The sequence below is a fragment of the Mus musculus genome, chromosome 3 (genome assembly GCF_000001635.26).
Source record: "Mus musculus strain C57BL/6J chromosome 3, GRCm38.p6 C57BL/6J".
NCBI classification, from domain to species: Eukaryota; Metazoa; Chordata; class Mammalia; order Rodentia; family Muridae; genus Mus; species Mus musculus.
The window spans coordinates 16,776,253-16,844,351 of NC_000069.6; the positions used below are offsets into that span (position 1 = coordinate 16,776,253).

The window sequence follows — 68,099 nt, forward strand, 5'->3', positions numbered from 1 at the left end:
GCTAAACGCATGAAACTCAAGAAGAACGAAGACCAAAGTGTGGACACTTTGCCCCTTCTTAGAATTGGGAACAAAACACCCATGGAAGGAGTTACAGAGACAAAGTTTGGAGCTGTGATGAAAGGATGGACCAACTAGAAATTGCCATATCCGGGGATCCATCCCAAAATCAACTTCCAAACTCTGACACCATTGCATACACTAGCAAGGTTTTGCTGAAAGGACCCAGATATAGCTGTCTCTTGTGAGACTATTCCAGGGCCTAGCAAACACAGAAGCGGATGCTCACAGTCAGCTATTGGATGGATCACAGGGCCCCCAATAGAGGAGCTAGAGAAAGTAACCAGGGAGCTAATGGGATCTGCAACCCTATAGGTGGAACAACAATATGAACTAACCAGTACCCCCTGGAGCTCGTGTCTCTAGATGCATATGTATCAGAAGATGGCCTAGTCAGCCATCAGTGTAAAGAGAGGCCCATTGGACAGGCAAACTTTATATGCCTCAGTACAGGGGAATGCCAGGGCCAAGAAGTGGTAGTGGGTGGGTCGGGGAGTGGGTGGGGGACCATGTGGGGGACTTTTGGGGTAGCATTGGAAATGTCAATGAAAGAAATACCTAATTAAAAAAAAAAAGAAAGAAAGTGGATAGCCTTGTCTAGCCCCTGATTTTAGTGGGATTACTTCCAGCTTCTCTCCATTTAGTTTGATGTTGGCTACTGGTTTGCTATATACTGCTTTTATTATGGTTAGGTGTGGGCCTTGGATTCCTGATCTTTCCAAGATTTTTATCATGAAGGGGTGTTGTATTTTGTCAAATGCTTTTTCTGCATCTAAGGAGATGATCATGTGGTTTTTGTTTTTTAGTTTGTTTATATACTGGGTTATGTTGATGGATTTCTGTATATTAAACCATCCTTGCATCCCTTGAGTGAAGCCTACTTGTTCATGATGAATGATTGTTTTGATGTGTTCTTGGATTCCGTTAGCAAGAATTTTGTTTAGTATTCTTGCTTTGATATTCATAAGGGAAATTGGTCTGAAGTTTTCTAACTTTGTTGGGTCTTAATGTGGTTTAGGTATCAGAGTAATTGTGGCTCCATATAATGAATTGGGTAGAGTACCTTCTGCTTCTATTTTGTGGAATAGTTTGAGAACTGGAATTAGGTCTTCTTTGATGGTCTGATAGAACGCTGCACTAAACCCATCTGGTCCTGGACTTTTTTTGGTTGGGAGACTATTAATGACTGCATCTACTTCTTTGGGAGATATAGGACTGTTCATATCATTAATCTGATCCTGATTTATCTTTGGTACCTGGTATCTGTCTTGAAATTTGTCCATTTCATCCAGGTTTTCCAGTTTTGTTGAGTATAACCTTTATTTCCTCAGGATATGCTGTTATGTCTCCTTTTAAATTTCCGATTTTGTTAATTAGGATGCCGCCCTGGGCCCTCTAGTGAGTATGGCTAAGGGTTTATATATCTTGTTGATTTTCTCAAAGAACCAACTCCTCGTTTGTTTGATTCTTTGAATCGTTCTTTTTGTTTCCACTTGGTTAATTTCGCCCCTGAGTTTGATTATTTCCTGCTGTCTACTCTTTGGTGAATTTGCTTTCTTTTGTTCTAGAGGTTCTAGGTGTGATGTCAGACTCTTAGTGTATGCTTTGTCTATTTTCTTTTTGGGGGCACTCAGGGCTATGAGTTTTCTTCTTAGGACTGCTTTCATTGTGTCCCATAATTTTGGGTATGTTGTGGCTACATTTTCATTAAACTCTAAACAGTCTTTAATTTCTTTCTTTATTTCTTCCTTGACCAAGGTATCATTGAGTAGAGTGTTGTTCAGTTTCCACATGAATGTTGGCTTTCTATTATTTATGCTGTTATTTAAGATCAGCCTTAGTCTGTGGTGATATGATAGGATACATGGGATAATTTCAATATTTATGTATCTGTTAGGGCCTATTTTGTGACTGATTATATTGTCAATTTTCTAAGAGGTACCATGAGGTGCTGAAAAGAAGGTATGCCCTTTTGTTTTAGGATAAAATGTTCGGTATATATCTGTTAAATCCATTTGTTTCAAAACTTCTTTTAGTTTCACTGTGTCTCTGTTAATTTCTGTTTTCAGGATCTGTCCATTGATGAAAGTGGGGTGTTGAAGTCTCCCACTATTATTGTGTGAGGTACATTGCATGCTTTGAGCTTTACTAAAGTTTCTTTAATGAATGTGGATGCCCTTGCATTTGGAGGATAGATATTCAAAATTGAGAGTTCATCTTGGAAGATTTAACCTTTGATGAGCATGAAGTGCCCCTCCTTGGTCTTTTTTGATAACTTTGGGTTGGAAGTCATTTTTATTCGATATTAGAATGTCTACTCCAGCTTGTTTCTTTAGACCTTTGCTTGGAAAATTGTTTTCCAGCCTTTCACTCTGAGGTAGTGTCTGTCTTTTTCCCTGAAATGGGTTTCCTGTAAGCAGCAAAATATTGGGTCCTGTTTGTGTAGCCAGTCTGTTAGTCTATGTCTTTTTATTGGGGAATTGAGTCCATTGATATTAAGAGATGTTAAGAAAAAGTAATTGTTGCTTCCTATTATTTTTGTTGTTAGAGTTGGGATTCTGTTCTTGTTGCTTGCTGTCTTCTCTTAGGTTTGTTGAAGGATTACTTTCTTGCTTTTTCTAGGGCATAGTTTCAGTCCTTTTATTAGTGTCTTTCCATTATTATCCTTTGAAGGGCTGGATTCGTGGAAAGATAATGTGTGAATTTGGTTTTGTCGTTGAATACTTTGTTTTCTCCATCTATGGTTATTGAGAGTTTTGCTGGGTATAGTACCCTGGGCTGACATTTGTGTTCTCTTAGTGTCTGTATAATATCTGTCCAGGATCTTCTGGCTTTCATAGTCTCTGTTGAGAAGTCTGGTGTAATTCTAATAGGCCGCCTTTATAAGTTACTTGAATTCCTGATCTTTCAAAGTCTTTTAACATGAAGGAACATTGAATTTGTCAAATGCTTTTTCAGCATCTAATGTAATAATCATGTGAATTTTTCTTTGAGTTCATTTATGTAGAGGATTACATTGATGGATTTCTGTATATTGAACCTTCCCTGCATCCTTGGGATGAAGCCTACTTGATCATGGTAAATGATTGCTTTGATGTGTTCTTGGATTAAGTTAGTAAGAATTTTATATAGTATTTTTACATAGATATTCATAAGGGAAGTTAGTCTGAAGTTCTTTTTCTTTGTTGGATCTTTGTGAGGTTTTGGTATCAGCATAACTGCCTTCTTAGAAAAAAATGGGTAGGGTTCCTTCTGTTTCTAGCTTGTGGAATAGTTTGAGGAGTATTGGTATTAGGATTTCTTTGAAAGTCTGATAGAATTTTGTAGTAAACTCATCTGATCCTGGGCTTTTTTGTTGGGAAACAATTAATGACTGCTTCTATTTCTTTAGGGATTATGAGTCTGCTTAGATGGTTTATCTGATCCTGATTTAACTTTGGTATCTGGTATCTGTTTAGAACAATTTCCCAGATTTTCTGTGTTGTATTGAGCATAGACTTTTGTGGTAGGATCTGATGATTTTTTTTTTAATTTCCTCAGTTTCTATTGTGATATCTCCCTTTTCTTTTCTGATTTTGTTAATTTAGATACTGTCTCTGTGCCCTCTGTTTAGTCTGGCTAAGGGTTTATCTATCTTTTGATTTTCTCAAAGAGCCAACTCCTGGTTTTGTTGATTATTTGTATAGCTCTTTTTGTTTCTACTTGGTTGAATTCAACCCTAAGTTTGACTATTTTCCACCATCTACTCCTCTTGGGTGTATTTGCTTCTTTTTCTTATGTAGCTTTCAGGTGTGCTGTTAATCTGCTAGTGTATGTGCTCTCTCCAGTTTCTTTTGGGAGGCACTCAGAGCTATGAGTTTTCCTTTTAGCACTGTTTTCTTTGTGTCCCATAAGTTTTGGTGTGATGTGTCTTCATTTTCATTAAAATTTAAAACTTCTATTATTTCTCTCTTCACATCTACCTTTACCAAGTTATTACTGAGTAGAGTGTTGTTCAGCTTCCATGTGTATGTGGGCTTCCTGTTGTTTTTGTTGTTATTGAAGAACAGATTTAGTCCATGGTGATCTGATAAGATGCATGGGCTTATGTCAATCTTCTTGTATCTGTTGAGGTCTGGTTTGTGACTGATTATATGGTCAATTTTGGAGACGGGAACATGAGGTCCTGAGAAGAAAGTATATTCTTTTCATTTAGGATGAAATGTTCTATAGATATCTGTTAAATTAATCTGGTCCATAGCTTCTGTTAGTTTCATTGTATTTTGGTTTAGGTTGTGTTTCCATGACCTTTCCATTGCTGAGAGTGGGGTGATGTAGTCCCCCACTATTATTGTTGAGGTGCAATGTGTGTTTTGAGCTTTGTAAATTTTCTTTTGTGAATGTGGGTGCCCATTGCATTTCAAGCACAGATGTTCTGAATTGAGAATTCTTCCTTATAGACATTTTCCTTTGATGAATATGTAATGTCCTCCTTATCCTTTTTTTTTTAATCACTTTTGGTTGAAATTAGATTTTATCAAATATTAGAATGACTACTCCAGCTTGTTTCTCGGCACTGTTTGCTTTGAATTTTTTTTCCAGACCTTTACTCTGAGCCAGTGTTTTTCTTTGACACAGAGTTTTGTTTTCTGTATGCAGCAAAATGCTGGGTCCTGTTTATGCATCCAGTCTGTTAGTCTGTCATTTTATTGAGGAATTAAGTCCATTGATATTAAGAGATATTAAGGAATAGTGATTGTTGCTTCCTGATATTTTTGATGTCATTTTTATGTCTGTGTGGCTCTCTTCTTTTGGGTTTGTTGAAAGATTGCTTTCTTGCCTTTTCCAGGGTGTTGCTTCTTTCCATGTGTTGGCATTTTACATTTATTATCCTTTGTAGGGCTGGATTTGTGCAAAGATATTGTGTAAATTTGGTTTTGTCATGGAATACCTTGGTGTCTCCATCTATGCTAGTTGAGAGTCTTGTTTAGATATAATAGTCAGGGCTAGCATTTGTGTTCTCTTAGGGTCTGTACGAGATCTGCCCAGGATCTTCCAGCTTTCATAGTCTCTGCTGAGAAGTCTGGTGTCTTTCTGTTTGGTCAGCTTTATACGTTACTTGACTTTTCCCCTTACTGCTTTTAATATTCTTTCTTTGTTTTGTGCATTTTCGTGTTTTTACTATTATGTGACAGGAGGAATTTCTTTTCTGGTCCAATCTATTTGGAGTTCTGTAGGCTTCTTGTATGTTTACATGCATCTCTTTCCTCAGGTTAGGGAAGTTTTCTTCTATATCTTTGTTGAAGATATTTACTGGCCATTTATGTTGGGATTCTTCATTCTCTTCTAAACCTATTATCCTTAGGTTTGGTCTTCTCATTGTGTCCTGCATTTTGCTACATCCACTCCAGTAGTGACACGTGTGACAGGACTAGAAACCTGGATGCAGTCCCAAGGCGAAAAGTTCACAGAGACTTAATCTCCTGGAACTGGGGCATCCCGTATAACAAATGCCTCAAACTTGTCCTTGCAAATTGATGTGTGCTTTCTTTCAGTATTGTTTTATTATATGTGCCTCCAAGCAATGACTTGCTTAATACCTAAGCAAAATTGAACTTTGCTTCCTGGCCTTCACCAATGCCCTAGGTAGTTCTTGAGCCAACCCTGGGCTTGGAATTCAGTAAGAATGTTGCCTATTCAATGCAACATTCAGAATTTCCTCTAGTATTTTAAGAGAGATAGTGAAAGAAATCGGGCATTACTATCTATTACACAGAGTTAGAAATCTCAGGGTAAGCTTAGCAAAGTAACTTTAGAATTCTTTTTTTTTTTTTTTGGCAGTTCTATTTTTAATTTTTTGAGGAACTTCCCTGCTGATTTCCATAGTGGCTACCTACAGTTCACAGATCCAACAGTATTGTATATTTGCAATATGACAAACCAAGCATATCAGTCACACATTACTGAAAAAGAACCTGGAAATCAAGAGTTAGGTGATTGATCTGAGCATCAGTGCTTGGCCAGAGTCAGTGGCTGCCAAGTTTATGGGTGGCTACACTAACCACTGGGTTGTATGCTCTGGCTGAAGACAATAAAGTCAACCATCATTCTAGAATTCTTATTATAGTTATGTATGACAGACTACATTACTTATTAGTAGAAAGTCCCCCACACTATCACTTAAAATAAAAGCCATTTACAATGGTTTAGGAAGTAGATCAGGCTATGGCTTTAGAGTATTGCATTATTCATGAGAAGTTTAGCTAGAGTGGAACTCCCTAATTAGAACCATGACTTGGGTGTGAAAGCCCTTGCCCAGGGAGTGTAAAGACCTCACATCTGGCTTCTAAGAATTCAGCTGACCTTAGATAGAGCTGACTTTGCCTCAGTTGTTTTATTGCCCAGTTCCTGGCAGTCTTTGTGATTGCATTCCTCTGTTTTGTGTAAGAGTCATGAAGCATCTGGCAACCTCATTGTACCTTGCCGATGTGTCACCTGACTTCCCTATTTTCTTCTGTATAAAAAGTTTGATGCTTGATTTGATATTGCATTCAGATTCAGCACACTCCCTCGTGTCCTGTCTGTCACCCCATTGTTGCCGACCCTTGCTCACCTGCAACCAGAAACCCATTCCCCACAGATAGGAGACCCAATAGAGGTTAGTCTGTGGTAGCATTTCCTAGATATTTTGGGTTAGGAGCTTTTTCATTTTACATTTTCTTTGATGGTTGTGTCAACCTTTTCTCTGCTATCTTTTGCACTTGAGATTCTTTCTTCTATCTCTTGTATTCTGTTGGTAATGCTTTCATCTATGACTCCTGATCTATTTTCTAGGTTTATTATCTCCAGGGTTGTCTCTCTTTGTGATTTCTCCTTTTGTTCTATTTCCATTTTTAGATCCTAGATGGTTTTATTCAATTCCTTTGCCTGTTTTGTTGTGTTTTCCTGCAATACTTTGTGGGATATTTGTGTTTCCTCTTTAAGTGCTTCTATGTGTTTACCTGTGTTCTTCTGAATGTCTTTAAGGGAGTTATTTATGTATTTCTTAAAGTCCTCTATCATCATCTTGAGATGTGATTTTAAATCAGTCTTGTTTTTCTGGTTTGTTGGGGTATCCAGGGCTTGCTGTGGTGGGAGTACTGGTATCTAGTGAGGCCAAGTAGCCTTGGTTTCTGTTGCTTATGTTGTTGCCCTTGCCTCTAGTCATCTGGTTATCTCTGGTGTTAGCTGGTCTTGCTGCCTCTGACTGTCGCTTGGCCCTCCTGCAAGCCTTTTTGTCAATACTCCTGGGAGACCAGTTCTCTTCAGGAGGAATTTGGGTATGGAGAGCTATGGCACGGGATCAGCTCTGTCATGCAGATAGAAACCAGAAGGATCCTGTCCCTAGCTGTTTCTTGGTTCCTGTGTACTGATGGCTCTAGGAGTGTCCCTCTTGGGCCAGGAATTTGGACAGAAGTGGTGGTCTTACCTGTGCTCACAGGTATGTTGGCACTCCTGGGAAACCACCTCTCCCCTGGTGGTATTTGAGTATATAGTGCTGTGGCACAGGATCAACTCTGGATGGTACGGCACAGGATCAGCTCCGGGCACAGAGAGAAACCAGGAGTCTCCTGTCCCAGGCTGCTCCTCAGTTCCTGTGTCCTGATGGTTCCATGCAGGTCCCTCTGTGCAGAAGTGGTGGTCTTACCTGTGCTCACAGGCTTGTCCACACTCCTGGGAGGCCAGCTTTCTCCAAGTGGTATTTGGGTATGTAGCTCTGTGGCACAAGATCAGCTCTGGTTGCTATGGCACAGGATCAACATTCAAGCATTCTTTAAAAAAAAAAAATCTATTACATATTTTCTTTATTTACATTTCAAATGTTATCCCCTTTCTTGGTTTCCACTCTGAAAACCTCCTATCCTATCCTCCCTCCTCCTGCTCAACAACCTACCTAGTCCTGATTCCCTGTCCTGGTATTCCCCTACTATGGGGCATTGAGCCTTCACAGGACCAAGACCTCTTCTTCCATTTATGTCCAACAAGGCTATTCTCTGATACATATGTGACTAGAGTCACGTTTACTCTTTGGATGGTGATTTAGTCCCTGGGAGCTCTGGGGGTTCTGGTTGGTTTATATTGTTGTTCCTCCTATGGGACTGCTAACCCCTGCATCTCCTTGGATCCTTTCTCTAACTCTTCTATTGTGGACCCTGTGCTCAGTCTAATGGTTGGCTCTGAACATCCACCTCTGTATTTGTCAAGCACTTGCAGTGCCTCTCAGAGGGCAGCTATAGCAGGCTCCTGTCAGCAAACACTTGTTGACATCCATAATAATATCTGTGTTTGGTAACTATATATGGGATGGATCCCCAGGTGGGGCAGTCTCTGGATGGCCTTTCCTTCAGTCTCTTCTCCACACATTGTCTCTGTATCTCATCCCATGGGTATTTTGTTAACCCTTCTAAGATGGACCAAAGTATCCACACTTTGATCTTTCTTCTTCTTCATCCTTCATCTTATCTGTGAATTCTATCTTGGATATTCAAAGATTTGGGGCTAATATCCACTTATTAGTGAGTACAGACCATATGTTTTCTTTTCTGGTTGTGTTATTTCATTTGGGATGATATTTTCTAGTTCTATCCATTTGTCTAAGTCATTGTCTTTAATAGCTGAGTAGTAATCCAATGTGTCAAGTATTCTTATGTAGTTAATGACATTAAACTTCAGAGGACACTGACTGTTTTCCTGATGGAAATCTTTATGGATACCAATGAGAAACATTATTTGGAAAGAAAACATGATTAATATGGTAGGTTAATTTTAGAACATGATATCAGGGGATTTAGCTCTACATTTTTTTTTTGATTCTGCATTCGCCCTTTTATACATAATAGATTAGTTTTATTTTGTTTCACTTTTCTAAATGTATTTATCTTAAAATATAGTGAAAAATAATAAGCATAAATATATCTGAAAGAAACAGTATGGCTTTCTTTTTCTTAGCTGTACAAGTATGTGGCAGCATGAAAAGTGACACTCACAAGTCCCCATTAGCTTGAAGGCTCTTTGTAAGAGGAGGCTTATTTCATAGAGAGATTTTAAAAATTGTTTTAAATAATGGCACATATATATTTGGTAATAACTTTTTATGTGTCTGCTTTATTAATTTGGGGAATAAGTGGATTTGGGGGGCATACTAATACTTCTGATATTGCCCTCAGAGTACATCTATTCTTCTTGTAATTTTTGTTTTTGAAGAAACTGTTAGACATTTGCTGAGGGTGATTGCCATTGAAAGACATCTGAATCTGCTTAAAGACCTCATCTCCAGTACTCTGGGAATAATTTGTAGATGTGGCAGCAGAGAGACTCAGCAAACACTTCCTTTTAGAGCACTTCACCCTTTAAACACACTAGTTTTAAAACAGTAATCATTAAATGCTGACAATTAAAATTCATATGATAATTCACAGTTTAGACATATAGAGCTCCAGGTTCACTCCCTCTTTCCTAACTCTACCCAACCATACCAATTATGGGTAAAACTAAACCATATTCTGATTGCCTGCTTGGACATACTTTTTTTTTTTTTTTTTTTTTTTTTGCATTGGAGAGCCATAGCTGAAACTACGCTTGCATATTTTCTATGTTGCTTTATTTGCTACAGAAGACTACAGCAGCAGCACATTACTGAATCCCCTTGAAATAGCAGCTTCAATGCCTGTGTTACTCTCATATAATATTTAGGGATATTTTCCGAGCAGGAGATACCATGAATCCCTTGAATATTTGCATTTTCTGAAGGATCTGCATAAAGTATCTAGATTATTTTTCTTATTATTTATATTTAAGCAACCTCAAATGCTGAACGCATCTTCTTTATATAAACCTTTCTGCTTCCTGTGTCTTCCTTATAGGCAGTCACTCTCATGGTCACTCACATTTTCAAGTTAGCCATTCTGTGAAGTGGAAACATAGTTCTTTGGAAGCTTAAGTTATGTCAAATGGTGTTTTGCTGGGGCACACAAGTAAAAGGATTTCTTACTAAAGTAAACATGTGAAAGACTGTTTTCCTGAAGCAGACACAGATCAGAGGATGTTTGGCTATAGGAAACAAGTGAAAGGACACTTGAAGGAGTATAAGTATGAACTCACAGACAAAGGGAGACAAGCACTGAGAAGTGGTTGGTTTGCTCTGCCTCATTATTCTTCACTAATGGCATGCATGTGCATGTATTAGTTCACCTTACAAAACATTATTGAGCTCAATTTGTGGCAATACTGCCATTGAGAGAAACTCACCCAAGAACTGCTCTTGAGGTTCCTGTAGCAGCTGCTACCAAGGTCTTGCCTTAGGCTGGTGGGTGAGCCTGGTGGTTTCTTCAAGATTGAACTACAGCTGCCTGGTGTCTGCCTGCTTAGAGGACTGGCCTGTAATTGCTAAATCATATTTGGTCTTTGCTACAGAACTAAACTACTGCCAAAGAAGATCAAGCTCTCCTCCAAAGAACTATTGCTGAACAGGTCCACTTCCCCCATATTCTAATAACTTTCTTTTCCACTACTTCTACTGGGTGGTGGGCTAGAGGAGAAGGTGAACTCTTATTTAAAGTAGGTTGCAAAAATTGTATGCCTACAGTGCTGTCTTTGTTTTAATTATTTTATTAATGTGTGTATGTATGTGTGTGTGTATGTGTGTGTGTGTGTAAAATATATGTGTGCCCACATGCCATGATACCTATGAGGAGCTTAAATTGTTAATAATTCTGATGTTTTAACCTCTTGAATGATGAGATTACAAGTGTGTACCTCCAATCTCAATCTCTAAAAGTTCTTTAGGATTAATAGATTACGTATGTGCAATACATTGTTTTCTGCTTTGTGTTCAGTTACTGCTTTCCACAATGGTCTTCATTTGCTGGGAAGGGAATTGAGGATGGGTGGTAGCTACACATACCCGTGGATTTAAGAATAAGATTTGGAATTTAGTATTGCATTATGCTGGTCTAGCAAAGTGATAGCAGTAGATACTTTTCTAAGGTCACTAACCTCACTAACCTCAGGAACCAGGCTAGCTTTTCCATACCAGATATGATTTTTTTCCTAATTAGTATGTCCTAGGTCCAATTAGACATCTGTTGTTTCCACCTATATGTAAGTTTCACTTCTTGCACCTTTATGCATATCTTGCCATACTGATAATTGTCCTGGCTCATAGGTGCTCTAGCTGGGTAGGATTGAGTTGCCTCAACCCTTGGAAGCTTTCATAGTATTTCTGGAACCATAAAATGTAGATCACAGAAAAGAGGCATTCAGGTCAGATGCAGCTCAATTTATGTAGGTACTTGTACTCTAAATATGCGGTCTTTAGTGACAGGGTCCTGTTCATAATTCCTGAGATGCAACCAAGGGTTATATCAATAATTGGTATTGTTTTGAAACTAACTAATTAATATTTGTCCTCTATTTTATCTAAACTTGAACTTATAAATATATAATTTTTAAAATGAGACATGAATCACAAGGACCGATAAGCACAGTATAATATATATATATATATATAATATATATACATATTTACAAATCTAGACTTATATCTACATGTGCTTTTCTGTATTCATAACTATGTATGCATAATAACTTCACACTTCACACAACACAGCTCTTCATTTTAGTATATGATTCTTTTAAAGACCTTATATTTTTTATAAGTGTGGCAATTATATAAATATTTAGTTAATATGATAGAACTCATGGTTGTAGGAATATAAAAAAGTCTAGTTCAATTGATCTGTATCCTATGTGTTTTAAAAAGGCTATTGGAAATTAATGTCTTCTGGAGGAAACAGTATCATTTTCTTTAGTTACCACTAAAGTGTAGAGCCACTGAAAAGTAGTCCACTATCTGATAAGTAATATCCTACTCATACTCATGCAAAGAGCATTGATTAAACTCATATACACAGAAGACATAGAGTTTGGAGCAATAGTTATTGATACTGGGGAAAGAGAAGGAAGGGTTGCAGATGTAAAAATGGCTAAAGTTCACTATATATGGATGGAGATGTGAAAAATATTAAAAATGGAGAAAAATACAATGGGGAGATATCATCATAACATTTTGGGCTAATACATGTATATAATTATTATCAATCATTAAGCTTTTCTTTATATGACATTGGCATGAGTGTAACATCTTATAAATTTAAAGAATTTTATTCTCATATTCTTATAAAACTTTAACTTTCCATATTTATAAAAACTAGGTGTTTCTAACTATTGTCCAGGAAGATGATGTTTCCTCTAAAAATATTGTTGTTTGTTAGCTTATAACATTAATTTTAAAATATAAGTAGAATAAATAAGCTTAAGAACAAATGGAAATATATGTCTAGGTAATAAAGATGTTTGCACAATGAATAGTTTTTTTATTGTATTTGCAAATGTGTATTGAGCTTATTAGTCCAAACAAAACAATATTGTTTCATTGAAAATACTGTGTAGAATAGTTTGAATTTCTGATATAAATCATGACTTGAAATGATGAAATGAAACATACATTAGCAGCAGTAGTTTGATATTATGCCACATAGTTACTTTAATATTCACTTTTTCTTTTTTTTAATTTTCATTACATATTTTCTTTATTTACATTTCAAATGTTATCCTCTTTCTTAGTTTCCCCTCTGAAAATCCCCTATCCTGTCCTCCCTCCCCCTGCTCCTCAGCCCACCCAATCCCATTCCCAGTTCTGTTATTCCCCTGAATTTACCACTTGATAGGTTGCTCCAGGTTTACTGTAAAAAATTATGAGTCAAATGGATATGGTACAAATGGAAGAAAACAAAGTTGATATCCTCCCCAAACACTTAAACTAGTTTCTAAATTAGACTCTAAATTGTACCTCTAAAATAAGCCTTCATAGTGTAAATTCTGTAGGGCAACTTCATGTATAAAAACACAATGCAGAGGGAGCCAAAACCATCCAGTGGAAGAAAGACAGCATTTTCAACAAATGGTGCTGGCACAACTGGTTTTTATCATGTAGAATAATGAGAATCGATCCATTCCTATCTCCTTGTACTAAGGTCAAATCTAAGTGGATCAAGGAACTTCACATAAAACCAGAGACACTGAAACTTATAGAGGAGAAAGTGGGGAAAAGCCTTGAAGATATGGGCACAGGGGAAAAATTCCTGAATAGAACAGCAATGGCTTGTGCTGTAAGATCGAGGATTGACAAATGGGACCTCATGAAACTGCAAAGCTTCTGCAAGGCAAAAGACACCGTCAATAAGACAAAAAGACCACCAAAAGATTGGGAAAGGATCTTTACCTATCCTAAATCAGATAGGGGACTAATATCCAATATATATAAAGAACTAAAGAAGGTGGACTCCAGAAAATCAAATAACCCCATTAAAAAATGGGGCTCAGAACTGAACAAAGAATTCTCACCTGAGGAATTCCAAATGGCAGAGAAGCACCTGAAAAAAAAAATGTTCAACATCCTTAATCATCAGGGAAATGCAAATCAAAACAACCCTGAGATTCCACCTCACACCAGTCAGAATGGCTAAGATCAAAAATTCAGGTGACAGCAGATGCTGGCGAGGATGTGGAGAAAGAGGAACACTCCTCCTTTATTGGTGGGATTGCAAGCTTGTACAACCACTCTGGAAATCAGTCTGGCGGTTCCTTAGAAAATTGGACATAGTACTACCGGAGGATCCAGCAATACCTCTCCTGGGCATATATCCAGAAGATGTCCCAACCGGTAAGAAGGACACATGCTCCACTATGTTCATAGCAGCCTTATTTATAATAGCCAGAAGCTGGAAAGAACCCAGATGCCCCTCAACAGAGGAATGGATACAGAAAATGTGGAACATTTACACAATGGAGTACTACTCAGCTATTAAAAAGAATGAATTTATGAAATTCCTAGCCAAATGGATGGACCTGGAGGGCATCATTCTCAGTGAGGTAACACATTCACAAAGGAACTCACACAATATGTACTCACTGATAAGTGGATATTAGCCCAAAACTCAGGATACCCAAGATATAAGATACAATTTGCTAAACACATGAAACTCAAGAAGAATGAAGACTGAAGTGTGGACACCATGTCCCTCCTTAGAATTGGGAACAAAACACCCATGGAAGGAGTTACAGAGACAAAGTTTGGAGCTGTGACGAAAGGATGGACCATCTTGTGACTGCCATATCCAGGGATCCACCCCATAATCAGCTTCCAAACGCTGACACCATTGCATACACTAGCAAGAATTTGCTGAAAGGACCCAGATATAGCTGTCTCTTGTGAGACTATGCTGGTGCCTAGCAAACACAGAAGTGGATTCTCACAGTCACCTAGTGGATGGATCACAGGGCTCCCAATGGAGGAGCTAGAGAAAGTACCCAAGGAGCTAAAGGGAACTTCAATCCTATAGGTGGAACAACATTATGAACTAACCAGTACCCTGGAGCTCTTGACTCTAGCTGCATATGTATCAAAAGATGGCCTAGTCGGCCAGCACTGGAAAGAGATGCCCATTGGATACGCAAACTTTATATGCCCCAGTACAGGGGAACCAAAACCCAGCCAGGGCCAAAAAAAAAAAAAAAAAAAAAAAAAAAAAAAAAAAAAAAAGGGAATAGGTGGGTAGGGAAGTGGGGGGAGGGTATGGGGGACTTTGGGAATAGTATTGGAAATGTAATTGAGGAAAATATGTAATTAAAAAAAAGTTTAACTTAAAAAAAAAAACAGCACAATGCAGGACTTATTCTTTTCCAACCACCATTGATATCAGGTAAATAAAATACTTTTAAAATAGTATTAAAAATACTTTTAGCATGAGACATCCCCTGACAGTTCCCCAAAACAGACACTAATAAGAGAGAGACAGACAGACAGACAGACAGACAGACAGACAGACAGAAACAGAGAGAGAGAGAGAAACGCAGAGGCAGAGGCAGAGGCAGAGGCAGAGGCAGAGGCAGAGACCAACAGAGGCAGAGACCAACAGAGGCAGAGAGAGACACAGAAAGACAGAGAGACAGAGTTAGGTGGATTTATTGGCCAACATAAGAAGTCGATACAGTGTCAGAGTGGTGGAGACTGAGTGAAAATAATTCCAGAGCTCACTGATTCTTTGTGTTGGCCTACTCTATTTTTCTGACAATCATCTGGATTTCATGTGTGGTGTATATAGATTCAGGCTGTTTTCATGTGATAGGGATGCTATGTTGGAGAATCTGTGGTCACAGTTTTCCAAACCTCAACCTCAGGAAAGTGTTTCTGGATAAATGAAGCTGTGTCCAGGTACAGAGGGCAGTCGACTAGAATGTGGATGAATGACAGTCATCTCCCCAGTATAAATAAACAAGATGAGGTTTTCAAGGGGAAATGGAATGTGGGATAGAAAAGTAACAAATATCTGCTTTCATGGGAATTATATTTTGGAGATCTTCAACAGTTTGTTTCCTTGTGTGGACTGTTGAGCATTTCAGAAATTGGTGCTGGAATTGGTACCTGTACCTGATAACTTTTACTTCCCATCCCAGTTTACTTATTAACAGTGACTGATATCCTTGGTTAAATTGAATAGAAGTTGGAAACTAATAAAGACATAAGGACAAAGCTAGATAGCTATTCATGAGAGAGGCCTGGATCAGATCTCCATGTATCAACCTCCCTGAGAATCAACACTGTTGTTATCATCATATGGGACGTCTGGCATCCAGAACTCTGAGGCAATACATTGCTGTGGTTTATGCCCACCCACTAGGTGGTATTTTGTTATGAATACACCTTTGGACAGCTCTCACTAGAACTGGAGTATCACACAGAGATTTGTAACATGTTTTCTTCTGTTCTTTGTCTTCTTTATCCTGCTGTCTCACATTCTTGATAGTTATCTAGAAAGCATGTGTTTTTTCAGTGTTTTGCATAATTTAAATATATTTTATGTAAAGAATCAAGTAATCTTTCTCTATATTGAGAAAGGGTTCAACTCTACTATTAGAACAGGAAATAACGGATTGTTATTAAAGAAGGAAATAATCATTGGAATTATAGATTAATTTAGAGGGATTTAATTAAAACTTTACTAAGCCAAGAAACAGAACATTTTCAGGAGGGAAATTGCTAAGAAGGCTTGTGACACATCACCTGCACTCTGATTCTGACTTCTGCACCTCATTGTGTGTCCTCATCTGCTCTGATCCTGATGCATCCCAGCTGCTACTGAAAGGAAATAAAACTGTAATTCATGTAATGTATGTTAAATAGCACAAAGAGTTGTTTCTGAGCTTTGAAACCTGGGGCTGAGAACATAGCAGAACAGACCAGGACATGCCCGGGCAAGCCCATCGCCTCCCTAGCTCCCACCCCTCTGACCTAAGTTAAATGTTACAGGCTGCTGATGTTTAAATGGACCAATCATGTGAAACCGCGCCAATTCCTCCCCCAGCCCCACTCCTTTTCTATAAAAACCCCTAGCTTCCAAGCCTCGTGGTCGAATCTACTGTCTCCTGTTATGTGAGATACGTTTCGACCCGGAGCTCCGCCATTAAAAACCTCTTGTTGTTACATCAAGGTGTTGTGTTCTATTCGTGATTCTTGGGTGCACGCCGAATCGGGAGCTGAGTGGGGGTTTCCCCACTGAGTTCTTTCATTTGGAGGTCCCACCGAGATTTGCGTGACACCCAGGAACCCCGAAGGACCCCTTGGAGGTGCGTTTGTTTGTGTGAGTCTTGTTATGTTGTCTGTTGTCTAAGTGTCTAAGTGTGGCACTGCTGAATTTGTGTCTTAGTTTTTCAGTTCTGAGATTGTGGGTTTGAGCCCCACCTGTGTTACCAGTTCTGGTATTCTGTATTCTGGCAGCTGCCACTGCGGACCGTAAGGACCCTAGTGGCTGTGGGAAGACGACGGTCTATTTCCCCACAGGCTGCACCCTTGGAAGACATTCCGAGGGAGACCCTGGAGTGCCCGGGGTACGGAACAGTCAGGAGGACCTGGCTGTTGCCTGGCAGAGTGAAGAAGAGTGAGTGCTCTTCCTGCCAGAGGAGTGGGGCGGAATCCCACTCCATCAGAGGTAGCGTTTGGCTGGTTGTGTAAGTCCAGACGCAGACGAGTGTGCTTGGATGTCTTAGTGTTTTCCGTCTCTGTCATTGTGTTGTGTTTACTCTTATTCTTCACTATGGGACAGACCGTGTCTACTCCTTTATCTTTGACTAAGGACCATTGGACGGACGTTAGGGCTAGAGGACAAAATTTGTCAGTAAAAGTGAAGAAAAAGCCATGGATGACTTTCTGTTCCTCAGAATGGCCTGTTTTTGGAGTAGGTTGGCCAGCAGAAGGAACTTTTTACTTACCCACCATAAGGGCTGTGAAGGCCATTGTTTTTCAGGAAGGGCCAGGGTCGCATCCAGACCAACAACCGTACATCATGGTATGGGAGGACTTGGCACGCTACCCACCCCCGTGGGTTCGCCCATTCCTCCCGCCTCTCCGCCCTGGCACCAAGATTCTAGCCATCCGAGAAAATGGTGAGAAAGAGAAACCGAAACCACCGCTCGGGAGAGATGATGATCGCAGCACACCAGTGACGAAACCCCCCAAGATCTATCCAGAGATTGAAGAACCCCCTGAGTGGCCCGACACCCCTCAACCCCCACCGTATGCTCCCCAGCCCCAACCTTTAGCTCCCTCGGGACCCCTGCCTCAGGCCCCGGCCGGAGGAGGGGGTCCCTCCACAGGAACAAGGAGTCGGCGAGGAGTCACCCCTGAGGGGCCTGCGGATTCAACCGTGGCACCCCCCCTCAGGGCTATTGGGGCTCCCCCTGCCGATCCAAATAGTCTACAGCCCCTACAGTATTGGCCTTTTTCCTCTTCTGACCTTTATAACTGGAAAGCTAATCACCCCCCTTTTTCAGAAAACCCTGCAGGACTCACTGGGTTGGTTGAATCATTAATGTATTCACACCAGCCGACCTGGGATGACTGCCAGCAGCTTCTGCAGACTCTATTCACAACCGAGGAGAGAGAGAGGATTCTCCTCGAGGCTCGGAAAAACGTCCGAGAAGAGGCTGGGCGCCCTGTCCAAACTCCAGCTGAGATAGATGAAGGATTTCCGCTAACCCGGCCCCGATGGGATTATAATACGGCATCAGGTAGGGAACGAATGTCCAATTATCGCCGGGTCCTAGTGGCGGGTCTCAGAGGTGCTGCCCGGCAGCCCACGAATCTGGCCAAGGTAAGAGAGGTTATGCAGGGAGCGACTGAGCCCCCCTCAGTATTCCTTGAAAGGCTCATGGAGGCTTATAGGATATATACCCCATTCGACCCCACGTCTGAGGGTCAAAGGGCCTCAGTAATTATGGCCTTCATTGGCCAGTCAGCTCCTGACATTAGGAAGAAGTTACAGCGAATTGAGGGCTTGCAGGATTACACCATAAGGGATGTAGTTAGAGAGGCAGAGAAAGTGTATCATAGGAGAGAAACAGAAGATGAAAAGTTAGAGAGAGAGAAAAGAGAGAAAAGAGAAGAGGAGGATAGGAGAGACAGGAGGCAAGAAAAGGTTTTGACTAGGATCCTGGCCGCAGTAGGAGAAAGAGATAATGGAAGAAGAGGTAGACAGTCAGGGAACCTGGGAGACAAAAGGCATCAGGGACCAAGGAGACCCAGAGAAGGCGGGCAGCGCCTGGAGAGGAACCAATGCGCGTATTGCAAGGAAATGGGCCACTGGAAGAGCGACTGTCCGAAAAAAAAACAAGAGGTAAAGGTGCTTTCTCTTGGGGAAGATGAAGACTAGGGGGAATGGGGCTCGGCTCCCCTCCCCGAGCCTAGGGTAACTTTAGAAGTGGAGGGGACCCCTGTGGACTTTCTAGTTGACACAGGAGCCGAATTTTCAGTACTCAAAACACCTCTAGGAAAAGTAAAGAAAAATGAAAAACCTTGGTGATCGGGGCCACGGGACAAAAATCGTATCCATGGACCACATCCCGAGTAGTAGACATAGGGCGAAATCGAGTAACTCATTCGTTTCTAGTCATTCCAGAGTGTCCTATGCCTTTATTGGGGAGAGACTTACTAACCAAGTTAAAAGCACAAATAACTTTCACCTCTCATCGACCGGAGGTTTTCTGGGGAATAAAAGCGCCCCAGACTCTAGAGCTGTCTTTACAACTAGGGGAGGAATATCGACTTTACCAAAATAAAGTAAAGCCCCCTGAGGGATTACAGGACTGGTTGAATCGATACCCTCAGGCGTGGGCAGAGACGGGAGGAGTGGGGATGGCAAAACTGGTCCCCCCTGTGGTGATTGAACTTAAGTCCGGGGCCACCCCTATAGGGGTCCGACAATATCCCATGAGCAGAGAAGCTCAAGAGGGTATACGCCCCCAAATCAACAAACTGCTCCAACAAGGGATTTTGGTCCCATGCAAATCCCCTTGGAACACTCCTCTACTTCCAGTAAAAAAACCAGGGACCAGGGACTACCGTCCAGTACAGGACCTTAGAGAAGTCAACAAGAGAGTTCAGGACATACACCCCACGGTGCCAAATCCTTATAACCTCCTCAGCACCTTGCCACCTGGTCGGACATGGTACACAGTCCTGGATCTCAAAGACGCTTTTTTCTGTTTGAGGTTACACCCCAACAGCCAGCCCTTGTTCGCTTTCGAATGGCGAGACTCCGAGAGTGGACAAGCCGGACAGCTCACATGGACGAGGCTGCCTCAGGGATTCAAGAACTCGCCCACTTTGTTCGATGAAGCCCTACACCGAGATCTTGCTCTTTTCCGAGCCAATAACCCACAGGTGACTCTTCTGCAATATGTAGATGACCTGCTCCTAGCTGCAGAAACACGCGAGGACTGTGAAATTGGGACCCAAAACCTCCTGGGCGAGTTAGGTAAGCTGGGGTATCGGGCCTCTGCTAAAAAGGCTCAGTTATGCCAGATAGAAGTGACCTACCTAGGATATGTCTTGAGAGATGGACAACGGTGGCTCACAGAAGCCAGAAAACAAGCTGTTATGCAGATCCCGACCCCAACCACTGCTCGCCAGGTAAGAGAGTTCCTGGGGACCGCCGGGTTTTGCAGACTCTGGATTCCCGGATTTGCCACACTGGCAACTCCCTTGTATCCACTAACCAAAGAGAAAGGGGAATTCACCTGGACCAGAGAACATCAGCTAGCCTTTGAAACTCTCAAAAAGGCACTGCTGCAGGCTCCGGCATTGGCCCTGCCAGATTTAAACAAACCTTTCACCCTATACATTGATGAAAGAAATGGAGTAGCAAGGGGAGTCCTTACCCAGGTTTTGGGACCATGGAAGCGCCCGGTAGCCTACTTATCAAAGAAACTGGACGCTGTGGCCAGTGGATGGCCCTCCTGCCTGCGAGCGATAGCAGCCACGGCTGTGCTAGTAAAAGATGCTGACAAACTGACTATGGGCCAGAATGTTACTATAGTGGCCCCACACTCTCTTGAGAGCATCATCAGGCAACCACCGAACTGCTGGATGACCAACGCCCGAATGACGCACTACCAGAGCCTATTGCTGACAGAGCGAGTAAGTTTTGCACCCCCAGCCATTCTCAACCCCGCCTCCTTACTACCTGAGGCTGACGAGGCCCCTGCACATAAGTGTGAAGAAATACTGGCAGAAGAGACTGGAATCCGGCCAGACCTCACAGACCAACCTTGGCCAGGGGTGATGACTTGGTTCACGGACGGAAGCAGCTTTGTGGTAGAAGGTAAGCGGAAGGCTGGGGCTGCAGTAGTGGATGGAAAGGCTGTCATATGGGCCAGCAGTCTGCCGGAGGGTACATCAGCTCAAAAAGCGGAACTAATCGCATTAATTCAAGCCTTAAGGCTGGCAGAAGGAAGGGCTCTTAATGTCTATACCGACAGCCGGTACGCTTTTGCCACGGCTCATGTTCACGGAGCAATATACCGACACCTTGGACTGCTGACGTCTGCCGGCAAAGATATCAAAAATAAAGAAGAAATTCTCAGCTTATTAGAAGCTGTTCATTTGCCCCGTAGGGTGGCAATTATCCATTGCCCAGGACACCAGAAGGGAACTGGGCCCGTTGAAAAGGGAAATCAAATGGCAGACCAAGAAGCTAAAAAAGCAGCCCAAGGGCCAATGACTCTGGTGGTGAGAACCCAACAGCCCGCTGCTGAGGAAATAAATAAAAGAACCCTCACAGAAGAAGAGGGGCGAGATTACTTAGCTAACATACACCATCTGACTCATTTAGGAACTAAAAAAATTACTAAAATTGGTTAGTAAGTCCCCCTATTACATTCCTGGATTAAAAGGAATTGTGGAAGAGATAGTAAAAAACTGCTGTGCTTGTGCACTTACCAACGCTGGGTCTAGCAGGCTCCAGGAAGGAAAATGACTGCGAGGAGACAGGCCTGGAGCCTACTGGGAAACTGACTTCACTGAGGTGAAACCGGCTAGGTATGGAAATAAATATCTCCTAGTTTTTATAGACACCTTTTCAGGATGGGTTGAAGCGTTCCCCACCAAGAAAGAAACGGCTAATGTAGTGGTCAAGAAGATACTTGAAGAAATCCTTCCCCGCTTTGGGATACCTAAGGTAATGGGGTCAGACAACGGACCGGCCTTCGTCTCCCAGGTAAGTCAGGGATTGGCCAGACAACTGGGGACAAATTGGAAATTACATTGTGCATACAGACCCCAGAGTTCAGGACAGGTAGAAAGGATGAACAGAACGCTAAAGGAGACTCTGACTAAAATAGCCTTAGAATTCGGCGGAAGCGATTGGACAGCCGTTCTCCCTTATGCCTTGTTCAGGGTTCGGAATACACCTGGACCCCTTGGCCTAACTCCATTTGAATTAATGTATGGGGCGCCCCCACCCATTTTTATGACCGTAGGGGATAAGAATCGCCCGGATGTGTCTTTCTCTCCTTCTTCTAGTCTTTTGGCTCGATTAAAAGCTCTCGAAATAGTAAGAAAAGAGGTCTGGGAACAGCTAAAAGAAACCTATGTTGCTGGTGACACACAGGTGCCGCATCAGTTTGAAGTAGGAGACGCAGTCCTGGTGAGGAGACACCGAGCGGGAAACCTAGAACCGAGGTGGAAGGGACCCTACTTGGTGCTACTGACAACGCCCACCGTGGTCAAAGTGGAAGGAATCCCCACTTGGGTCCACGCATCCCACGTCAAGAGAGCACCCCCTGGAGTCAGCCATGATGAGTGGACTTTGGAGAAGACTACTAATCCTTTTAAGTTGCGCCTGCTTCGTAGGAGCGATCCCAAAAGACTTCAACCCCCACAGTCCTGTTCAACAAACGTGGGAGGTACTCAATGAGGGGGGTAGGGCTGTATGGACAATCGCCGAGGTACACCCTCTGTGGACTTGGTGGCCTGATCTTTTCCCTGACATCTGTAAGTTGGCTATAGGAGCCCCTCCTGGATGGGACTTGGAGGGGTACTCTGACATTCAGAGGGCACCTTTATCACCCCCTCCGTACGTAGAAAAACATTCGAGAGACCCATGGGGTGGTTGCTCTAACCAAAGGGATAGAAGTATGCTTCGAACCCATCCCTTCTATGTCTGCCCCGGGCCCCACTGAAGTCAGTCCCTCAATCCAACGTGTGGAGGTAAGGCTGACTTCTTTTGTAAGAACTGGGGTTGCGAGACTTCAGGTACAGCCCGCTGGAAGCCCTCCTCGAGCTGGGACTATATTAGAGTAACAGCCAACTATTCCCTAGCGTCTTATGTACCTGGAGGATTTGACCTAGACGAGTGTACTGACTGGTGCCATCCGCTCCGTGTCACCTTCACTGAACCAGGGAAGAGAGCTCTGGGATGGACAAAAGGGTATACCTGGGGTCTTAGGATTTACAAGGAAAGATATGATGAGGGATTATTGTTCACTATCAGATTAAAAATAGAGACCCCCTACAATCCTTTAGGCCCCCCAACCAAGTTCACACCCCTCACCCATACAATTACTCAGCCTACTCCAGTGATTGCGGACCCCCTTAATATGGCCGCTATCACCCAACCTCCCACTCCTCAGGTACCTCTAACTATTACCCCCGCGATTCCTTTAAGACAGAGGATGTTTAACCTAGTGAGAGGAGCCTTTTATGCCCTTAACAGAACTGATCCAAGCGCTACTGAGGACTGCTGGCTATGCCTGTCCTTGGGTCCGCCTTATTATGAAGGAATCGCCTTCAATGGAGATTTCAACAGAACCAGCAGCCATACTTCCTGCTCTTGGGGTACAGGACAAAAACTGACCCTGACTGAAGTATCCGCGAGGAATCCAGGTCTCTGTATAGGTACCCCACCTTCCACTCACAAACACCTATGCGGACAAATTCAGTCCGTGTCCAGAACGGAAGCTAATTACTATCTTGTACCTTCGCCGGTTGGATGGTGGGCTTGCAATACAGGACTTACTCCCTGTGTATCAACTAAGGTTTTTAATTCATCTCATGATTTTTGTGTCATGATCCAGCTGTTACCCCGCGTATATTATCACCCTGCATCCAGTTTAGAAGAAAGCTATGCTGGCCGGCGGTCAAAAAGAGAACCAATTACTTTAACCCTGGCTGCATTCATGGGAATAGGTATGGCAGTAGGAGTGGGGACGGGAGTGTCAGCTTTGATAGAAGGAAGACAGGGAATTCAGTCTTTGAGGGATGCTGTCAATGAAGACCTAGCAGCAATAGAGAAGTCCATTGACGCTTTAGAAAAATCTTTGACCTCCCTGTCTGAGGTAGTTTTACAGAACAGGAGAGGTCTTGATTTGTTGTTCCTAAAGGAAGGAGGACTGTGTGCTGCCCTTAAAGAAGAGTGCTGCTTCTATGCAGATCATACAGGAATAGTTAGAGACTCTATGCAGAAACTGAGAGAAAGATTAGAGCAAAGGAAACGGGAACGGGATGCTCAACGGGGGTGGTTTGAGTCGTGGTTTGAATCACAACCATCTTGGATAACTTCTTTAATTTCCGCTGTAGCCGGACCAATCCTTATGATATGCTTAGCTTTAGTTTTCGGCCCTTGTATAATAAATAGAGGAATGGCTTTCATCCAGAGTAAAATTGATACAGTAAAACTCATGGTTCTTCAAAGGCAATATCAACCTATAGTTCAGGTAGATGAAGAGTTAGGGGACACCAATCTCTAAAATTCTATGATTAGAATTAGTCTAAACAGAAAAAGAGGGGAATGAAAGGAAATAAAACTGTAATTCATGTAATGTATGTTAAATAGCCCAAAGAGTTGTTTCTGAGCTTTGAAACCTGGGGCTGAGAACATAGCAGAACAGACCAGGACATGCCCGGGCAAGCCCATCGCCTCCCTAGCTCCCACCCCTCTGACCTAAGTTAAATGTTACAGGCTGCTGATATTTAAATGGACCAATCATGTGAAACCGCGCCAATTCCTCCCCTAGCCCCACTCCTTTTCTATAAAAACCCCTAGCTTCCAAGCCTCGTGGTCGAATCCACTGTCTCCTGTTATGTGAGATACGTTTCAACCCGGAGCTCCGCCATTTAAAAACCTCTTGTTGTTACATCAAGGTGTTGTGTTCTATTCGTGATTCTTGGGTGCACGCCGAATCGGGAGCTGAGTGGGGGTTTCCCCACTGAGTTCTTTCACTACTTCTATTAAGTAGATCTTAAGAGTGATCTTGAAGTTAAACAAGTTAGTAAGCTAAATAAGTTCCAGAATGTCCATAACAGAGAAGGGGCATAACAAGTCTATATGGCAGGGTGGCTTCTGTTCCTCATTTACCTTTGCTTTCCTGTTCCTCAAAAGTCTGGTGGAAAACTATTATACGTGGTCCCAGGTAAAGCAAAATGTAGATCATCACATACTCTACTTCTAAGCAGTATCAATGTACCTGCTTGAGATATCTGCTTTTAAAATGCTCACTCTCCTGTACATAGAAGGTGTATAGTCACAGGACTGTTCATCGTCTTTTCAGGCAAAGACATACACAGACTTGTTTCTCTTTTTGTTCAAACTTACTTTCTCTCTCTCTCTCTCTCTCTCTCTCTCTCTCTCTCTCTCCTTCTTTCCTTTTTTTTTTTCTTTTTTGTAGCCTCCCACAAGCCTGAAGCAGGTTGAGCCAGACCTTGACGTTGCTTACCACTAAGGAGATCACCTAGGGTGGAGCCTGCCTCCCTGGATCACTCTATTGTTCTGCCACTGCCTGCTGCTACCTGCTGGTAGTCGGCTTAGCTGTTCTACATCCGATTTACATGAGTCTACATCCGATCCTACATGTGGTCACCTGCAGCTGGGATCCAAGGATGATTTGGCAGGAATGGACTTCCCCTCTCGTGTCCACCATTAAAAATTGGAACCTTGAGCAGATTAGTTGTCTTGGTTCCATTATTTCTCAACCCGCCTAGATTCCCTCTTCTCTTCCAGTTCCAAGATACCTCCCAGGCTCGAGAGCCGCACGCAGGCCAGCCCCAACACTTTTTCTTATTTTTTCTTGGATATTTTCTTTATTTACATTTCAAATGTTTTCCTCTCTCCAAATCTCCCCTTTGGAAACACCCTATCCCACCCCCCACCCCCGCCCCTGCCTCTATGAGGGTATTCTGTCACCCTCCCACTCCCATCCTCCTGCCCTGTCTTTCCCCTACACTGGGGCATTGAACACCCTGTCTTTCCCCTACACTGGGACGTTGAACACCCTCAGGTCCAAGGACCTCTCCTCCCACAGATATCCAACAAGTCCATCCTCTGCCACATATGTGGTCAATGCCATGGGTTGCTCCATGTATATTCCTTGGTTGGTGATCCAGTCCCTGGGACCTCTGGGGGGTCTACTAGCCTGTTGAAACTGTTATTCCCTCCATGTTGCTCAAACTCTTAGTCAAGCTTCTCAGAAATTAAATAATTGTAGTTTTACCCAGTAAAGCATATTTTAACTGTTTTCTCTCTGCCTCATTTATCCAAGAACACAGGTCTAACTATAATTTATGTCTTTTATCTTTAACGCATAGGCACTGGTAGGCTGAATGCCCTTTGTATAGGCAGCACACCTGGGAAAAACTTCTGGACGCTTCTAACAAAAGCCAGGCATAGAACAAAAGGCAAGCTGTGAGGTCTCCCGGCTGCGTTTATAGTGATAATGCTGAGAAGACTGCTCATACCTGAGCACACCCTTTTAACAACCTGCTCCAACACTCCTTTCCGCTCCCAAACCTTGTTTAATCAGTGGAGCAATATTTAATGGGACCCTTGCAGGAGGAGAGACTACCTCAGTGGTGTCATAGCCAGGCAGTAATTTACAGCTTATGTACTGGTGTAAGTCAGGCTGAAAGAAGCTTATTGTCCTTGGAAACATTGCCTAGTGTCCAAGGTCATAATCACAAACAACATATGCAGATTTTTCATAATAATTTAAATTTTTTTCTTGTGCTTTATTGGAAGATGAGCTACAAATCAAATCTAGTCACTTTCAATATTTTTGTAATTTCTCAGAAATGTTTATGGAAGGCTGCTTCTGTCAGTTGTCATTGTTATCTTTATGCATCTATAAATATTTTAAACTAAATTTCTAGCAAATTTTGTGGGAGACTGCTTTTAAATATTTTATCCAAATTTCCAGTTTTAACTCAGCCATTTCCCCCAACCCATAAGTGGATCCAGTGAACTTAAATACTAGTCTAGGAACTATGGCAATCAGCAAATAGGGAGGTTAGCTTTTAAATGACTGCCACGGAGCTATAAAGGCACACCTATGTCTTCCATATATATATAGAGATTTAGACACTTCATGCTGTTTACTTTGAAATCTAACTCTACAGGGGTCTATGTGACCTGGGACATGAAATATTCCACATATACCAGGAAGAAAGATATTTCTGTCATACCATTTATTCATTTGATTTCATGCAACCTTGCACATTTTGTACATTATATAAAACTATGAATAGCAAATCATTCTTCAGACATACACATATTTATTATCCTTCTAAACTATAAAAATGACATTTCTGAAGACACTCTCCCTGATCCTTCATTTTGTTAAAGTTCTCTGTTTCACCTGTATACTTTTTTCATTCACAGGAAGTTTTTGCAGCTTCTATTCTGAGACTCGGTGCTACATTTCCCACTACTTCTTAAACATGCCACGCACAACACAGGTAGCAAAATCAATACCATTTCAGCTCTTTGTACCAACCAAGCACTATACAAGGCTCTGTAATGTTATGAGAAATCATACTTGACCCTAATCTTCTGGGGGGCTCTGTCGTAATCACATATAAATGGCTTTAATAAGGCAAAGTATAATAATGAGTGAAAGTAATTATAATGGTTTGAAGGAGCCAGATCATGGCTTCTTCTAGGTAGGGACTAGGAAATATAGGGAAAATGTGGTAGTATAGATTAGATACCACATAGGAATAAAGCTGAAAAGCTCTGCTCAAAAAGCAGGGAGAACAGAGAGGACTCTAGCTGCTTGCAGAGACCAAGGATCAGTCAGGGTGAGACTGGGATATGAGTAGGGCAAGTACAGGTATGAGAAGAAAGGCTGCTTGTTCTCTTTCTCCTGCTGTGCAGGCCAGATAAGAGAGCTCCAGGTTGAATGCAGTGGAAAAGCATGGGTTTGTGGGAAGGTAAATTGTTACTGTCAGCTTGAATGAGTTAAGACACATGTAGGAGATTTATAAGGTATACACTTGTGTTTGTTTTTGAGACTATTTGCAGGGACCCTTACATTTTGAGAGTTTTGAGCATATATATATATATATATATGTATATATATCAGATATATGTATATATATATATGATAGAGTCAGAACGCGAATAGACAATGCAAAGATGTCAGAAATAGATAAGAGTGTTGTGTTCTTGGTGCTATGTATCCAACCTTAACCTGTGCTTATATTTTGTTTGCTCAGTTTCTTATACACTGTGAGGGCAGGAAGCTGCTCTGCCAAACTATCCAATTGCCATCATGTTCTGACAAAGCAGATGGTGCCAACAATGATCTATGCCTCAAATATGAATCCCTGAGCCCAAAGAATCATTCCATTCTTTAAACTGTCATGTATTTTGGTCATTGTGACATAAAATTCACTAATATCAATAATAAAATAGGTGTCAGAGTCATGAGGAAGATACCTGTGAAAGACGGTGGTGTGAATTAGTTACATTTCTGTTGCTGTGATAATACAATAACCAAGGAAAGTTCTATATTCCAGAATGATAAGAGTTCATGTTGATAGGGAAGTATAGAAGTAACAGGAAGCTGAGAGCTCAAATCCTCTACCACAAGCATGAATCAGAGAGAAGGTGTCTTGTGGACTTAAACTCTCAAAACCCAACCACAGTGATTGCCTTTCTCTAGTAATGCTCCACCCCTGAAATTTCTATCAAACTATGCCACCACTTGGTCTAAGTGTTCAGTATCTGAGCCTGATGTGGACAATCTCATTCAAACTAATAGCCATGGAATGGGTGGGACTGCCCATTGGTAATGGATACAATTGAGACATCTTGACAGAGCCACCTCACCTCCAGAGAGGTGGGGGGAACACTTAGATGTGGATGGTTTCTTGGATTGCCATGTTTTCCACAGTACAGGCTGTCATTTAACTTTTGATAAGAGCCATCATAACTGGTATGATAGGACAGGACACTGCTTTCATTCTCCATTTCTCTCAGGATTAGTTGTATTTTCATACACTTGCCTCTTTGTGGATTTTTTAAAATTCCTCTTTAACTTTTCTTGGTGAATTTGGTGAATTTTAGTTAAGGCAACTTATTTGCCATCAAATATTTATTGGTTCATTCTATATTTCAGCTTATTTGTTATTAACAAATATTATATAATATATGAAAAATAGTTTAAAAATAATTCATCTCATTTTTGGTTGTTCTAATTTGCTTTATTTTCTTCTTAGTCATATGGAACCTTTTAATCTAATGTTATTTACCTAAAAAGAATTAGTGCCTTGACCAATACTGAGGTATTTTCCCTAAAAAAACAAGTGGTTTTAGGATTTATGTTTAAGTGTTTGATTCATTTTGAAATGATTCTTATATATGACAAGACAAAGGTCAGATTTTATTCTTTTTTATGTAGATATTTAGTTGTTCGAGCATTGTTCATGAAGGAGACCTATTTTCATCTATTGCTTTTCTTGGTGTATCTGTCAAAGATTAGTTGACTGTACACATGTGGATTTATTCTCTACCATTGGTAACTTTGTGCCAAAATTTGAATTTGGAAATTATAACCTCCAAGCTTCTTCTGTCCCCATTTGTGTTAGCTCTTTCAGGTCTTTGGAAATTCCATGATTTTTAGGATTTTCTTTTCTGTGAAAATACCGTGGATATTTTCAATAGAGACTTACTGACCCTGTTAGATTACTTTGAATAGTATAGTCATTTTTTGGACAATGTTATCTATAGTCTATGATTTTGTTTATGTAGGACTGTATATTCTGCAAACAGGGTATTTTGACTTTTTTTCCAATTTTAATATCTCTCAATCATATTTTCTTGCTTACTTGAATTGATTTTTAATACTATATTGAACAAAAATAGTGAAACTACACATAGTTGTTTCTGTTCTTAGAAGATGAGACTTCAACTTTCACAATGAAGCATGATGTTGACTATGGGCTTGACTTACATGTATATAGTATTGTGAATTGCCTATTCCTTTGTTACATATTATGGTGAGAATTTTTAATCATAAGAAATATATTGAGTTTTTATGAAGGGCTTCTTCTGCATCATGAGATGATTGTTTAGTTTTGTTCTTTATTCTCTTTTATTTAATTTACATTTCAAATGTTATCTCCTTTCCCAGGAATGAGGTAGATTACATTAATTGATTTGTACAAATTAAGCCACCCTAAATCTAAGAGATAAATCCTACTTTATCATAGTGCATGATTCTCTAAATGTGTTCTTGAATTTGGTTCATTGCTATTTTATAGAGTGTTTTTATATCTATATTCACCAGACGGAGTGGCCTATAAATTTCCTACTTGTTTTGTGAACTTGGTATGGCCTTAATATTATAAACTGACTTTGGAAGTGTTCCTTTCTTTTCACATTTTTGTGAAACACTTGGATGGGATTGGAATTAACTCTTGAATGTTCAGGAGTATTCACCACTGAAACCCTGGTTTGGGGCTCTTTTCACTGGAAATTATTGTCATCTCTATTATTCTTCTTGTTGTGTTTTCCAAACATGGTTTGTCTGTTGCCATGGATTTTCCAGTTTTCTTCACATTGATCATTTCTAGCTTTATGGTCAACAAAGATAGTTGGGGTAATTTTAATGTTCTAAAATTTTTGACTAATTTTGTGCCCTAACATATGATGTAGGATGGATGCTGCATTCTGTGCTTAAGAATAATGAGCAATTAGACACTATTGGATGAAGTTTCTGCATATATTTTCTTGGTGTAGTTCATCTACAGAAGAACCCAAGTTCAGCATTTCCACTTGTCGTTTCTGTCTGCAGCTGAAAGTGGTGCTGAAGTCTACTATTAGGATTGCTTTGCTATCTATTTATTTGTTCCAATTTCTAAACATATTTATGAACTTTAAATTTCAGGACACCCATATCTCTGTCTTTGACTATATCTACTCATCATCTATGTGTATTTGGTTGTAGTTTGCTTTTTTTTTTAATCAGTTGGGCATTTTATAATAACCTTCTTTGTTTGTTTCTACAGTTTTTGAGTTAAAAGCTCTTGGTCACATAGAGGCACTGCTTTTCCTGCTGAGTTTTGATCACCATTTTCTTCATCCTTTCACTTTCAGACCGTTGTACACTTAAAGCTGAAAACACTCTCATATGATGGACATGACTTGTATGTTTGTGTTTTCATTCTGCCACACTATGTCTTTTGATCAGAGAAGTAAATTTGTTTATATATGATATGATTATTAACAAATAATGGCATACATTAATGTTTTCTTTTATAGTTTGTTTTTTTTTTCTTTCTCATGTTGTACTTTTCTTTGTGATCTGATGACTTTCTTAAGTGGTTACCCTGTGGCTGCTAAGGAATTTACATGAAATATGCTGCAGTTACAAAAGGCTAATTTAGGGTGATGGCAAATTAACTTTTATTACACATAAAAACTACATTTTTACTTCTCTTTTACCACATTCTTGTTATTAGTGTCTCAGTGTGTTGTTTTTATAATTGTGTAACCATTAACAATTTGTTGTGGCAATAGTATTTTTTTAAATAACATTACTGTTTTCGTGTTATTAATTAGTATCCCTTTGCTTCATCTGAAAGAAAAATTATCCCCATATAATTTTCCATATTTAACACGGTTGAGAAAGCCATCTTGATTTCTTTTGAAGATAATAAATTATTTTTATTTTATGTACATTGATGTTTTGCTTGCATGTATGACTAGTTACAGGCAGTTTTAGTTGTCATGTGGTTGCTGGGAATTGAATGCATGTTGTCTGGAAAAGCAGCCAGTGTTTTTGACCATTAGGCAATTTCTCCAGCCCTTGACATGCTAAAATTTTGCTGACAATCACAAAGCTTCCCTTATGTATAAGAAATATTTCTCTTCCTGACTTAAAATTTTTTTTCTTTGGTAAAACAAAATCCTATCACTCTTTGGTAATTTGATCATGATGTCTTTGTTGTGTCTTGTTTTCTTACATAGATGACTATCTGAGCATTTGCTGATGTTACTCCCAAATTCTTGTATTTCTTTTTTTTTTAATTTATTTTTTTAATTGGGTATTTTCTTCTAGTGAGGTAACCCAATCACAAAAGAACTCACATGATATGTACTCACTGATAAGTGGATATTAGCCCAGAAACTTAGAATACCCAAGATACAAGATACAATTTGCAATTCTTGTATTTCTAAAGGCTCACTCTGAATACATGGAAGACCAAGGAAGGAAGCAGAGATAGCAGAGTTGTGAAGCACAACAGGGGTGTAATAACCAAATGGGGAAAGTCAATGGACTGGAAGCTTGGTGGCAGCAGTGAACAAGTTTAAACTAAAATGAAGTTTGGAGTATATTGATAGAATTTTCCTTGGATTAGGTATTTGAAGTAGAGTAAAAACTAAGGTCATATTAAGGACTATAAAACCTTAAACCTGAGCAATAGAAAGATTTTATTTAGAAAGATGGTCAAGGGAACAACAAATCCTGTCATATGGGATTTGGAAAATCTTTATTTTAATGTACCCCAGTGAGGCACTTGTGGCAAAGACAATTGGAAGTAGGAGTTTGACATCAGAGAGTAGCTCAGAATAGAAATATACCTGCTGGAGTCTGCAAAGTATAAATGATATTTAATATGGCATCATCTGTAGGGTGAGCAAAAATCATAAGTGAGGTCTGCATGGGGGTTAGGCTTGAGTTGTTACACCTGTAGCCCTGTGGCCATAAAGAGAAAAAAGGAAGTAGTACTTTCTGTGGAAGGTTGCCTATGCGAAAGGAAAGGAAGAAAATACCAGAGTGGGACAAACTGTATTAACAGAGCTCATATGACAATGAACATTGGGAAGCTCTGCTTGTTCCTGGACACCCCCAGGGGTGTTCAGTGTCTTGCTATTTAAGCTCTAACTACATCGTAGCTTGGTAGACAGACAATATAGTATAATACCCATGCATTTTGTTTTCACATTCAAGTTTCAGTTCTCCCACTCTAACCTCGAATCGATAATAAGTGATTCCAGGCAGGTTCTCTTAAGCAGGGGCCATCTTAGACACTAGGAAGATAACGCTTATTTTCTTCTAAAGAGCTCCAGGGATGTATTCTCCACACTCTCTTCTAACCATCTCTGTGTTTTATGAATCTGAGGTTGAATACATTTTTCTTTATATTTCCCTTGACTCTATCTAGAGGCCCATTTTTTCCTGTCAGGTCCTCTGCCAATATGGAGAGCAATTAATCTTCATCACCTTTGTAAAAATGCCCTTTGTGTACGAAACTAGTAATCAGATCACCTCTTAACTTGCTCTTCTGTAGGGTAAACAACACTGCTGCCTTTCATCTTCACTTACAGGCCCCACTTTCACCTTCTTCATGTGTATGAAGATAGCATATTAAGTAACTATAGTCTTCTCTAAGCCTGATGCCCTCCATCCATACAGACATATTTTTAAATCATATTCCTAACCCATGGTAACATGTTAACTTATGAGAGAAGAATAAATTTTTCTGATCTGGAATTATATTAACCTGACCTCAATAGTGCACACATACCAGCAGTGAGGAATACATGCGCACATGTATGTTTGTGCTCATATATGAGTATCTGTGAGTACATTTACAAGTGTGTGTAAGTACCTTCTTTATGTCTCCATGTATGTATATACCTATGTATGTGAATGTATACATGTATGGGCATGTACGTATGAATTCATGTGTAGGTGCCTGTTTATGTATCTGTCTGTGAATATGCTTACAGAGACAATGAGAGCATCTTTGATTCAGGACTAGCTCTAAGTGACTGTGTCACCAGTTTTGGTTGCTTGGCAGGCAATATAAACATTCATCATTCGTCACTGATTAGCAACATTCTGTGTTTCAGTATATTTGTGTGCCCTTGAAGTGTCGGTCAGACTTGCTTTTCTTCTAAACTCTATCATCACTGTTCACATTGGTCTTACTTTCAAATAGACTATATTCATTGTGTAAATATGAAACTAATAGAAAGAGAGTGACAGACAGGCAGAAAACCATTTGAGAGGAAAGAATTCCAGGTTATAGCATATTGGTAGCAGGTACTATATAGATAAGCTTGTGCTTGGTAGGATACTACTTTATTGGGCAGGGGTCTGTAATGCAGCAATCTTTTGTTGATTGTAGAAGGTGTTTAAGCTGGCTGTTATTGTACCGATTTTATATCTTGTGATGTTAGTAGCCCTCCACACATTTAATTTGGGTTTAGCCACTAATCTTGACTAGATAAATAATCAGTGAATCAAGTGCTAGAGATTACAAATTGTCTGTCTTTAGTTGTCTTGTATGCAAATAAGACATTCTGTAGCTGAGTTGCCAATGCACTTTGATATATGCAAACACACAAGAAACTGACAGTGCAATGCCTTACTTGTGTGGATATTCATTTAGGATAGAAAACTAAGGCAATTTACAAAGGTTTGTGGATGTTTGGCAGCAGCAGATGCCCTGTGTGTATTTGTGTGTGGAGTCACTAGTGTGCTGATCTTATTTGACAATTTAGAGGCTTACTTTTTCTCAAAGGTTAGAGATGAAAATAAAAACAAAACAGGTTTGTAATTTCTCTTCATTCTCAGTTCATAATAATACCTTTGCTATTGTAGAGTACCATTGCTTATCCTGACAACCACAGTTTACTTTCAGTCTTAGCTATTAAGGCTTTTAAATGGGCAGGTAGAATTTTCTATGGAATGTATTTTCTTCTGATTGGTTCCCATTAAACAACCCAGAATATGTGGTCTTCAATCAGCAGGGGGATACAAATGAAATTTATCGTTGTATAACCCTTCTAAAGATCTAGAAAAGCAAAAGTTCTTACTCTAGGATGTGGGTGAGGTAAGCTTCCTGGACCCTAGCATTTTTCATGGTGGAGCTTAGAGCTAAAATCCAGCAGAGAATGAAGTGCTGAGCAAATGAGCACTGAAATTTCAAAAAACAAAAACAAAACAAAACAAAAAAAACCAAACAACAACAACAAAAACAGAAAAAGAAAATGTTCAGTGACCTTTAGGGATCCTTTGTGCTGTTTAAGATGCTGTGTAAGCATGTGCTGTCCCAGAGGCATCCACTGCACAGGAAAGCCTGATTTATGCTAGAACCCCTGTGCTGGGAATTGCCTGCAGCCTCACTCCTTTACTTCTCCAAACAGCCAGGTGTCACAGGAAGAACCCAAGGACATTGGTCCTCAGGGATGTTGTGGGACTAGCCTCTCTGCTAGAGCTGCCTCTGCACCTATGTTTGCTTGCAAACATTGAGTTAACAGGAAATGTGGAGTCAGCTCTGCTCCTGCTCATCTTAATTTTCATCACCCCATGCAGTGGGTTTTCTCTTCTAGTGCCCCAGCTGTTCCCACTTTTCCCAGGGCAGCAGCATCCGCACCAGCTGCAATCTGTGCCTCCAACAAAGTTCCTTAGTTGCCTACTTGACCTTAACTGCCCTGCTTGGATTTTTCATTTCCTGATGCTTCCAAGCCAACACTAAAAACTCGTGGTAGCAGCTGCAGCAGTGAGAACTGACAACAGCGTTAATGGTGAGGGTGTAAGGGTGTTAAAACAGGAGACAACATTGGGTTCAAATGTTGCATTGACTCCTGTAACCTAGAGCTTATTGCTTACCTCATAGAAGCTTTGGTTTCTTTGATCAAAATGAGAAAATCTTGCCAGTATATTATACGATTTAAAATGAATATGTAAAGCTCAGTGTATGGCAGGTTCTTCCTAGGGTCAGCTTCATTTCTGCTTTAAAAGGCATAAGCAGCCTTCCCAGGTTAGTATACAAAGGTTCAGAACAATAGCAGCCCCATCTTCTAGTTTGTATGTTTTCAGTTGAGCATGAGAAGGATTGGAGGCAATCCAGATCACAACAAAATTGAAAACCACCAGGCAGGGGATTAATAGATGTATGAATATGAAAGACTCTGGAATAATCAAAAGTCTATGAAGATAATGCATTTGAACTTGATTTCAGGATTCGTAACGTTTTAAAAGAGTGACAGAGAGGGGGCCTCATGACAGAAAGGGGAACAGAATCAATGTCAGGTGTCAGATATGCAGCTTATGGGAGAAACATGGACATGTCATTTTGGCCCCAGCAGAACAGATGTTCTGCAGTGGTGGATGAGGAAGCTATAGTGTTTGGTATGTCAGTATCTCTAAAGAACATTAATCCAGGCTCCTAGCACTATCAACATGAGCAATACAGAGCCGCCATCAAGAACCCATCATACCCCTCCAGAGAAGGATGCAGAAGCAGTGACTGTCAGTGAGTCTTAGGAAGGCATGTCCTTTCTGAAATACTATTGCACTGTTTTAAATCACAGTATACAGAAATAAGGAAGAATTTAAGCAGCAATGCCCATCTGGGATATTCAGCAAAGTGAAAAACACAGGGGCAGGCTATTTACTCAGTTTTTGAGATTTATCTAGTTGCTAATTAAAATTAGTTTTCCATATTGATTTCCTTTTTAGTATCAATAATACAAACAAATATTTTTGTGTGTTCATTTTAGATAAGATTTTTTTAGGTTTTTTATTAATTAAAGCAATTTTTCTTTAAATATATTTTGACCATATTCTTCCACTCTCCCAAATTCTTTCATATCCTCTCCCCCTGCCTTCCTACCCAAGTTTAATTTTTCTCAAGAAATACAATCCCAATATATTAACAAAACTCTTCAAAACTAAGAAAACAAAATACCAAACTGTAACCAAATAAAAGCCCCTATCCACAAACACACAACAGTAAACACACGCACACGCACACACATACACACACACACACACACACACACACACACAGAAACAACAATTCTATGGAGTCCTTTATATCTTGGTCATCTACTGAACATGAAGCTTTGTCCTGGTGTTGTTGATATACTCAGTGTCCCTCCATTGGAGAAAACCAATTTTCTCTTTCACAGCAAGTATAAGTGACAGGTCAGAGTCAACCTTTATTCTAATAGCTAGGTTTTCACTCTTCATTCATTCATTTGTTCACTCCTTCATTTATTTAAAATAAATACAACTAAATAAAATAAAAAGATAAAAACAAAACTATCACATTGAAGTTGCAGAAGAGAAGCAAACAGAAGGAAAAGAGCCCAAGACAAGACACAAGGCTCAGATGCCCACTTGTTCAACCCTTGGGATACCATGAAAACACTAAGATAGAAGCCACAACACAAGCACAGAGGACCTGGTACAGAGCTGTGCATCCCCTGTGCATCCTGTCTCAGACTGTGAGTTCATGTACGCTTTGTTCTTCTCAATCGTGAGGACCTTATTGTCTTGGAGTCCTCACCCTCTCGTGCTCTTATACTCTTTTTACAACATTTTCCATGGGATTCCCTGAGCTCTGAGGAGAGGAATTTAATGAATACATCCCATTTCATGCTCAGTGTTCCAAGGTTTCTCAATCTCTATATAATGTCTGGCTAGAGCTCTCTATATTAGTGTATAAATGCTGAAAAAGGATGCTTCTCTGATGATGGCCGAATAAGGCACTAATCAGATTTGTCTTTCTGGGTCTGGGTTATCTCACTCTGGACAATTTTTTTTTCTAGTTCTTTCTATCTTGACTACAAATGTTATGGTGTCTTTGTTTAGTTAACGGGTGAGTATGTGTGTAAATGTAAATGTGTGTAAATCCACAGAATAGTTGAGGGACATTTAGGTTGCTTTTAATTGCTGGCTATTACGAAGATATCAGGAATGAATATAGTTAAGCAAGTATCTGTATCATAGGATGAAGCATGCTTCGGGTATATATCCAAGAGTTGTATGGCTAGATTTTTGAGGTAGATTAATTCCAATTGTTCATTTTAAATAAGGGGGTTTCTAAGGTTAGAATTTTGGAAAAAATTCAATATGGGCTCTTATCTCATTTTATCTATTATTATAAAATTTATCACATTGTCTCATTTTCTGAAATTTGGCCTGTTGAAAGCTAACAGCATTCTACATCTTGCTGCTAGTTTTGACTATTTTCTTAAGCAATTTTATAGAACATTTTGCTGTAAGACATAGGTCTAAGGCAACTCTTCCTGCTTTAATATTGACTTTAGAAGATGCTGGCATATTTGTAAGTAATTTTATTTTTCCATTAGAGTGAGTATTTTCAGAATCCCGTGGAAATAGTGCCAGTCATAGAGCTTACCTGGACCTTATGGTCCTTAGACATGTAGAAATTAATATCAATGCTCTGATAATGGGGCCAGTTGTGTTGTTTTTCCAAAACACTTTAATGAGTATACTAGCACCATATACCTGGCAATGACCTACTAAAATTACAAGTGACTCATTTTAGTTCTTGATAATCAAAATCTGCAGGTGAAAGAAGAAAATTGTTCTTACTATGCAATACCTTATTACATAGAATCTACTTCATATGTGACCCGTTCTTTCATGATTTCCTTAATCCTTTCATGAGGGGACATTAAGGTACTATGATACAAAGGACAGAAAAGCTATCCCTATTGAATTCTTAGGATAAAGTAATCCAAGGATGCTTAATTCACATGATACCCAGGATGGGAGTTCTATTCTAGAGGACTAACATACAAACAGATGCATCAGTTCAGATGTGAGACCTAAATCATTTGGTCAACTTGCAGCTGCAGTCACTAGTATGAGATGAGTAGTGGCCAGGGACATGCCATTTTCAAAACCAATTAAGCTAAGGTAGGTCCATCTTACCTGTGAGATTTTGTGTTCTGAACTCAGGGATTTGAGGACATGTGGCAAAAAACAAGTCAAATATCTGCACTATAAGAGTGAATTCCCTTGGGCAACTCTTTGAAACACTAAGTTTATTTTAGACCACCTCAAGATGCCCAAAAAGAGTTTTTTGGTTTTTTTTTTTTTTTGGTTTTGGTTTTTTTGTTTGTTTGTTTGTTTGTTTGGTTTTCTTCAGTTAGTTATGACCTGAAAAATGAAAGAGTGAACAACACAGGAAACAGTGAGTGGTTAAATGCATTTGCAGAATATTTGCATACATGTTGTAATCACTTTAGTTTAACCTCATCTGATTTTTCCTTCTTGGCAAGAATTGCTGCATTCTCTATAGAGCCTGATTCCCTGTCTTACAGCTTCTGAATAATTTTTGAGGATTATATGAATGAATTATTGTTTTGACAAATTGGCCTTCCTTCCAAATTCCTTGTCTAACACTATGTATTCACTTTTGGATGATTGTTTGGTGTGTGAAAATACTGTTTGCTTTTGACCTTCACCTCAGTTTCATTGTCAGAAAGAGATTGGGTTGGCTTTGCCTACAGTTATCAATGCTAAATCTTTCTTTCTGTTATTCTCTAGGACTGCCTTTCCCCAATACTTTTTCAGAAAAATAAATGCCTAAAGCAAGAAAACATAGAGTTTCTCCAGATTCTCAAGGAAGTGAAAAAATATTAAAAGGTGAAGTGTATAAACAATAAATGTAGATAATAAAAAGAAGAGAAAAGAAGGTGAATGTGAAGGTGAGCGGTTCTCCCTTAAATGAGCATTTCCTTTCCACTTTGAATTACCAGAAGTTACTGTTTCATGGCTGCTTGTTTTGTTCCTCTGGTCTAAGTTTTTTTCATTCCCTAAAAATACAGTAATATATATTCTGGAAGTGTTCATCTGCACTTCTACACACTAGATGTACTGAAATAAGTATGAATGCAAAGCTGGTTTGGCTTAGGGGTAAGAAGATCAGCATTTTCTTTCATGTAAAGAAGGTTTCCAAGACCCACTTTCTAATATCTTCTTATATAATGTGGAATAATTGAGTCTTTTTAAAAATAGACCTAATGCCCTTTGCCTGGAGCTATAAAAGACCACGCCCACCTTAAGTAAATTAGTTTGACTTTTTATCTCTATTTTGCAAGATGCCAAAGTGGTGTGCACACACATTTTCCCCCATCTTTTCCCCATGGTAGATGAGCTACTAATATTTACTAAAAGGTATGACTTGGATGTACATTTTACATGATTGAAAATTGTATCAGTAAGTGTTCATATTTGACAGTCTACCACATGCACTGACAAAAAGGATGCTCTCAAGAAGAAAATGCATTAAATCTCTAGTAAATCAAGGTGAATTAAGATGCCACGGAGCACTTATTATTTTCATGCACAGCAACAATGACTTTTCAAAGATGAGATTCAGTGCATGGTGTTTACAAATGTGAGGTGGGTTAGGTTGGTGGAGACAGTTATCCAAGAGGATGAGGCTGATGTTTAAACTGGACAGACATATGGATAGGGGGAAGTGATAGGAAACCTGCTACTGTTAAAAAACCAGTAGGAGACAGGATGCATAGAAGAAACCTGCAGGAGACCGGGGTGATGTTTGCAGCATATGGGAAGACACAGTCATCCAAGAAAGGTGGCACCTTCGTATGCCAGCAGACTTTCTGCTCAACTTGATATTAAAAATGTGCTAAAAGAACCTATTTTTTTTTTAGAATAACCCTCAAAAGTTGAGAAATCTCTTTGGGTTACGTCTTTTATAAATGAAGGAAAATATTGTGGTTGCACATAAATATATAAATATTTTAACACTTTAAAAGCTAGTAGGACCCATTTAAATGATTACTTGTCAAATGAGTATATTTCACATCTCTGGATCTCTCTTACAAGCTAAATGCATGGAAGCCTGTATTAATTCTCTTCTGTCTAAACAGTACCCTAGTGTTTTACTGACTGAAGAATGTAGAGGAATAAAATTGCCAGTTTATCATCATTCCTTCAATTAATGCACAGATTAGAATCACTAGGACAAATGTAACATGTGCTTATTTAATTTATTATTTTGGCACAAAGTGTTTTCTGCAGTTTTGTGAAGGTGAACATAACCTGGTATTCTATTCCTTCTTGTTATATAAATTGTTAGCATAAAAATTAAAAAACAAAACAAAACAAAATCCCAATAGCATTCCAAGCATGCTCTTTGCTGAAATAAAGGCAATACAATGCAATCTGAAGTCCTTCCAACAGAGGGCTGTATGTGCTTGATTTAGACGAAGAAGGGGCATTAAAAAAAAAAAAAAGATTTGGATTTAGGTTGCTATAGTAAATTCTGTATTACACTTAAAAATAGAACTGATAAAAATGGAGTCAGTGGAGTTGAACGGGGAAGAAGCATCCTAAGATGAAATGTAAGATCCATTCTTACAAGACAGAATTTTATGTCTTAGAATTGATGTTCTTTTTAAAAGACAAAATGTATTTTAGCATCTATAAATAAGAAAGTAGGCAAATTGGAGATAATCTGTGCTTTAAAGTACTATTAATATTACCCCAATTGGATATATTTTTTAAAAAGAGAGGGAGCGATTGTATGTATTCTCTTGCAGAGGCTTTCTATCTCTGCCATTGGAGAATAGCTGATTGTTGTTATAAACAAATGTATTATGTATATAAAATGAAGCTAAATATTTAATATGCAGAATATATGTTTGTATGCATGCACAATGCAAAACCGTTTCTAAGATATTTTACAAAGAGAAATGATAGTGTTTTAAAAGGTGGGGCACAGAAGCACTAGAATAAGCTAAAATGAATTGTATACTTCTTTGTGCTAGGCCAGGTTTGTAATTCTATTTCAGATTGCAGAGGCTTACAATATATCTATTGTAGTAAAACAAGAAATAAACAAAACCCATAAATTATCTCTAGAATCTAGCGAGATCTTTGTCTTTCAATTTTAAGAAATGCTTTATTTTATTGGATTTCTTTTGTGGGCTTTGAAATGTTTATGACCTTCTGTAAGCAGAAAGCTCTTTCAAATTTTAACCCTCTTCTTACATGTAGTTAAAAATTCTTGTTTCATTTAATGCAGAGCTAATTTAGTGACATTACTAGTATTCTACTGAAATAAATCATTTTGCTATTTGACAATATTTCCTAAGTTATATTTCCCTAAAATTCTAAACTAATCCCTTTAAAATAAATTCTAGATACTATTTTGAACAAAGGCCTCATTATAAATGCTTCTATTTCTGCAAATGCATTTCTTTATGAGTCTTTTTTAATGCAATGGAGATTGACAAAGTACAGTTATGGTAAAGCACTAGTAGCTAGAATATAATAATACATAATAATCCTATATTTATATCTTTTGTGTTTATAATTCCTGTTAAAAACACAAATACTTATTACTTATATAATAATTTTGATCTTTTACATTTTTCACTATATAATTATACATAAATTTGCTAATAAATACTAATAAGTGATATGTGTTTATTAAAGCACAAGTCCCTACTATAATCTGTTATGAAGCAAATAAAATTGTGTTTGGTTACCTACAGTACTGCTTTCATTCCTGTTGTTTTATTAATTGGTTCTTTGATAAAGCAGAAATATTGCATTGTATAAATTGTTGCAGCCTGGATATTCTCATGAAATCTGAACAACCATTTCTTCATTTCCATTTGCCTTTTGCCTTTTGCAGTAACTGAGGAGGGGAGATGTCTGTTACTACCCAAAGAATATCCAACAGAAAATATGTGCATGAATAAGAAATATTTTTAAAATATTTTTGAGGTACTTTTATTAAAATGAAATATTTTTTGAGGGGAACACAGATTTTGAATTTCTTAATTAAGGTTCAATAGCTGCAAACATCTTCAGCTTCAAGAGACTGCTATTTTTCTGTTGTTAATTTTCACATGTATTTGTGAAATCTCTAAGTGAAAAGTCTTCCAGAACACTCTCCTCTTTTTATGTTGTATTACTTTACTTGGCTTATATTTTACGCACTAATATTAAGATTAAAGACAAAGCACTGTACCTTTAAGTCATAACCCAAGAGTACAAAGAGAAAGACACTCATGGTGCTGATCTACCCAGCATCTTCCTAAAACAATTGCCCCCATTTTATTTGTCATAGAATCCAGGCAATAACTAATGTTTTGCTTATTATTTTTACTCAGAAAAGATTGCATTCATAACCATATAAAATGCTGAATAAGAATAATGTGGTTTTGTCCTGAACTCAATTTTGATTAAAGGTGAGAACAACTAAGTTGCAAGTATACTCATATATAATTCCAGCTACATGTATTTACAGGTAACTATTTTAAAAGCTATTTAAAATATTTTAAATGATATTCGGTATCATATTTATACCAAGATATAAATCAGAATTATTTGCATCTGTAAATATTCCTTTTATGGCTAAACAAAAAGCAAAACACTTATATTTTTCGAAAAGGGCACACAATGCTAATGGTTTGCTCTGCGCACCTGCCAGCTTGGTTTGCAGTTTAAGCCACCCTGGAAATTCTCATTTCTTTGTGCAATATTTTATTCTGTGCTTTTCTTCAGGGCAGATTGGTTCTGCCTGCACTTTATTTCTGAACCCATGTTCATTCAAAATGGACTGCCAGACATAAATGCTCTATCTAGTGTTGCCACTGCTGCTGCAGGGGCTGCTGACTAACAGCACCCCTCCCCCAACCAGCTCCTGACCCATTCTCCTGCCCTATCCTTTGTTGACAATGGTAGTCCATTGTCAACAAAGAGTGTACAATTGTGGAATACTCAGCAGCAATTTTGGTAATGTTTTGCTTTGAATATTTTGAAAGTATTTTTGAAGTCTATAAATAGATGTGCCCCAAGCTTTTCCTTTTTCTTGATTTTAATATTTGGAGATGAGCTCTCATCCCACAGGGCAGCCTCGGGGACTGCAGTGGCTGGAATGCTTTCAGAGAACAAATGTGGCTCTGTGGCTCTCTTTTCATAATAATATCAACATCATATAGATTTAATAACAGGGTGATAGAGGACATTTTGATGATGGGGCAAATTCTCTGATCTGCCAAGGAAAGCATCTGATTCTCTCATGTACCAATTAATTATTGAAGCAACTGGAAATAATAGGCTACTCTGCTTGCTTCTTTCCTGCAAAGGAATGGAGTTGGTGTGGTGGTGGTGGTTTGTGTGTGTGTGTGTGTGTGTGTGTGTGTGTGTGTGTGTGTTTGCACAAGCATACATGTGAGCACTTGTCTGTGTTCAATAAGGAATCTTGGGCAGAAATTTCTTCACTGTGTTCTTAAAGATTATAGGGACGTTATCTGTACACGTCTGGTATGACAATAGTATTTCTAAGGAATAGGAATGCAATCTTTCTTTTTCTTTTTCCTTTTTTGAATTATTTTTTCATCCACACCCTTGATGGACCTCATTGTGAATTATTGTGTTTTATTTTAATGTCTACTTCTCATTTACTAGCACCTTTTTTGTTTTGTTTTGTTTTACAGCCCACTCTCTAAGGCAGGCACTAGATCAGTTGAGAAGAAAATCTTGTTTTGCTTTATGCCTCAATATGCATCATCCTCCTGCATACATAGATTGCCTTGGTATAATCTGGTTACTTTACAAAACTATTCCATGATATTCAGACTTGAGTCATCTTTCGCCCTAGAGTCTGTGGTTCTATAAACTTTTTAGATAGAGGGAGGTTGGATTCTTGGATTATTGTAAATTTGTTGCTTTCTATTGTGACAATAGTGTTTATATGCTTGACACCCTCATAATAATATTAAGCTCAATTTTTTAGTGTGATGTACTTTATACATTTGTATAAATGTCACAGCCTGTAATCACTTTCTTTGTCATCGACGATTAATCTAAAAAAATCGAATAATTCACTGCCCCTTGCCATTTACATATCGTCTGCTGCCATCTGCTCTTCTCAGCAGCAGTAAATGATGGGTAATTAACTCAGTGCCTTTGTCTTTCCCTTGCTGAATGTCTGACACATATAGATTTTCCTCTCTGTGCGGATGTGTGTGTATATGTGCATGTAAGAGGAAGAGGGAAGTGGTAAAGAATAAAGTGCAAGGGAGAATGAATGATACTTCACGGATGCATGCCAGCATGATATCATTGAAGGAGAGAAAGGCAAAGCAAGGTTCAGAGGAGTGGCCAAACTTCATGACCTCACATTTTAACCAAACCAAGATGAAGAAACACTACTGGAACTATGACTTTCTTGCACAATTGAGAGATTTTTCTAAAACCTTGAAAGCCAAGGTAATAATGGAAAGCCAAGGAAAGACTACAAAATCCTTTTGTTAATCAAGATGCGAAAAAAGATCATGCAAATGTGATGAAGTATACAATAACCACCACTAGCTTAAATACTCTACTTGACTTCTACACTGGGGGTAAATCTGTGTTGGAGAAATGATGCATAAGATAAATCTCAGATGGACTTGATGCTTGACCTATCTCTAAAAGCACAAAGTGTCAAGGAAAACCTAGAAGGACTCAGGAGACTCAAATTGTGTTGAAAAGCTGCTTTGAAAAGAAAATGAGATTTCTTCCCTGGATTTCTACAGATTTCCACTAAATAGATTAATTATTTCTTTCAGACGTCTCCCTTCACACAGGAGATATAATATTATTGGGACAATTCTTACTTGAAACACCTATCTTTCATTTTGCAATAATTTTCTGAATTGTGGCTGAGTTTGATAACACTAAAATTTGAAAATACTAAAAACTAGAAAGGGAAAATTAAGGGAAACTTATAATTTAGCTTTGTTTTAATCCAAAGTAAAGTTAGAATATACCCTGAGTTCCAGAGTATGACCAGAATCTCTTCTACATAAAATTCTTAAGGCTTCTTCTGACTAATGTTGATATACATGTACTATCTCTAACTTAAGCAAACTAAAGTTTGCTCATTTCATTTTTTCCATTCACACACACACACACACACATACACACAAAGAAAATATATTTCATTCACTCAGTAAATCTAAGAAATAATCTATAATGATGTAAATCATGACCTAATACCTAACCATTCACACTGGCAAGGTCTTTAGTAGTTTTGCCATTTGGTGTGCTCACAATCCCCAAATTGCTAGCAGATATAGACCTATCAGTACAGAATACAGGCAAATTCCAGGAACTTAACTTCCATATGCACACAATATTTTCCCATGCAGTCCAACCCCAGTATCTCAAATTTCCTATCTTCTGAGTGGTTATAAGAGTGTACTTGCATTTTTCTGTCATGAAAGTAATGAACGAATACCTGAAAACATTGATAGTTCTGCTTAATTTCAGTCTTTTTAATAACTCTTGCTTCATTTGTTCTATCATCATATGAGTTCTCCAGGTTAAATTATGTGTCCATAATCATAAAACAACTGGGCTTCCACAGAAGGTCATTCAGTGGGTAGATTATATTGTTCTCCATTAGTTTGAAATGTCTTATGGAGATGAGTGAATACAGGTATTAAGTGATGAAGTGGCTAAACATGTATACAACTGACTAATTCGCTGAAAAATAAGGAAAGAATATTACAAATGTGAAAAAAAAAAGAGGAGAGTCTCCATCTCTCAGGGATTGTGGCAAGTGTGTAAAATATATGTACTTTATGCAGTTATTTCAATTTTATAAATTTGTATGACTTACAGGTACATTTGTCAGCATGTAATTGAGTATGAGAACTTGAAAGCTTTCATTGCAATCATTAATCCAGCATCATTGTTCTCTTAGGTTGGTGTGTGACCCAACAGGCTTACAGAACAATATCTCTGAATATAATTGGCATATGTCAGCAAAATAGAATTAGTAACAAGTATTTTTTTTGAAATGTTCTTTTGTTAATTAAAAAAAAGATGAAGGTTTCTTCTTGGATTAAATTATAGCTTGAATTTCTTTGTGGTTTGATTTTGGTAGCACTTAAAATGAATTAATTTAAATTTTGATTCAAGAAGAATGTATTAATTCCCTTTTCTGTGAAAACACTGTAAGAGTTTTCCTTTCTTCAAAATGATTTTATTTGAATTCCTGGTCTGAAAGGTACACTGCATGGGAAATATGGGGCAATGACTTATCTAGGCTATCATACGTGTACAGGTAGAATTAACCATTTACCACCTCCTCAAGGTTTGAATAGACAGAGTGACAGGTAGTTTCTCTGGGGTGATTTAATAGCTACGACAAATCCAAACTCTCCCACAGCTGATTCCCACAGGCACAGGACTGAAGTGAATGCCTGAAGTGTTTACTGCTGCACACTCACCATGTTCAGCCACATGGATGTTATGGTTAATGTTGGTAATTTGGGAAAATTGTGCTACACCCATCTTTCATTTAACACTATAGGACAAACAGTAGTGAATTCCCACTTTTAGAGAAGTCTGGAGGGAAAATTAATTCTGGAGTTTTATTTTTGTACACTTTTTATTTATTTTTTTTGTCTTGAAATTATTTTTTTTACTAGTTAAGTAAAAAAAGGGCCATGATAATCTTCTCTGTATAGTTCCAATTTTAGTATATGTGCTGCCAAAGCAAGCATGAAAATATTTTTCAAATATTCTTTACTTTGAAATTTTCATGTATTATATTTTGGTCATAGTCACACCCTCGCACAACTCCCCACAGATCTCCCTCCTTTTCATACACACCTAACTTTGTATTTCTAGAAACATTTTCCTATATGAAGTTCCCTCTTAAGAAATAATGTTAGCTTTTTTCAAGGTGACATAAAACTTCACAGCATAATGAACATGCACGTGGAGGACAGAGGATAACTTTGTGGTCACTGTTTCCTTCCTTTGAAACAGGGTATCTTGCTGATCTGGATCTCACCAATCAAACTAGACTGGCTGAGCAGTGAGTTCCAGGAATTTACCTGATAGGTATTATAATTTCTTGTATATTTGCTCGGGTTTAGGAAATCATATTCAGGTCGTCTTGGCTGGAACAGAAGCACTCTATTAACCCATCATTCCCTTTTCCCTTCATATCATCATCCCTTCATTTTCTCATCTTTTCAAACACTTCATACCTTCATTTCCCTTCACCTCATCCCTTCATCTCTTCGTCTCTTTGTCTCCTTATAACTTCATTCTCATCTTATCATCAAATTATTTCTGGATTATTATTCTGATGGAAAATTTAAAATGTTTGCAACTATTTTTTTGATGGGAAGAATATAGAAATATTTCTTTAGAAAATATGTGGAATTCTGTGACTTTTCAGTCATAGCGCTGTGTGAGTTATGAGAATGGAGGCTTACCTGACCTCAGTCTTGGCTGCATCAAGATGGATCTGGAGGAGTAAGAAAGGTTAAAAGCGTTTACAGGCCAAACCATGATGGACACAGATATAGTGCTGCATTTCACACTGAAGACACAATCACACCCTCATTTCCAAAATATTTTTCTTGCATTTTTCATGCTCAAGCTCTCCCTCTGCGTATGCTACTCCTGGATTTAGTTCCTGTCTTTTAAATAGAGTATCACTCCTATTTCTTATTTTTTTTTCTTTTCTCTCTCTCTCTCTCTCTCTCTCTCTCTCTCTCTCTCTCTCTTTTTAAAGACAGGGTTTCCCTGTGTAGTCCTGGCTGTCCTGGAATTCATTCTGTAGACCAGGCTGGCCTCAAACTCAGAAATCTGCCTGCCTCTGCATCCCAAGTGCTGGGATTAAAGGCATGTGCCACCTCTGCCTGGCTCTATTTCTCATTTCTAGGTTCCTACTTCCCTCTGCTTGCCTCACTTCCTGATATCCTGGAGGGTATTATTCTATTTACTTTTCTGTCAGGTAAACATAAGCCTTCCAGCATTAGCATTCTTTGTCTTTGAAAAGACAAAGACTGAAGTCATTGTCACCCTTTCACCATTTAGGGAGAAAGAGAGATCATTTTACCCACAAAGCATCTCTGTGTATAAAACAATTCTCAGGGATAGGGAATATGTATATCCTGAAAATTAATTTCAAGTTTCTGCAAAGCTATTGAGGAAGCTGTAAAGTTTATACAATGGAATACAACTGGCTTAATTCAATGGGCTAATTTTGGAGAAAAATCTGGGAACACATGAACATAATAACAGTTATTCAAAAGATGTTAAATGAAAGCCACCAACATATCCCATTTTCCTCCATGATAGTTTTCCAAAAGGAATATAGATGGTTTCCAAATCAAGTTATTGCTAACCACAAATAGTAGGTGACCACAAGTGTAATGTCATAGAATTTGCTAAGAGGAAGAAATGATATTGAAATCTAGGCCACAAGAAAGCTTTCTACATGCCAAATAATTTTCCACACTAGATACATCAAAAGGGCAACTATTTGACATTTTAGCACTTTCAGTTAAAAAAAAATTCTCCCTGTTCTTGAATATGTCATAAAAATTCTCCAAAGTAATAGTTTATATATGATCTTCAGTAAATAAACAGATTACAGAACAATGAAAGGGAATTAAAGCACAAGACTAGAAACATAGTAAAAGAACAGGGCAGGAATCTTGACTGGCCCCAGTTTTCTTATTTTTGATTTGCAAGAAATGTTCTAGGGAGGTGCAGATCATGAAGAAGCTTACCACCATGATTCTGAGGTCTTACTTCTCTTAACAATAACAATTTTTTGCTGTAGTACCTGGGTGTGTTTTCCAATTTTGTATTTGATTTGTCCATAAATATTTCTTACGCTTTAAACCAAATTCTGCCCCAAAAATAAGTTTAAAAATACTTGATGTAGATGTATCAACTACTTTCCTGTTTGCTGTGAAGCACAAAAGAAAATTGAAGGAATAAAGTTTAGGTATTGCATATATTTTGAGCACCGAAGGTCTCGCTGGGAAAGATAATGTGGCAGAGCTTAACTTCTTACTGTGTCTGTCTTCAGAAAGCTGAGACATAAATACTTGGCTATAGCTGGGCGTGGTGGTGCACGCCTTTAATCCCAGCACTTGGGAGGAAGAGGCAGGCAGATTTCTGAGTTCAAGGCCAGCCTGATCTACAGAGTGAGTTCCAGGACAGCCAGGGCTACACAGAGAAACCCTATCTCGAAAAAAACAAAAATCAATCAATCAATCAATCAATCAATAAATAAATACTTGCCAACAATCTCCTCCTCGTCTTCCTCCTCCTCCTCCTCCTTCTTCCTCTTCTTCTTTTCTCCTTTTCATTCAGTCAAGGACCCTGGACACTGAAATGGTACTGCCTACATTTGGAGTCTGTTTTAGCACATCAATTAATACAATCTAGATAAGACCTCAAAGACATGCCAAGGGATTTGTTTCCATGGTGGCTTCTAAAATCTTGTCAAGTTCATAGTCAGGCTAGCCATCACATAGATATGCTCAGATTATAAAGCACTGTGCACAGAGGAAGATGGGGGTTATAAATGCAAATCTGGTTTGAATCCCAGATCTTGTTCAGACATTCTTTGAAACAGAACTCACATCGAGATCTGCATTTAGAAAAAGAGTGTTGATAGATCTCTTAAGGATGGGCTGGAAGAAAAACCTGTAAGGGATTTCTGAAATAGAATGTATGTGAACCTTATCTAAGCAATGACGACAGAAATTGAAATAAGGTTATATGTGTAAGAAATACTAAGGAAGTAGACTGTATAAAATTAAGTACTGTTGAGGTAACAAGATAAGAAAAGAGTTTAGAACAGTCATGCACTTTACAATGAAGCTGATGGGGCTAGGAAATTCAGAGAGCTCTTGTGAGCCTAAGTTTGCACATACAGAGTCCTGTTGGCTGAATGGAGATAGATGGTAGTTACTAGGATATAAAAATGAGATTTATATAATAGAGGGCAAAATGAAAATGTTTTACATGTGAAAAAGGTGAAGTCATTAGACACCAGAGCAAAGATTTCAGATTTTTCCAAAGAAGGATGGTTTTACAAGCAAACTAAGTTTGAATACTTACAGGCATGTATTTTGTGCCATGAGTTAATTCCATTCTTCTGCATCTAAAATGCATTAATTGTATAATATCCTAGGGTATATTTTAAAATTAACTATTAAACTATGTGAGCCTAATATGTGTTTCACATAAGAAAACTTGGCTAAGAACGTATTTAAATCCTGATTGCAAATGTGTTTCTCGAGAAGAGTTTAGAGTATTGAAGGATATAAAATGTACCTGTTCCAAGACATCACTGGCAGTGTTAACATAGCCCAACATTTGAGTCTTGAGTGTTCCCATGTGTTTAAAGCTTTGTCTCTACTCCGTGACACTATTTACAGGTAGTAGAGCCTTTAGGCAATGGGGCTTTATGGAAGGTTTTAGGCCACTAGGGTATGCTCTCAAAGGAGATATGAGGATTCTTTTCCCTCTTCTTTCTTTTTGCTTACTGGTGACCATGAAATGTGCCATTTGTTTTTCCTATTACTTTAATATGATGTATTCTACTGCTACAATGTCAATGACAAGAGGGCCAACCAATCATGTACTGAAACCATATAAGAAAAACAGTCCTCTTTTTAAGTTGATTATTTCTGGTAGCCTGTCACAGTAGCAGAAAGCTAGCTAATGGGCAGCAAAGTGAGTTAGCTTCTAGTCTTATAGTTAGTGTTTGTTGTCCTGTATTTCACATTATCACATTCAATCTCTTATTTTTGTTTCTTTCCCTCACTGTCTTCTTTCTTTCTTCAGATGCCAGTCTTGTAGTTGTCTCAAAGTAATTCTGGGATGTTGTCTTCACCTTAGCAACTCCAATGGTAAAAGTGCTTCCTTTTCATCAGTTCTAATGAGAGTTCTTGGTATCATTCATGTTGGCTTGGTTTAGGTCATATGCCTTTCGGTAACAACCACTGCGGCCGTGGAAATGGACCGCAGGCCTGTGACTTGAGCTGCTTAACGAGTGGCATTAGTTATAGCAGAATAATATGAATTGGAAGTAGATGAAGATGACTACTTATCTATTTGTGGCAGTAATCATAGGAAAGAGGCCAAAATGTTAGGGGTAGGCTGGAAGCATAAGAAAACATTGAGTGGCCTTTCCTCCAAGTATAAAGGAAGTTTGCTTGATAAACCAAGAGGGTTTCACAGTTCACACAGCAGTATTTAAAAGCATGAAAATTCTCTATGAAAATGGCAAGAAGGCACTGCCATTTGTCTTCTTTCACTAAATATGATAGAGTTTAAAGACTTCAAATGTAATAAAGTTGCAACTCTAGCTAGAAAAAGTGTTTCCAGGTGGCCTTTCCCCCTTTATCTTTGGCTGCAAAACTTTGGAAACATGAATCACAAATGAAATAGTACATATAATTTTAATAACAGGGAACTGAGAAATGCATTGCTTTTGAAACATCAAATGAAAGTAACTTTCCTACTTCTGAAATCTCATTGTGGGCTAAGAGCATAGATTCTTGAGCAAAGGAAATGTGGTAATCGACTCACAGGAAAAAAATGTATTTAGAAATATGCTTCAAAATCTGTAAGTAAAGGAAATTAATAGAGTGCTAAAAACTTTAAGAGATCAAGTTTCTGTAAGTGTGAAAAAATATAGTTCAGACAAACATTTAAACAAAGCAAAGCAAAATGAAATTAAATGGAGAAAACAAAACATAGAGGTTATCCCTTTTATGAATATGACTTGAAAATTGAGGGAAACAACAATAGATGATCATTTTACTCTATTAAATTTTAAGTCCTATCCTCTTTTGTATAGGGGAATGCCAGGGCCAGGAAGCAGGAGTGGGTGGGTTGGTAAGCAGGGGGAAGGGGGAAAGGATAGGGGGTTTTCGAAGGGGAAACCAGGAAAGGGAATAACATTTGAAATTTAAATAAAGAAAATATCTAATAAAAAATAAAGTGAATGCTACAAAAAATTTCAAGTAAAAAATAACATCAGGATTATTTTATTCTCATCTAATCAAAAGCTCATTTCATCAATTTACTTGATGAAATCATTTAAGATTTAAATTTGCTAAGTGAAATGAAAACAAATGATTAAATAATAAATAGCAACTGGCATTATACTATTTGTCTTTATTGCCAACTTGACACAGCCTAGAATCACCTGTGAAGAGAGCCTCATCTGAAGAACTACCTCTAGTAGATAGGCCTGTGGATGTATCTGTGGGCACTTCTTGATTGCTAATTTATGTGGCAGGATCTAACTCATATTTGAGCAGTAACATCTTGATGAAGGTAGACCTGGGCTTCATGAGAAAGCTCACCGAGCAATAAACCAGTTAGTGAGCCAGTAAAGAGCACTGAGGGTTTTATAACAGCAACAGAAAAGCAAACTAGAATAGAAATTGGTACTTGGAGTGGAGTATTGCTGTGATCAATGTCACCATGTGTTTGGGGTAAGATTCTAGAAGCATTTAAAATTTAGAGATGAGAAATCCATCATTGGGACTCAAAGCATAATAAGACATTCTGTGGGAGCTTGGGGAATAAGGATGCTGAGAGATGCAGACAATGAAGGCCTGGCTTGGGAGGTTTCCAAGGGAAGCAAAGATTGCCAGGATGTTTGTGTGATATTTTGAATTAATAATATTAATAGTGCTAATATATTAAGAAGAGAGAACATAGAATGATTTTTACATTTTAATTTAATTAATTCAAAAATTGATAATCTGTAGTTACTGGTCAGCTGGGGCTGAAGGCTTGGCTATGATTAGCAAGAAACTACCCCACTGAAGAAAATCCTCCTGTGCTTCAAAGGTGTGATATCTACTCTTGGCTGTCAACTTGTCTACATCTAGAACCAACTAAAGCCTAAGGTGCTAGGTAGTCCCTGAGAAGATTTTTAAAGTCAAATTATAGGAAAAAAAAAGTCTCATCCTAACTCTGAGTTATCCCTTCGGGTGACAGTCCCCTAGCCCCAGAAAAGGACTTAGAGGAGAACTTTGCCTTTTGCCTCTTTACTTCACTCACATTTTAATGTTTGCCAATTCTGTTGCTGCTGCTGCTTTTTTTTTTTTTTTTTTTTTTTGAGAAACCCGACATAGACTGAAGATCAGCAGCTCTCCTGGAATCCCCTGAAGACTCCAGCTCCAGACTGAGATTGCTGAGACTACCAGGCTCCTGAACTGAGTAGCTACCGGATATCTTCGTAGTCTTTCCATTGTGAGACAGAAGATGTTGGACTCCCCAGAAACATTTTTAAGCTAGTGTAGCAAATCTCCTCTTTCACTAACCCATGTGTGTCCTGTGTGTTTGTGTATGTGTGTTCATTCTATCATTTCATTTCCTTTATAGAAGCCTGATTAATACAACAGGGACAAAGAAGCTGTTCAGCTGGGGCTGAACATCAGCTTTAATTAATAAGAAATCAGCAGTATTGAAACAAATGAAATTATGCTGCATTGGGACAATAACGTCAGTACACAGAAACTGTGGTCATTTGTGTTGCTTATAGCACATTTGGAGCAATGAACTTGTCTAAGCCTTTTAGAGCTAGATGATAACTGAGTTTCAAATGCTGAATACTGAGGTATAGGAGTTGCTGAATTTTGGGTTTTTTAAAATCTTACAGTCCCTATACCCCGTTTTTGTCCTTTTGGAATAGGAACTGTGTAACTTGTTTTCTTTATTTTAGAAGAGCCCACAAATGCGATACTTTGGCCTTGGACATTCTGTAGTTGTTTGAGGATTCCTTACAGACAAATAGTGTATTTCGATCAAGTCTGCTCTCCACTTAACCACTTTCAATTATTTTGTTATCCACACAAGTCTTCCTTTCCAATTTCAAGTTTTACTTTTTTTGTTTCTAAGTTTTATTTTTTTAATTTGAATCCCCAGAGTCCTTTTAGAGTTGCCAGTACAACCTGCATATTGGACCATCTTGGACTACCTCTTAGTAGCTGCATATGTAATGAAAAACTGATTCTTTGTCCTCAGCAGTCATAAGTTACTGACAGCTTCCCAGCTAGTTTAGGGACTTTGTGACTACCTTGCCCTTCCATGCTTAAATGATGTCTGGTTTTATGTGAGCATGTTTTGTGTATGCTGTCATGCTGCTGTTACTTCATACGTGCAACTGTGCTGTTAAATATGATTTTTTTTTGTAGCCATCTTACTACTCCTGGCTCTGGTAATCCTTTTTTTTTGTTTCCCTTTGAGCAATGATTCCTGAGCCTTGGAAAACAGGGTGTGGTACAAATTTCCATTTATGTCTGAACACTCCACAGCCATCTATCTCTGAATATTGACCAGTTGTCAGTATCCATGTTAATCTCCATCTACTACAAGAAGAAACTTACTTAATGAGAGTTGAGTGATGCACTAATTGCTCATTAAGACTTGACTTAATACTATATGTACTTGCCACACTAATAGTAGAAGCACTTGGGTCTATGATGTATCTTGTGAAAGGATTTGGCTACAATCTCCTGATCCTTTTGCCTCAACTCTGTAGTTCTCACATTGCAGTCATGTACCATCACACCTGACTTGTTTCCTTTCAAAGAAAGAAAGTAAGAACAAGTCTATACAATGTTTGGTTCCTGGTGCCCATAGGTTTCATCTTGTATTGTGGCCTCAAGTCTAATCAGAAAGTGGTTGTTCTTCCTGTAACATTTATAATACTATTGCATCAGTGGAGATACATAGCCTGTCTATTCATTGTTGAAATATGCAGGGTTCATTATTGGACAAAACTGATACTTACTTTTCTCCTTCTAGCCCTATGAAAGCTAGCAAGATTCTTAGGTAATATCTCCTTGTTCTATGATTGAAGTACGTGGTGTTTTCAGCAGTATGGTCTCGCTGTCACCTTCTGGAGCATAGCCAAAAGCACTGCTAATAGTCTGTAATGCTTGAAGGTTTATGTCATGACCCCAACCAACAATTACCCACCCTTCCAAAATAATAACCTATTGCTTGCACTGGGATTTTTATTTGATAGCCTGTGGCATCTAAGGGGGATGTTGCCCTCTATTATTTGGAAATGTTTAAACTGATTTTATATAGTGTATATTTTGGAAGCTTATAAAGCAGAAAGTTTCCATAAGAGTTTCCTCCTCTGTGGTTACCTCAATCCCTTGTATTATTTAATCGTTTTGGTTTCATTTTTCTCCAAGAAGCCTTTATTCTACCTGTATTCTATCTACCCTTCCTTAAAGCCATTCCCACCACTTCTCCATAGTTTTTTGACCTTTATGTATAGCTCAATTTAAAAATCATATCTAAAGTTTCAAGGTTAGCATTCACATATGAGAAATAATGTGATGTTTAGCTTTGTGTTTCTGGGTTACTTCTCTCAGAATGACTATTATCAGCTCCATCCATATACCTGGTAATTGCATACTTTAAACATAATTTATAGATGAATAATATTTCTTGATGTAAATATACTACATTTATTATTCATTCATCTGTCATTGGAAAATAACTAGGCTGTTCTCATTTTATGGCTGATGTGAGTGGAGCAATAATGAACAGTATCCTCATGTTCATATATAGATTCCATTGGGTATATACCCAAGAGTAGGATATCTAGATCATATGGATCTCTGTTTATAGCTTTTTGAGAAAACACTTTGTTGATTTTCATATGTACCTTTTGCACTCCCATTAACAGTTAATAAATGTTCTTCTTTCCCTATATCCACTCTAGAATTTTTTTGATATTTGATTCTTAAGTTTTAAAATAAGTTTAGTAGTTATTTTGGAATTTTGTACAATGCATTTTATCATACTCATTTCTATGTCCTTCCAGAGCTACCTTCTCTTCTGAGCCAATTTTCCCCCTTTTATTCCTTTTTTAAAGTACATCAAATACAATTGGTATTCTTAGATGTGCAGTATTCTAAACCCTTAAGAACAGATATCTTCTCTCCGTAAAGCCATCAACTGCCTGTAGTTCCTCAGATGGGAAAGGGCATAGTGTTTGCCTCCTGTTTCCATGTTGTGATTTTGTTTGACTTCAGCTTGCTCAGGTCTTTATTATTCTGTAGCCATTGTAACTAGGGTATGATGATACTTCAAAGTAGTTTTAATTTGCATTTTCCTGATGGCTAAGGATTTTGAACAATAAAAATATTGCTCAGCCATTTGAATTTCTTTTGAGAACGTGTGTGTGTGTGTGTGTGTGTGTGTGTGTTTGGAGGGGTAGACTAGGAGTTAAGCACCGAGGGCCAGCAGAATGAATGGAAATATACAACCTCAGGAAGTAGAAGGTGTGTGTGTGGGGGGGGGGGGGCTCTAGAATGTACCAGAGACCTGGGAGGTGAGAGAATATCAATACTCAAAAAGATGGACCTTAAATGAAGTGCCCAACAATGGAGAGACGGAATGTGTAGAATCCACCTTCAGTAGAAAGATAGGGTATTAAGAGGAGAGATGGGTTTGCCATCCCACAGTTAAAACCTCGGACTAATAATTGTTCTTTTGGAAAAGAACTGCAGGGACAAAAATGGAGAAGAGACTGAGGGAAAGGAGGTACATTGACCTGTCCAAACTGAGACCCAACTCAAGGGGAGGCTCCAAGACCTGATACTATTACTGATGCTATGATGTACTTACAAACAGGAGACTAGCATGGCTGTGCTCCAAGAGGCCCAACAAGCAGGTAACTGGGACAGAATTAGATAGTTAAACCAACCAGTGGTCTGAAGTCTGGGACCCCTGTGGTTAAATTAAGAAAAGGCTGGAAGAAGTTGAGGAGCAGGGCAACCCCATCAGAAGACCAGCAATCTCCACAAACCTGGACTCCCAAGATCTCTCAGACACCACACCACCAGCCAGGCAGCATACACTAGCTGGCCTGAGGCCCCTGACACATATACAGCAGAGAACTGACTGGTCTGGCCTCAATGGGAGAAAATGTTCCACTCTTGAGAGACTTGCAGTTCCAGGAAATTGGGAGGTCTGGTGGGGTACAGGAGGTATGAGGCCATCCTCTCATAGCTGAGAAAGAAGGAATGGGATGAAGAACTGTCAGAGGGTTGAACAGGAGGGGGATAATGATTTAATAATATACCATGAATTTTAAGTGGATTGTTTGTTTACTTGAGATTTATATTTGTTTATTTTTTTGTTTTGGGGCCCTTTGGATATTCTAGATAGTATCCCACAATTATATATATATATATATATCTTGTAAAGATTTTTTCCTACACTGGAGCTTGACAATTTACTCCAATGATAGCATCCACTTATGTATATAAGATTTATTTTTATGAAGTCCCATTTGCTATGTATTGATCTTCTTATCTGTGCTAGCACAATCCTATTCAGAAAGTCCTTTCCTGAGGGGATACAAGTCTCTTCCGGTCCATGCCAGCACTGGGGTACCTTGGGTACAGAGTCTCTGGACACCCACAGGGTACCCACAGGACCCTCAATGGGATTTTAGGACCTGTGGTGAGTGGAACACAGCTTCTGCTCCAATCCAATCTCGCAAGACCTAAGACTGCATTAATTAGGGCAACAAAAAACCCGACCTGATCAAGAGCACAAGTCCCTTCTGGTCCACGCCAGCACTAGGGTACCTTGGGCGCTGAGTCTGCGGACACCCGCAAGGTACCCACAGGACCCTCCATGGGATCTTAAGACCTATGGTGAGTGGAAAAAAACTTCTGCCAGGAGGCAGGTTCAAACACCAGATATCTGGACACCTTCCCTGCAAGAGGAGAGCTTGCCTGCAGAGAGTACTCTCAACACTGAAACTCAGGAGAGACTAGTCTCCCAGCTCTGCTGATAGAGACAATCACCTGACGAACAAGCTCTAACCAGAGACAACAACAACAACTAACTCCAGAGATTACCAGATGGCGAAAGGCAAACATAAGAATCTTACTAACAGAAACCAATGCGAATCACCATCATCAGAACACAGCACTCCTACCCCAACCAGTCCTGGGCACCCCAACACACCCGATAAGATAGTCCCTGATTTAAAAGCATATCTCAAGATGATGGTAGAAGACATCAAGAAAGACTTTAATAACTCACTTAAAGAAATACAGGAGAACACTGCTAAACAGGTAGAAGACCTTAAAGAGGAAGCACAAAAATCCTTTAAAGAATTGCAGGAAAACACGACCAAACAGGTGATGGAATTGAATAAAACCATCCAAGACCTAAAAAGGGAAGTAGACACTATAAAGAAAACCCAAAGTGAGGCAACGCTGGAGATAGAAAACCTAGGAAAGAAATCTGGAACCATAGATCAGCAACAGAATACAAGAGATGGAAGAGCAAATCTCAGGTGCAGAAGATTCCATAGAGAACATCGACACAACAATCAAAAAACAAAAAACAAAAAAACAAAAAACAAAAACAAAATGCAAAAAGATCCTAACTCAAAACATCCGGGATATCCAGGATACAATGAGAAGACCAAAACTACGGGTAATAGGAGTAGATGAGAATGAAGATTTTCAATGTAAAGGGCCAGCAAATATCTTCAACAAAATTATAGAAGAAAACTTCCCAAACCTAAAGAAAGAGATGCCCATGAACATACAAGAAGCCTACAAAACTCCAAATAGACTGGACCAGAAAAGAAATTCCTCCCGAAACATAATAATCAGAACAACAAATGCACTAAATGAAGATAGAATATTAAAAGCAGTAAGGGAGAAAGGTCAAGTAACATATAAAGCAGGCCTATCAGAATTACACCAGACTTTTCATCAGAGACTATGAAAGCCAGAAGAGCCTGGACAGATGTAATACAGACACTAAGAGAACACAAATTCCAGCCCAGGCTACTATACCCACCAAACTCTCAATTACCATAGATGGAGAAACCAAAGTATTCTACAACAAAACCAAATTCACACAGTATCTTTCCACGAATCCAGCCCTTCAAAGGATAATAACAGAAAAAATAAATGACACAAGGACGGAAACCACGCCCTAGAAAAAGCAAGAAAGTAATCCCTCAACAAACCAGAAAGAAGACAGCCACAAGAAGAGAATGCCAACTCTAACAACAAAAATAATAGGAAGCAACAATTACTTTTCCTTAATATCTCTTAATATCAATGGACTCAGTTTCCCAATAAAAAAACATAGACTAACAGACTGGCTACACAAAGAGTACCCAACATTCTGCTGCTTACAGAAAACACATCTCAGGGATAAAGACAGACACTACCTCAGAGTGAAAGGCTGGAAAACAATTTTCCAAGCAAATGGTCTGAAGAAACAAGCTGGAGTAGCCATTCTAATATAGAATAAAATCGACTTCCAACCCAAAGTTATCAAAAAAGACAAGGAGGGACACTTTATACTCATTAAAGGTAAAATCCTCCAAGGGGAACTCTCAATTCTGAATATCTATGCTCCAAGTACAAGGGCACCCACATTCATTAAAGAAACTTTAGTAAAGCTCAAGGCACATATTTAACCTCACACAATAATAGAGGGAGACTTCAACACACCACTTTCATCAATGGACAGATAGTGGAAACAGAAACTAAACAGGGACACACTGAAACTAACAGAAGTTATGAAACAAATGGACGTAACAGGTATCTAAAAAACATTTTATCCTAAAACAAAAGGATATACCTTCTTCTCAGCAACTCATGGTACATTCTCCAAAACTGACCATATAATTGGTCACAAAACAGGCCTCAGCAGATACAAAAATATTGAAATTGTCCCATGCATCCTTTCAGATCACCATAGACTAAGGCTGATCTTCAATAACAACATAAATAATTGAAAGCCAACATTCACGTTGAAAATGAACAACACTCTTCTCAATGATACCTTGGTCAAGGTAGGAATAAAGAAAGAAATTAAAGACTTTTTAGAGTTTAATGAAAACGAGGCCACAATATACCCAAACTTATGGGACACTATGAAAGCATTTCTAAGAGGGAAACTCATAGCTCTGAGTGCCTCCAAAAAGAAACTAGAGAGAGCACACACTGGCAGCTTGACAACACACCTAAAAGCTCTAGAAAAAAGGAAGAAAATTCACCCAAAAGGAGTAGATGTCAGGAAATAGGCAAACTCAGGAGTGAAATCAACCAAGTGGAAACAAGAAGAACTATTCAAAGAATCAAAGAAATGAGGAGCTGGTTCTTTGAGAAAATCAACAAATAGATAAACCCATAGCTAGACTCACAAGAGGGCACAGGGACAGCATCCTAATTAACAAAATCAGAAATGAAAAGGGAGACATAACAGATCCTGAAGAAATCCAAAACACCATCAGATTCTTCTACAAAAGGCTATACTCAACAAAACTGGAGAACCTGGATGAAATGGACAAGTTAATAGACAGATACCAGGTACTAAAGTTAAATCAAGATCAGGTTAATGATCTAAACAATCCTATATCCCCTAAAGAAATAGAAGCAGTAATTAATAGTCTATCAACCAAAAAAAAAAAAAAAAAAAACCCATTACCAGATGGGTTTAATGCAGAGTTCTATCAGACCTTCAAAGAAGATCTAATTCCAGTTCTGCACAAACTATTCCACAAAATAGAAGTAGAAGGTACTCTACCCAAGTCATTCTATGAAGCCACAATTACTCTGATACCTAAACCACAGAAAGATCCAACAAAGATAGAGAACTTCAGACCAATTTACCTTATGAATATTGATGCAAAAATGCTCAATAAAATTCTCGCTAACCGAATCCAAGAACACATTAAAACAATCATCCATCCTGACCAAGTAGGTTTTATTTCAGGGAAGCAGGGGTGGTATGACATACGGAAATCCATCAATGTAATCCATTATATAAACAAAATCAAAGACAAAAAACACATAATCATCTCCTTATAAAGGGGAAAAAGCATTTGACAAAATCCAACACCCATTCATGATAAAAGTCTTGGAAAGATCAGGAATTCAAGGCCCATACCTAAACATGATAAAAGCAATCTACAGCAAACCAGTAGCCAACATCAAAGTAAATGGAGAGAAGCTGGAAGCAATCCCCCTAAAATCAGGGACTAGACAAGGCTGCCCACTTTATCCCTACCTATTCAACATTGTACTTGAAGTCCTAGCCAGAGAAATTAGACAACAAAAGGAGATCAAGGGGATACAAATTGGAAAAGAAGAAATCAAAATATCACTTTTTGCAGATGATATGATAGTATGTACAAGTGACCCTAAAAATTGAACCAGAGAACTCCTAAGCCTGATAAACATCTTCAGTGAAGTAGTTGGATATAAAATTAACACAAACAAGTCAATGGCCTTTCTTTACACAAAGAATAAACAGGCTGAGAAAGAAATTAGGGAAACAACACCCTTCTCAATTGTCACAAATAATATAAAATACCTTGGCATGACTCTAACTAAGAAAGTGAAAGATCTGTATGATAAGAACTCCAAGTCTCTGAAGAAAGAAATTAATGAAGATCTCAGAAGATGGAACGATCTCCCATGCTCATGGATTGGCAGGATCAATATAGTAAAAATGGCTATCTTGCCAAAAGCAACCTACAGATTCAATGCAATCCCCATCAAAATTCCAACTCAATTCTTCAATGAATTAGAAAGAGGAATCTGCAAATTCATCTGGAATAACCAAAAACCTAGGATAGCAAAAACTTTTCTCAAGGATAAAAGAACCTCTGGTGGAATCACCATGCCTGACCTAAAGCTTTACTACAGAGCAATTGTGATAAAAACTGTGTGGTACTGGTATAGCGACAGACAAGGAGACCAATGGAATAGAATTGAAGACCCAGAAATTAACCCACACACCTATGGTCACTAGATCTTTGACAAGGGAGCTAAAACTATCCAGTGGAAAAAAGACAGCATTTTCAACAAATGGTGCTGGCACAACTGGTGGTTATCATGTAGAAGAACATCAAATTGATCCATTCCTATCTCCTTGTACTAAGGTCAAAACTAAGTGGATCAAGGAGCTCCACATAAAACCAGAGACACTGAAACTTATAGAGGAGAAAGTGGGGAAAAGCCTCGAAGATATGGCACAGGTGAAAAATTCCTGAATAGAACAGCAATGGCTTATGCTGTAAGATCGAGAATTGACAAGTGGGACCTCATGAAACTGCAAAGCTTCTGTATGGCAAAAGACACCGTCAATAAGACAAAAAGGACACCAACAGATTGGGAAAGGATCTTTACCTATCCTAAATCAGATAGGGGACTAATATCCAATATATATAAAGAACTCAAGAAAGTGGACTCCAGAAAATCAAATAACCCCATTAAAAAATTTGGCTCAGAGTCAAACAAAGAATTCTTTCCTGAGAAATTCAGAATGGCTGAGAAACACCTGAAAAAATGTTCAGCATCCTTAGTCATCAGGGAAATGCAAACCAAAACAACCCTGAGATTCCATCTCACACCAGTCTGATCAAAAATTCAGGTGACAGCAGATGCTGGCAAGGATGTGGAGAAAGAGGAATACTCCTTCATTGTTGGTGGGATTGCAAGCTTGTACAACCACTCTGGAAATCAGTTTGTTGGTTCCTCAGAAAATTGGACATAATACTACTGAAAGAACCTGCAATACCTCTCCTGGGCATATATCTAGAAGATGTTCAACTAGCAAGAAAGACACATGTTCCACTATGTTCATAGCAGCCTTTTTATAATAGCCAGAAGCTGGAAATAACCCAGATGCCCCTCAACAGAGGAATGGATACAAAAATTGTGGTACATTTACACAATGCAGATGTAGCTGTCTCTTGTGAGACTATTCAGGGGCCTAGCAAACACAGAAGTGGATGCTCAGAGTCAGCTAATGGATGGATCCCAGGGCTCCCAATGGAGGAGCTAGAGAAAGTAGCCGAGGAGCTAAAGGGATCTGCAACCCTATAGGTGGAAGTATATTATGAACTAACCAGTACCCCGGAGCTCTTGACTCTAGCTGCATATGTTTCAAAAGATGGCCTAGTTGGCCATCACTGGAAAGAGAGGCCCATTGGACTTGCAAACTTTATATGCCCCAGTACAGGGGAAAGCCAGGGCCAAAAAGGGGGAGTGGGTGGGTAGGGGAGTGGGGGTGGGTGGGTATGGGGGACTTTTGGTATAGCATTGGAAATGTAAATGAGCTAAATACCTAATAAAAAATGAAAAAAAAAAAAGAATGAATTTATGGAATTCCTAGGCAAATGGTTGCACCTGGAGGGCATTATCCTGAGTGAGGTAACCCAATCACAAAAGAACTCAAATGATATGTACTCACTGATAAGTCAATATTAGCCCAGAGAGTTAGAATACCCAATATATAAGTTACAATTTGCAAAATACATTAAACTCAAGAAGAACGAAGACCAAAGTGTGGACACTGTGCCCCTTCTTAGAATTGGGAACAGAACACCCATGGAAGGAGTTACAGAGACAATGTTTGGAGCTGAGATAAAAGGATAGGCCATCTAGAGACTGCCATATCCAGGGATCCAACCCATAATCAGCCTCCAAACGCTGACACCATTGCATACACTAGCAAGATTTTGTTGAAAGGACCCTGATATAGCTGTCTCTTGTGAGATTATGCCGGGGCCTAGCAAACACAGAAGTGGATGCTCACAGTCAGCTATTCGATGGATCACAGGGCCCCCAATGGAGGAGCTAGAGAAAGTACCCAAGGAGCTAAAGGGATCTGCAACCCTATAGGTGGAAGTATATTATGAACTAACCAGTACCCTGGAGCTCTTGACTCTAGCTACATATGTATTAAAAGATGGCCTAGTCGGCCATCACTGGAAAGAAAGGCCCATTGGACATGCAAACTTTATATGCCCCAGAACAGGGGAACACCAGGGCCAAAATTTGGGAGTGGGTGGGTAGGGGAGTGGGGGTGGAGGGTATGGGGGACTTTTGGAATTTCATTGGAAATATAAATGAGGAAAATACCTAATTAAAATGAATATATATATTTTCCTATGTTTATAAGTTGTATTGTATCCTCTATTTTCTCCTCTTATAATTAAGGGTACCACAGACTTTGAAATTTTAGTGTTGAAAATTGTAAAGATTGTGGGAACTTTTTTTCTCTCTTTGTAGAATTATAATAACAACATTAGATCTTGAGGTCAAACCGATAAAGAAAAATTACAATTTGACAGAGGTATATTTTGTGTCAAGTTAAAAAGACACAGTGTCTTAGCTTTATTGTCAGTCCACTTGACATAACCTAGAGTCATCTTCGAAGAGGGCATGACAATTGGCTTATCTATATCAGATCAGCCTGTGGGTATATAGAACATTGTCTTGGTTGCTAATTGAAGGAGGAGGGCTTAGCCAGCTGAATAGAACTATAAAGAGCATATTTGGCTGTATAGAAAAGCTACTGAACATAAACTAGTGAATGAACCAGTAACCAACACTTCCTCATGATTTCTCCTCCAGGTTCCTGTCTTCAGACTCCTTTGAGTTCCTTCCCTGACTACTGTCATTGATGTGTTGTCATTTACAAGTTTTTGGTCAGTGTTTTCTTACAACATAAAAGCAAATTAAAATAGTTAATGATAATTTGCATAATAATAAACATTATAATTAATTTAATAGTTTTTAAAAATCAACTCTTTTCTCACATAATATATCATGATCATGGTTCCCCCAAACTCTATTCCTCCCAGTTCCTTCTCGTCTCTCCTCCCATCTACATATGTCCCCTTTCTGTCTCTCATTAAAAAAACAAACCGATTCCTAAGGGATATAATATAATATAATCAACATATTAAATTACTAGTTAAACCAAAAATTAACACATTACACTCAGACAAAACAAACACAGAAGAGACCATGAGAAGGCACAGGAATCAGAGATCCACTTGTTTGTACACTTGGGAATCCCATAAAAAACACTAAACTGGACACTATAATGTAAACAAGAGAATGTGATTTACATCCATGTAGACCTGGTACATACTGCTTCAATATCTGTAAGTTAATAAGATCTCTGATCTTTGTTGATTTAGAGGGTCTTGCTTTCTTGGTGTCTTCCATCCCCTCTGGCTCTTACTGTCCTTCTGCCTTCTCTTCTGCATGGTTTCCTAAGATTGAGAGGAGAGATTTTATAGGAACATCCCATTTAGGGTTAAGTGTTTCAAGGTGTCATTCTCTGCACAGTGTCTGGTTGTGAGTCTCTCTATTTGCTCCCATTTGCTGCAGAAGAAAGCTTCTCTGATGATGGATGAGCAAGGCATGGTCTATGAGTATAACAACATGTCATTAGGGTTCATTTTATTTATTTCATTTTACACCCAGCAATAGTGTTTTCTTTCATCCTAGGTCTCATCTATCCAGTCTCTAATTCTTGATCACCCAAGTAATCTCAGGTTTGGGTTCTATCTGGTAGAGTGGGCTTTAATTCAAATTGGTTATCGATTTGTTAATCCCACAGATAGATTAATTAATTAATTAATTAAAAAATTCCAGTGCATTAACGTATTTTGCAGGCAGGACATTGCTGTAGAACAAAGAGTTAGTGGCTAGCTTGGTGGTCCTGTTTTTATCTAGAAAACAAGCATAGTTGAGTAAATTGGCGTTGCTTAAAAGACTCGAGAAACCCAACACTCACCAGAGAAGCATCCTCTTGCAGGAGATGGCAATTATAAACTCACACAACTTGAACAAGGCCAGCGCAAGCCAGACAGAACCTGAACATGGTGGATACAAGGTAGGCATGAAGCTCTACCCCTAGGTAAGGAGACTCTGACCTTCGATTGCTGCTGGTATAGGAAAACATTTTTTTCCATTGAAGTGATATTAAGTGTATCAACCCACACTCCACAGCATGCCATTCTCAGGAATACTTGGCCAACAAAAACTGCCCTCCATGTCTCCTTGTTTTGGAAGAGTGATAGAGAGAACGTGATGTGAGGTCGGTAGGTTTGTGAGGAAAATGGGAGAAGTCAGGGGAGGGAGATGGATATGAACAAAATATATGAACTTCTCAAAGAATAATAAAAAAAAAGACTCGAGAAAGAATTTGGAGGGTCTATATATACTGAGATACGCACTCAGGCCATATTATTAAATAGACTAATCTGAAATTCCATGTTTGTAAACAGTCTTCCTGCCCTATAAACATATGTAATTGACTTAAACTACAAAATTCTAGTTATAGATTTAAATTTTTTTCAGCTACTCAACAATAGAACCAGTGCTAAGGAGCACACATGCAGGGACCCATGACTCCAGCCATATCTGTAGCAAAGGATGGCCTTGTTGGGCATCAATGGGAGGAGAAGCCCTTGATCCAGTGAAGACTAGATGCCCCATTGTAGGAGAATGCAAGGGAGGGGAGGCAGGAGTGGGTGGGTGGCTGGGTGGGGGCACACCCTCACAGAAGCAGGAGGAGCAGGAATGGGATAGGGAGTTTCTGGAGGGGGAAATCGGTAAAGGAGAAAACATTTGAAATGTAAATAACTTATATATATATATATATATATATATATATATATATATATATATATGAAAAGAATTCTGGAAAAAATATTCAAGGAAAATAAAGCTCTGATGTTGAGGGACTCATGTTTGCTGCTGTAGTGAGTATATAAACAACCCTTCTCTGTTCTTTTGCCTTTACTGAGGAGTATTTTCAACTGTTTCCAATCCTTTAGCCATGGCTGTGGGGTCCCCTTAGCTTTGTTTCCAGTAGAAGACAATGCGATTTTGGTTGTGATAGCACTGTCCATTTTATTTTAAAAGTGAGTGTATGAGTATCCTACTTTTTGATGGTTTAAGAATTTCATACAAGCATATAATGGATTGTGGTCAAGACCGCCAAATTTTTTTCCTTGTAATTCCTTACCGATCTCCTCCAACTTTTCCCTACCAACAATTTCATTGGCTCTTTTTTTATACGTACTGAGTCCACGTAATGTTTATAGAAAACTACAAAGCCAAAGCCAATAAAAGAAAAAAATGTTTATTTTGCTATTGGGTATATATATATATATATATGTGTGTGTGTGTCTGTGTGTGTGTGTGTGTGTGTGTGTGTGTGTGTGTGTAGAATATATATGATATATCAGGTATGTATATTAGTTATATGCAGGTATATGCAAATGAAAATATGATTCATGCTATTTACCTATGCTATACTGCTATAGGTATAACCTGCCTCCAAGTATGGTCTGTGTATGTTCAAACAAAATTGACTCTCTTTGGTTCCTTGACCAAATAACACTATCCCCAATTAAGGCACCTTGCTTAAGTGCCTCTCTTATGTGCTATCCTTGGTCCTCATAATAATCTTGTTGTTGTTATTTAAGGCTTGATATTTTTTACCTACTTTTTAAAAGAAGTGTTGTGGTCACTCTCCAAAGCAGCTTCTTCAGTTTTTCTATTTCCTTTGTTTCTCTCAAGGTATTATTCCAGTTAGTAGTTTTCCTGCTTATTCTTTATGTGTTTGATAAATGTCTTTCTCTTCTCCTAGGATGCAAACTCTCTGCAAGCAAAAAGCTAATCATGACTATTCTACCTGCAACGTCTAGAATTAGGGCCTCATCTATGGCAACTATAGAATGTATAGAATGTATACTTGTAAAAATATCTCAGCAGAGTCAATAAAGGTGAAGAGTTTGACGAGCATGGTTGGGTACATAAAAACCTGTTTCACGGTCTAATCAGAATGAATGTAAAATATATATACATATATTTATATCTGTACACAAAGTCTACATATGCACCTATATGTATTATATGTACATAGATATGTGTATGTAA

At 38.7% G+C, this 68,099-nt stretch overlaps 1 long non-coding RNA gene and 1 pseudogene across 1 annotated transcript; one reads left to right on the plus strand and one right to left on the minus strand.

The window, feature by feature from the left end:
* The first annotated feature begins 40,841 nt into the window (after positions 1-40,841).
* On the plus strand, positions 40,842-56,514 carry Gm30223 (predicted gene, 30223). The gene is made up of 4 exons (NR_153388.1): positions 40,842-40,892; positions 47,329-47,403; positions 51,163-51,227; positions 53,459-56,514. It is a non-coding gene; the product is annotated as a predicted gene, 30223 (long non-coding RNA).
* On the minus strand, positions 46,965-47,056 carry Gm26485 (annotated as a pseudogene).
* Positions 56,515-68,099: the final 11,585 nt, after the last annotated feature.